The sequence below is a fragment of the Solanum dulcamara genome, chromosome 6 (genome assembly GCF_947179165.1).
Source record: "Solanum dulcamara chromosome 6, daSolDulc1.2, whole genome shotgun sequence".
NCBI lineage: Eukaryota > Viridiplantae > Streptophyta > Magnoliopsida > Solanales > Solanaceae > Solanum > Solanum dulcamara.
The window spans coordinates 95,513-167,500 of NC_077242.1; the positions used below are offsets into that span (position 1 = coordinate 95,513).

At 31.6% G+C, this 71,988-nt stretch overlaps 8 protein-coding genes across 8 annotated transcripts; 3 read left to right on the forward strand and 5 right to left on the reverse strand.

Annotated features, from left to right (window-relative positions):
• Positions 1-4,836: 4,836 nt before the first annotated feature.
• LOC129892336 (oleosin S1-2) lies at positions 4,837-6,423 on the reverse strand. The gene is made up of 2 exons (XM_055967911.1): positions 5,711-6,423; positions 4,837-5,368 (listed from the first exon to the last, which is right to left on the reverse strand). The coding sequence occupies exons 1-2, from the start codon at positions 6,096-6,098 to the stop codon at positions 5,091-5,093; spliced, it is 666 nt and encodes a 221-aa protein (XP_055823886.1). The 5' UTR covers positions 6,099-6,423; the 3' UTR covers positions 4,837-5,090.
• An 811-nt stretch (positions 6,424-7,234) lies between these two features.
• Positions 7,235-12,048, reverse strand: LOC129892267 (probable galactinol--sucrose galactosyltransferase 1). Its single transcript, XM_055967827.1, has 13 exons — positions 11,674-12,048; positions 10,726-10,976; positions 10,531-10,621; positions 9,994-10,042; positions 9,812-9,903; positions 9,623-9,730; positions 9,404-9,538; positions 8,907-9,317; positions 8,623-8,764; positions 8,465-8,532; positions 8,237-8,371; positions 7,929-8,146; positions 7,235-7,841 (listed from the first exon to the last, which is right to left on the reverse strand). Exons 1-13 carry the CDS (start codon positions 11,862-11,864, stop codon positions 7,462-7,464), a joined length of 2,271 nt encoding a protein of 756 aa, XP_055823802.1. The 5' UTR covers positions 11,865-12,048; the 3' UTR covers positions 7,235-7,461.
• Positions 12,049-21,672: 9,624 nt separating this feature from the next.
• LOC129892147 (chaperone protein dnaJ 11, chloroplastic-like) lies at positions 21,673-22,561 on the forward strand. The gene has a single exon (XM_055967698.1). It carries the CDS (start codon positions 21,845-21,847, stop codon positions 22,346-22,348), a length of 504 nt encoding a protein of 167 aa, XP_055823673.1. The 5' UTR covers positions 21,673-21,844; the 3' UTR covers positions 22,349-22,561.
• A 1,441-nt stretch (positions 22,562-24,002) lies between these two features.
• LOC129892577 (chaperone protein dnaJ 11, chloroplastic-like) lies at positions 24,003-24,835 on the forward strand. Its single transcript, XM_055968155.1, has one exon. It carries the CDS (start codon positions 24,155-24,157, stop codon positions 24,638-24,640), a length of 486 nt encoding a protein of 161 aa, XP_055824130.1. The 5' UTR covers positions 24,003-24,154; the 3' UTR covers positions 24,641-24,835.
• Positions 24,836-24,944: 109 nt separating this feature from the next.
• LOC129892576 (enhancer of mRNA-decapping protein 4-like) lies at positions 24,945-34,162 on the reverse strand. Its single transcript, XM_055968154.1, has 12 exons — positions 33,106-34,162; positions 32,188-32,237; positions 31,955-32,111; positions 31,656-31,874; positions 30,999-31,127; positions 29,144-30,748; positions 28,150-28,509; positions 27,958-28,077; positions 27,515-27,685; positions 26,324-26,482; positions 26,057-26,182; positions 24,945-25,568 (listed from the first exon to the last, which is right to left on the reverse strand). The coding sequence occupies exons 1-12, from the start codon at positions 33,919-33,921 to the stop codon at positions 25,260-25,262; spliced, it is 4,221 nt and encodes a 1,406-aa protein (XP_055824129.1). The 5' UTR covers positions 33,922-34,162; the 3' UTR covers positions 24,945-25,259.
• Positions 34,163-36,800: 2,638 nt separating this feature from the next.
• On the forward strand, positions 36,801-37,507 carry LOC129892359 (uncharacterized). The gene has a single exon (XM_055967933.1). It carries the CDS (start codon positions 37,022-37,024, stop codon positions 37,235-37,237), a length of 216 nt encoding a protein of 71 aa, XP_055823908.1. The 5' UTR covers positions 36,801-37,021; the 3' UTR covers positions 37,238-37,507.
• A 2,001-nt stretch (positions 37,508-39,508) lies between these two features.
• Positions 39,509-42,091, reverse strand: LOC129892443 (BTB/POZ domain-containing protein At1g55760). Its single transcript, XM_055968010.1, has 4 exons — positions 41,584-42,091; positions 41,108-41,253; positions 40,874-40,992; positions 39,509-40,373 (listed from the first exon to the last, which is right to left on the reverse strand). Exons 1-4 carry the CDS (start codon positions 41,700-41,702, stop codon positions 39,771-39,773), a joined length of 987 nt encoding a protein of 328 aa, XP_055823985.1. The 5' UTR covers positions 41,703-42,091; the 3' UTR covers positions 39,509-39,770.
• Positions 42,092-55,834: 13,743 nt separating this feature from the next.
• Positions 55,835-56,664, reverse strand: LOC129891289 (heavy metal-associated isoprenylated plant protein 47-like). The gene is made up of 3 exons (XM_055966596.1): positions 56,647-56,664; positions 56,465-56,543; positions 55,835-56,112 (listed from the first exon to the last, which is right to left on the reverse strand). Exons 1-3 carry the CDS (start codon positions 56,650-56,652, stop codon positions 55,835-55,837), a joined length of 363 nt encoding a protein of 120 aa, XP_055822571.1. The 5' UTR covers positions 56,653-56,664.
• Positions 56,665-71,988: the final 15,324 nt, after the last annotated feature.

A 71,988-nucleotide genomic window follows, 5' to 3' on the forward strand; every position in this document is an offset into this window, starting at 1 on the left:
GGAAAATGTTTCTTACCAAATACTCTCCATTCTAAATTTGAGTTAGCTCACACTAATATATTTATGTGATTCATTAAAAGGAAAAACGTTTTTATCAACACAAAGTCTGTTAAAAGAGAAACGTTCCTTATAAGAATTTTTTTAAGGGCAAAAAATTTAACTAGACAAAATAAGAATTTAATTAATCAATACATAACAATATTTTTAGTTTACTCCAACATGACAATAGTTTTTTTTTAAAACACAAAATATTTTTTTTAAAAAAAGAAAAAAATTGGTAAAAAAATGCACTGCCCACGTTTTTTGCAGTTAAATATATCATAATCCCGTAAATTCCTCCCCAGTTATTTACCTTCCACATTTTCTCTCACATAAACTAAAAAGAAGTATTATAACCAAAATAAAACTCTTTACCTTCTCTTTTCTGAAAATCATTTTATGGCAGATGGAAATTATTTGTCAATTTTAATTCATCACGACGAAATATGGGATTAAACAAGTATACAACAACAACAACAACAACAACAACAACAGACCCAGTATAATCCCACAATGTGGGGTCTGGGGAGGGTAGAGTGTACGCAGACCTAACCCTCACCTTGAAAGGTAGGGCGGTTGTTTTCGAAAGACCCTCGGTTTTAAGAGAGGACAAGATAAAAGGTCAGATAGGGGCAAACATATAGAGAACAAGATGAAAACACGAATAGCAAAAATAGGTATGTATTATGATTTACGTTTCGAATCCTGATAATATTATAGTATCTTTTTGGTTATATTTCTTGATTAAGGTTCTTGAATTAACATCAATTGATAGAGATAAAAATAAGTAGCAATTATAAAGTACAGAAAATTACAAGAAAATGCAGTTTAAGAGCCTTGTGCCAGTTTGTATGTTACGAATATTGTTTGAGGTAAATTAACTATTATTTAAATTGAAAAAGATATTTAATTAGTTGGTGCTTTGTTAGTTTGAACATTGTATATGTAATGATTTAATTATTTTTTTTAATTTTTAACAAAAGCATATAAATACAAATGGAATACGATCAACAATAGGCATTTTTTAAAATTATAATTTGATTGATATTATGAATTTTTGGTGTTTTTGCTATTTATTTGTGATCACAAATTCATGTATACTTAATTAAAATAGTTAAATTCATGATTTTTAGTTAGTGTACTTATTGATGTATGTATTGGTGTATGTGTTGACGGATTTAATTTGATATTTTAACGATTATTGATAAATACACTTTTATGATGGTTAAAAACATGGATTTTTTGGTGTATATGTTGGTGGATTCAATAATTTTATAAATAATACCTATGTAGTGATGAGGTTGATAATTTTTTTGAATATATTATGATTTATGTGTTTATGATTGGTGTTTTTTTTTGGATTATATACTGATGAACAACTGGTGTATATCGATTTATAGTCATGGTTCATTTTTGGTGTACGTGTTGATTTATTTTTTGGTGTACGTGTTGGTGTATTCAATAATTATATAAATAATACATATGTACTAATGATGCTAATAATTATTTAGATTATAGTAAGGTTCATATGATGTATAATTGTTGATTTATTGAATATAATTTTATAATTGTTAAATAAATGATCTTTTTTTTATGTACGTGTTGGTGTATTCAATAATTATATAAATAATACACATGTACTAATGATGCTAATAATTATTTAGATTATAATAAGGTCCATATGATATATGATTGATGTTTTATTTTTTGTTTATATATTGTTGAATACACCTTTATAATGGTTAAAAAAAATTTGGTGTGTATGTGCTGGTGAATTTAATTTGATGAATATGTATTTAAAAAAAAAATGATTCTCTTTTTGGTGTACATGAAGGTGTATGCAATAACTGTATAAATAATATCTATGTACTAATGATGTTGATAATTTTTTTGATTATAATAAGGATCATATGATATATGATTGTTGATTTCGTGAATATACTTTTATAATGGTTAAATAAATGTTGTTGTCTTTTCATGTATGTGTTGTTAAACTTTAAATATAACATAAATGTAATTACCAATTTGATATGTTTTTGATTATATATTGGTTAATGTGTCTTTGTAACATCAACTTGTAATTTGATGCAGGTAGATATGTAGATTATACGATTGAAGGAGTAATATTTGATACAAACACCAAATACAAAGAATTGATTACCTTTATGAGACTTCAAATTACCAACATTCTCCTTAAACTTACTCTTCGAGGAAATAATGAAAATACATTTGGGATTTTCTTTAACAATGACTGTATCGTCTCTTCCACCTTTATTGACCGGAGATGGAATGTATGCATGTAATTCATAATTCGGCCTTGAACATACAATCGGAGGTCTTTCATCACATCTATTGAATTGATTGAGCCCAGAGCTCTTTCTAGTGGGAGTAGTTTTCATGGTGTGATTTCTCTTTTAACTCTTTCAAAAAAAATCTAAAAAATCTGATAAACTTGAACAACTCAACAATGGAGGTATCAACTTTTTTTCCAGAAAATTAATGATGAACTTAAGAGAAAAAAAAATATGAAACTTAACGATGAACTTGTAAGAGAGAATTTATTTTACAAATATGAAAAAGATGTTATTAAACTGGGTAAAAACTGCATTGATGGTAATAAGAGGAGAGATAAACTTTTTACTTTGATTAACCAATGTAAAAATATAATTGAGACTACATTAATAGGCTGCTATTAATGAATAAAAAAATAAACAGAGAGAAAAGAGTTTTATTTTTATTGAAAATTTAAAATCATTAATTATTAAACCCACGTAAAAATTAACACGTAAACCAATAAAAAATGATAAAAAACGAAATTAATAAAAATAATTTCGAAAATTAATTTATTGTTAATTTTGTCCAAATTGTCTTGTCTAATATTTGAGATAAGATTATTATAGATAGACAAGTCACTATACTACAAAAGACTGTTGAAAGCCAATTATAATGAAAGAAATTGCTAATAAAGAAATCTACAAGGAACTCCTAGACAAGCTTTACGTGGCAGACTTGAAATTACGAGTATTTTATTTTTTAGTTTTTGGAAGTTATACTTCAGAATAGTTTAGCCAACCATATCAGTCACATCAACTTTTTGAATCTATGAAAACTTTTTTTTTTTTTTTTTGACTATCCGTGAATTTAACTTTTGATAAATGTGTTTACATACATGTAAGATATTCACTTAAATGACAAGGCATTACCAATTTAGTCTCAAAGCAAGAAACTTTAGATTTTATTTCCAAATAGAAAAATTCTAAAACTCAAATAATACTCTTCTCTTGTTATGAGATTTTGAGAAGTGGATAATTAATAAGATTTTGTTTCCAAATGTTCATAACATAAAACTATTTAAAAAGGAAACTAATAAAACTATGTTTGTATGACATATAAATCACGAATTCAAATGTAAACAATAAAATTAACTATGTAATTTTATAGATCACAAATTCGAGCGATAAAATTGTCTTAGCGATAAAATTGTCTTCGACAAATTGTCTCCGTATGACCTAATTCAAACACTTTAAATTAATCACCTAATAAAATTTGTCAAATTATCTCCGACAAATTATCTCCGTGTGACCTAATTCAAACACTTTAAATTAGTCACCTAATAAAATTTGTCTCTGTATAAACTTCAAAGTCACCTAATAAAGTTGTCTCCATATAAAAGTTCGAGCCATAGTGCATCACACCCCTTAACCCTTCCTTTGATCGGGCAATTAATGCACACAACGGAAAAGTGACTTGTTCTCGAATCACACCCCTTAACCCTTCCTTTGATCGGGCAATTAACGAACACAACGGAAAAGTCACTTATTCTCGAATCAGCGCACTAGGAATCGAAGATTGAATCACCCCTTAACCCTTCCTTTGATCGGGCAATTAACGAACACAACGGAAAAGTCACTTATTCTCGAATCAGCGCACTAGGAATCGAAGATTGAATCTCCTTTTAGGCGCAAAGTGAACTCATTCTCAACCACTTACAGCGGCTGACTTTTTTTCTTGGGATATTTAATAAGGTAAAGTTCAATAGAGGCAAAGATTGAATCTCCTTTTAGACGCAAAGTGAACTCATTCTCAACCACTTGCAGCGGCTGACTTTTTTTCTTAGGATATTTAATAAGATAAAGTTCAATAGAGGCAAAGATTGAATCTCCTCTTAGGCGCAAAGTGAACTCATTGCGCAAAGTGAACTCATTCTCAACCACTTGCAACGATTGACTTTTTTTCTTAGGATATTTAATAAGGTAAAGTTCAATAAAGGCAAAAATTGAATCTCCTTTTAGGCGCAAAGTGAACTCATTCTCAACCACTTGCGGTGGCTGACTTTTTTTATCCTAATAAGGTGCCTTTTTTTCTTAGGATATTTAATAAGGTAAAGTTCAATAGAGGCAAAGATTGAATCTCCTTTTAGACGCAAAGTGAACTCATTCTCAACCACTTGCATCTCCTTTTAGATGCAAAGTGAACTCATTCTCAACCTCTTGCAGCGACTGACTTTTTTTCTTAGGATATTTAATAAGGTAAAATTCAATAAAGACAAGAAGATCTTGATGGAAAAATCCACTGTTTTGAATAGTGAGAATCTCTTTCTCCCCCGGAGAAGAAGCTAAGAAAGGATTCATTCTTTTGCTTTTTTGCTAACAACTTTGAAAAAAGACCACATGATCGGCAATGGGCATTTAATTGCACACAACGGATCCCTTAACCCTTCCTTTGACCGGGCAATTAATGCACACAACGGATGCTTTTGGGCACCAGACCAACCTTCTACCATAAAATAGTATTGAGTAATAAAACAAAGATGACATGCCCAACCAAACAAAATCCTCACTCTTTTAACATGTTAAAAGACAGCACCCACTATGTACATACTGTAGAGACCTAAAGTAGGGTGTTAAAAAAAAATAATCCAAAAAGTACATGTATGCAGTGCTATAGCAACTTAGAAATGAAGAGAAATGAACCTCTATCATTAGCTGTAACAGAGTCGAAGAAAAGTTTACAAACTAGCCACTTGTGACCATATATATATGTGTTCTTAATTAAGTCTCTTGTGGGATCTGTCTCTGAACATTTTGCTGCAAATAGTCACCAGTACTGGCCATATCCTTGTTGTGTTGCTGCTCCTCCTCCAATTCCTCCTCATCATCAACCTCCACAGTAACTATGTGGACAACAGTAGCAGTTTCATTTTGATCATGTGGATTCTCTTTTAAAGACTCAAATAACTCAACCATTCTATCTACAGTAACTGGCTCTGAAGTAGTGCTGCCCTGTTGCTCCTCCTGCTGCTTCACACCCTCTGTTCTATCTACAGTACCTGTAGGAGCCCAGGTTTGGATTAGCTTATAAGCTGCTTTCAGTTTTTTGTTCAGTTTTTTGTGTTTTGACTGACCAATTTAAAGCTATTTTGTAGCTAAAATAAATAATTGAGTATGTTTGACTTTAACTTATTTAAAATAGCTTAAAAAAAAGTTTATCCAAACAAGAGGTATTATCCTACAAATATTATGAAGTAACAAATAACAGGGAAAGCATAACATAGCGTACAAAAACTAAGTACTAGTAACAATAATCAAATAATGCGATCAACCAAGAGAAAATGGTATTACCGTCAAACCTATAAATATTAAACCATCAAATTTAAATATCCTTCAAATACCTGGCACTTCACTGTCAGGCTGCTCGTCCTCCGCATAAGATTGAATCATTTTATCCACAGTGACCGGCGCATCATCAGCACCGCCGATTTTTCTACCTTTAATTACCGACCGATACACCAAAATAAACGATGACAATCCTAAACCCGCCGTAATCCCAGCCACTCCAAATCCCGCCATGGCCACTCCGAACACGGCAGCAGCACCAATTAACAGAGGACTAAATATTAAAAGCAACGGAGAAGTTACCACCAGAAGTATGAATGAAGTGAGGAAACTGAAACCCATTAGCCCCAAAATTAGGACTTCAATTGCAATTCCAGCTAGTGTTGCCCAAATTTTAGTCTTTCGGGTCGGATTTACATCCATCAATTCCCCATTTTCAGCCATAGTAATCTCTTTTTTTTTTTAATCTATTAATTTTGCTCTCAACACAAGTATAATGATGATCTGATGATATATTATGTTGCATTTTTGAAGATTTTTTGGAAGCAGGGCACGTGGCTCCTACTTTTCTATACGTGGTGCATGGCAAGTTAAATTCGTGGCATTATTTTAGTTTAATTGAGTGTAATGGAGGTGAGCAGAGCATAGTTTTTCTTTGCTTATCCAGTGTAGCAAAATACAAACACAGGCGGTTACATATTGAATAAATATATGTGATTAAAATTTATTATGATTTTTTTATCGTTTATATTAGTGTGTGAATTTTTTTGGTGATGAGTGATTACGGATTTGTTTTTGTAAAATATTTATAGGACCTCAGTATTGATTTAAGGGTATAGTATGTATAGACTCACCATGATTCATATTATTTTTTAAAGTATTTAGAGTTTATTAGATGATTTTCTCAATTTATCGTGTGTGTTAGTCAATGAATTTTTTTTGGTGATATATCATTACAGTCACTTTTATTTTGCAAAATCTTTATAGAACCCTTCATAATGATCAAGAGAACAATACATATAGCCTCACAATGATACACGTCATTTTAGCATTTAAGGTCACTCAACAGGAATTAGGTAATTTTCTCAGTTTTTCGTGTGTATTAGTCAATGAATTTTTTGGTGATATGTCATCATAAACAGTTTTTTTTTTCAAAATCCTTATCCGTAATGACCTGAGAAAACACTAAGTATATCCTCATCTTGATCTACGCAATTTTTTTAGCATTTAGGATCACTCAATAGGAATTAGACAATTTTTTTAATTTTTCGTATGTGTGTTAGTCAATAAATAGGAATTAGACAATTTTTTTAATTTTTCGTATGTGTGTTAGTCAATAAATTTTTAGTGATATGATTTTTGTGCACCAAATGACCTGAAAAACAGCACTCACCATGATCTGCATCATTATTTTTGTATTTAAGAACTACTCAAACAGAAATTAAGTGATGATGGGATGTTACTTTTTTTAAAAAAAAATGTAAGAAAGCAGTATTAGTTAACTTCTCGAGAAATCACTTGTACGGAGTTGTTTAAGCAAGTTAAACTCTTTCTACTAATAATAAAGCGTTCCAGGGTGCTTTTGTCAATAGAAAACGAGCATGTATTTGGAACTATCAATTCCAAAGGCTTGGATAGTTAAGATACAGGTCAACAGATCAGCATTAAGCTAAATTTCCAGAAGATTGATCATACATAGTGCCCTCTAAATTTAAAATATAAGTAACTGGAAAAGACAGTTCACAAGTCTTCACCTACATCCAATGAATTTGCCATTTATACCATCACAATGATCATCTTGTACTTTTCACACTTGAACTTTTACATCCCAAAGGTATAATTCTTCATCAGGAACTCTAAGATTAAAGGTGACTAATCCAGAGGATTCGTCGTAATCAAAATGTACTTCTTCATTGTCAACTTGGATTCGTTTAGGCTTAGTAGATGAATAAGCTCCAAACGTGCCACATCCCCGAACCTTGATGAATACTAGTCCACTTTTTTCTTCTGTTTCATACTTCAACTTTTTGATTGCTCCTCCTGAATTGAACATATTTACAAGACCAATCGGAGCAAATCTAGATCCTGTGGACATTTCGTTGATTGGAACAACTGTAAAGACTTCATATTCTCTCGCGTTCAGAGTAATTGGAATCGAGGCATTTTTAGGAAGACTAACCAATTCACCTGCATTGGTTACAATCAGGTCAGCAAAATGCGCATTTCTTCAACCAGAAAACAGTAGGGGTAATAGAAGTGATTAAAACAGCTTACTATGGAGATGAGAATACAGAATGGTGTCGCCAGTCCATCCATCATGAGCAATCCTTGGTAAGTAATTGACATCATTAGCACGAACAATCCCAGTTATTGTCCCTGGTTGACAATCATGGATTAGATTCTTCTTGCCAACCTTACACCATCCAGCACCTTGACAGTTGAATACACCGACTACTCCATTGAAATCGTTAAGATTCCAAATCTTCAAAAGACTGCATATACAAAAGCGAAATTAATGTACATTACAAAATATATCACAGTAGAAAATGATGGTAAAACTATTTATCTGATCAAGCAATTACCTTTTCCCATCTCTTGCTGGATCAGAAAACAAGCAGTCTCTAGTTGGCCTTCCTGGAAGTTTGGCGCGTAATATGGAACCATCTGGAAGTACAAGCTTCTTTAAAAGATTAAAGTCATGCTGTCCAGGCTTGTCACTGCGTGGCCATAGGCAGCAATGAGAAAATGGTAACGAAAATTGAATTGTGCACCAAATAACTAGCTGTTTTTAAGGTATATATAAGCAGTACCTGACATAAATAGCACAGCCTCCAACAGCTCGTGCTGCTCCATGGTATTCAGCCATGGGATGCACGCTCTAACATATTACAAGCATTTTAGTCAGTTGAACCTTTTTTGATAAGTTGGAAAGTATACTAACATACCGAGATTCATATCATCAACTCACATGAAACATATCCCAATCAGGCTGCATGAATTCACCAAGAAAAATGGTGTTGTACGCCACTGATGCTATGTGAATTGTGTGTGATGCAGGATCTCGTGGCCAGAAATCATCCGATGCTCTAATAACAGCTGAACGCTTAGCACTACACAATGAAAGAGAAGTAAAACTGAATCAGAATATGGTAAGAGTATCTAGTATCTCATTGCAAAAATTATCTGTTTCTTAGAACAAATTCAGCTTATAACATTTATAAGCAAGAAAGAGAGGGAGGGAGAAAAAATCACCTGAATAAACTATCATTACTATGGCTCATGCATGAAATAATGCCATTATCAGGAAAATTTCGAGCAATAGATGCTTCTAATGCTTGATGATACTTTCTTGCGAGTTTTACTCTTCCACCGTGACCAGCTCCAAGTGTTTCAAGGATGTTCTGAACATCTACTTTAACCCCATCTATACCCGCAGAAGCGAGGTATGAATGCAGTTCATTATAGAAGTTAAGAACTTTATCAGGGTTCACTAGACCAAGACCGTTCTTTATCAAGCTGCTCAAAGCGTCATCAGGTTCCTGTGAATCAGCCCCGGGAGATGAAACTGGGAAAGATAACTTCGATTCATAGTGTTCCATCTCAGGGACCCCGGGTCTCACACCGCCCCAGTAACCAGCGAGTGCATGCCACACATACACATACCTAATTGCATGGTCCAAAGAAGTAAATAGATTTGTGGAAAATTAAAAGAACAGCGCAAAGATATTGAAGATTATTGAAGGACATACTTCAAATTGTGTTGGTCTTTGATATTGGTGACGACATGTCGGAGTCCCATTGCAGGATCATTAACCCTATGACCTTCCTTTCCATTTTTCTGAAACTTATGGTTCTCTTTGATATGAGTAAGCCTGTTTGCAAAGCTGAAAACGACCAAAGAACGACCACAATATCAAAAACTGAGAGATTACAATGACGATGACAATAAATGTGTTCAGTCTACTAACTTTGCATGGTTATCAGCAATGGATTCGATGCCATTGGGATCCATACTCACTGATTGCCATCCATCATCAATGAGTACAAACTTTGGGGGAATACCTCCTTTCTCCAAACTGCAAAAGACATAAAAGTTTAAGCATCCTATATGCAGAATTTAGAATGCTAATCAGTATCTAAAAATTAAAGTTGATTACCTCTCTAATCCTTGCTTCACTCCCTCTGAAGAAACGGTAGTATAGAAAGCGTCCCATGTGCACCATCCGAACCAGTTCAACATGTCTGGCATCTGAATCATGACAAAAACATGTTGTTATATATATTCAGAAATAATGATGTCAATGGCGCCTGCAGAAATCAGAAGACATTCAAACTGTACCTTCTTTCGATCACGGCGACAAAATGTCTGTAAATGCCTCTCCACCGTCCTGTGTTGACAAAGTATTTCAACCATCAATTCCATTTCAAAAAGGCAAAATGTCTATGGTACAGTTATCAAATTGGTGCAACACATGAAATCTCAAGCAGAACATAAATAAATTTTGATTATTACATTAGAAATGACAAGAGGCCTGGAAAAGCATCTAAAGATAAAAATATTTATACAATTGAGGAACATGGCATTTATATTCGGGACACTTCTATTTTCGTAGAGTTGAAATAGCACTATCTCATCAAAAGGTTCTATACATCTGCCTTTTCTCAAGGCATTTCTTCGGAAAGGACTCCCTTTTCCCCCATTACTATATATTTGTCCTTAGGATGAGTCTATAGTTATAGTGAATGCAAAGACATGAGACAGATTGCAGTTAAAACCAAAAACTAATACTGCATATCTATGAGAGGATAATGAGTTGAACATTTGAATAAGGAAATTTCAAGAATGGAAACCATGAAAGAAAGGACTAAAACATACTTGACGGCATTAGTGATGATATCAAAAGGGTCCGTTCCAGCTGCTACGTAAACCAAATGGCTTCCCTCGAAATCTTGCACAGCAGGATCTCCTGCAATCAACCATCATCATTAGCATCACGAAAATTGGTAACCACAAGATCCAAAACGTATCAATGGAGATTGTCCCAAAAAGAGAAGATCAAAATATCCATACCACTTTCCAGACATATCTCTAACTCGTCGTTTGAATTCCCTTGAAGAACAGCCCTAAAATCTCCCTCTAGAATAGGCAAGAAAACAACATACAATGCTGAATTTTGCTGGTTGTCTTGATCAAAAGTTGAACCATCATTTCCTTCCACAATCAAAAATTGGGTCTCAAACGGTATATCTTGGCCAGATGTACCCATTCTCTGTGTCATCCACCATAACTTGAACCGGAAAACACACATAAATCTCAATCCTCTGCAAACCATTCAACACATATATAATTGCCTTGTTAAAACCAAAAAAAAAAAAGTAGTCATTACAACCAAAAAATGCAAATTGTACTTTTTAACTCCAAAGATTCTCAACATTTAGCTCCCGTTTGACCGTAGAATTTAAATCTGAAACTTGAAAATTTGAGTTTTTTAAGTAGTGATTTTTGAAATTTGAAGTTTTGTAAGTGGAAGTCCCAAAAACTGGTCTGAGCCAATTTGGGGAACTTGAGAACATTTGAAGATCAAATTTCATGGCCAAACAGATATCCGAAGATAAATTTTTCAAAATCTATGTCTAAACACTAGCTTAGATTAAGAACATGGAAAGCCTTAATGAAGTTACAATATAATATCCTGTACAGACCATAATCAAACCATTCAGCATGTAAAAAACTTCCTTGTAAAACCCACATGAAAATCAAAGAACTAAAAATCAAAAATGCAATCTTTACAACAAAAAAAGCAATCTTTACAACAAAAATGCAATCTTTACAACAAAAAATGCAATCTTTACATTAGAACTCCAAACAATCACAAACACTTAGCTTAACTACCGGGGATACCTTAAATGAAGTTAAAACATAAAACACCATTATCATCACAGGACCCTTAAATTCACTAAGAAAAATTCAACAATTAAAATCAAGCAGATAAAAGAACTAAGAAGAAGAAGAACATACTGAAATTTGCCAATAGGGAAGACTCTGTGACTACCAATTCTGTCTGAGTTAACACCAAGAAATGCCCCATTAGTGAAAGCTTCACCTGTTGGCTGAGTAACAATAATATTTTCATGAACATCTGTAAGAATGCTTTGCCCCAATACATTGAGCTTCCTTTCAGCTACACAAATCCCTGCTCCCACTGTCATCTTTTTCTTTCTATAACCAAAAAAACAATAAAAAAAGAAAACACCCAAATGAAAAAAAATATGATCTTTGTCTTTCTAAGACAAAAAAACAAGAAAATATCAAAACCCACCCAAAGAAAGGTCTTTGTTCTTTGTGTTTCTAAGCCAAAAAAAAAAACACGAAATCTCAAAAAAAAAAAACACAGAAAAGAAGCAATGACTGGATCAAAAGTTGTATAGTGATTGAAAAATGTGTAAGATTTTTGAGAGCTGAAAGAAGTGGAGAAAGAGAAGCTTGGGAGGTTAATATAATGGCCGGGTTTTGTGCATTTTATACATATTTTTTTGGGCTACATTAGAATCAAATAATTGGTCCGTAAAAAAAAAAAATACAGCATCATGATATGCTTTGTTTATTAAAAAATAAGTGTCCTTTTTAAAAATTTAGATAAAAATTTATATACTTTTTTCAATTATATTCTTACTCTATTTTTTTAATGATATGCTTTATTTATTAATTTTTCAATATTCGTGACGTTTATTAAAGTGACATTTATTATAAATTTCTTGATCTTCACAAAAGAAAAAAGTTGGATTTTTTTTCTATTTTATATTACTCATTTTTTTCTCACTTTTCCATCTTTTTTTTTATGGCGGGAAGCAAAAGAATGAACAGAAAATATCTTTTAAATAATTTAATTTATTTATTTTAGGTAGTAAAGCCTTATTCTTCCATTTTAGTTGTCATAATTTTAAAACAGTAATACTAATTGTTATTTTTGTACGTAGTTTGATTATAGTTTTGTTTCCTTTTTTAGATGATATGTTTTCTATATAATGAAACATGAAAAGCAGGAGAAAAAGAGAGAAATGACGAGGCATGCAACAAATGTACGATGCACAAAGGCTACTTTTAAATTATAATCATGTGACTAAAATTTGGATTTTGTCAATTACTCTAATTTTCTTTCTTTTTGACTAATAATTCCATTCATATCGTAATGACTTGTATATGACGTGTCAAAATAAATATAGATAAGTTGAATTGTAGACACGTCATCAACAGCTCGGATACTAGTACGATATCATGCACCCATTAATCAAAGATCACATTTTCTAAATTTAAGTTTTGTCAGACATATTTTCAAAAACTCATGCGTAAAAATTAAAATAATTTTGAGTTTCTGTTTTGTGATTTAAAAATTATAAAATAAAAAAAAAGTCAAATTCATCAGTGACCCTTTAAAATTGATATTAATTTTCACTTAAATATCTTAATTAAATTTTGTTTATTTTAGACACCTTATGTGAAGGTTAACTGTCTCATTTTGACACCATTTTTATATTCTCAAAACTAGGTGCGCGTGTATTAAATATCTCCTACGTGGATAAATAAATAAATCGACATGTGACATGTAAATTTTTATTTTATTTATTTAAAAGCTTACTTTTAATTTTTTTCTCTCTCCAGAATATCCCATCCCACCCCTATTTTCTTCTTCTTCTTCTTCGTGCCTTGTTTTTCTTTCTCCTTCTTTGTGGTTTTCTTTTTCAAATCCACCAAAATCTATGTGTTTTTCTTGTGCCAAACAAAATTTTCATTTCTTGTGTTACATTTCTTGATTTCATCTTTCTTGAAAATTGATTTTACATTTTGGATAAAAAGTAGCAATATTATTTAACCTGCTTCCTTCTTTCTTGAAAATTGATTTTACATTTTGAGTGAAAATAGCAGTATTATTTAACCTGCTTCCTCCTTTCTTGAAAATTGATTTTATATTTTGGGTGAAAAGTAGCAGTATTATTTAACTAATGCTGTGAAGAATATTATGGGAAGGATGTTATTTGAAAAGGGCGCAGATATAATGAGGGAGAAGAAATAAATAAGACTAACAAAGCAATTCGATATTTTTTTGAATTGTTATTTTCTAAAAATCATCTCTATTTGTGTGAATTATTTTCTGAAAAGATGTCATTTTGCTTAATTTTATCAGTTGTAGTAGTAGACACCATTGATGTAGTAGAACTTAAAATTTATTTTTTGATTTGATTTTTTTAAAAAAAAAATCCACACATTTTTAGAGAATGTTGGTGGTCTTATTTTTCTATGAGCTCTCTTGTTGAAGAAATTATATTTTAATGTAACCCAACAAATTTTTGTATGATTTTTTCAAAAAATTGTGTGGTGATGGAAGGTGGTGGAAGATGAAGAAGTTGCAGGGAAAAAGAGCGAGGAAGAAGAAGAAAGAGAAAAAAAAATCCAAAAAAAAAACTATTTACGCGCTGAAAAATCGTGTAATACACCTGCTATGCCAAGTCAGTGAAAAGTGTTAAAATGATACAACAGACCTCCACATAAGGTGTCTAAAATTAACAAAGTTGTGTCGTTGCTTGCGAAACAATGAGTATCGTTCATTAGATTATTTTGAATGAGCCCACAAAATTTGAGGTCAAGTAGAGTCGGTTAGTCATATTCCAAATAATTCATGAACTAATATATATATGAAAAACTGAGATAATTTTGAATTCTTGTTTTGTGACTTGAAAACTCTAAAAAGCAACGTCGGTTCTTGAGAAACAATGAGTATCGTTCAATAGGTCGTCGTGAATGGATCCACAAAATTTGAGGTCATACAAAGTCGGTCAGTCATATTTTAGAAATTCATGGACTAATACACATAAAAAATTGAGATAATTCTTAATTTTTATTTTGTGAACCGAAAAGTCCAAAAAAGTGACGTCAGTCATTGAGAAATAATGAGAATATAGTTCACTAGGTCGTTTTGAATGGACCTATAAAATTTGGAGTCAAATGGAGTCGGTTAGTCATATTCCAGAAATTTTTTGGACTAATAAAAACAAAAAAATTGAAATAATTTTGAATTTTGGTTTTGTGACCTTGATTTTTTTTTTTGCTGCAAAGGCAAAAAGTATCTTTCATTAGATTGTCTCGAATGGACTCACAAAATTTGAAATTAAAGAGACAGTCATTCATATTTTGAATTTTTTTTATGAATTAATACACACAAAAAACTAAGATAATTTTGATTTTCTGTTTTTCAATTTAAACTCAAGAAATCGATCCTTAAAAAAATAATGTCGTTTTGAAGTATAGTAGGATTTTCTCATTGTTATTGCGTATAAATTTAAGTTTGATCATGCTATTGCTCATTGATTGGCTAATCTAAATTACTGCCAAATAACCGAATACGTCCACCAAGAATATTATTATTTTTTCTTCATTTTTTTCATCTTTCAAAACAAAACACAAATACAAAAAGATAGTCCGCTAAAAATAGTAATTATTAATGAATTTCTCAAAGTATTTTTAGCCTCAAAACACGAAAGGAGAAGTTGGAAGAACCCTAAATTAAACTAGTTTTTGAACATGCTATTATCTATTATTTAACTCATTTTAATTCAGTTTATGTCTTATCGTATATAATTTTTGAGTGAAATATTAGCTCGTTTATTTATTGATTCAACCCATTTTAATTATTCTACTCATTTGACACTTTCATTTGAAATATTATTTATTAAAATAAATAACAATGGTTGTCCGATTATTGATTTCTCCATTTCAATCAAGGCAAACATATGATAACATTATTTGTTTTCCGCAAATAATGCCACAATTATGTGACAATGATACATGCAATCATTCACGTAAAATCGTCTACTTGCAATATTAACTTACCTTGAAAACAAATAATGCCACAATTATGTGACAATGATACATGCAATCATGTAACGTGAAATCGTCTACTTGCAATATTAACTTACCTTTTCGTACTACTATATATATATATATAGTTTTATTTTTAAGTATTTTGCAATATAATACTCCCTAATTTCAATTTATTTCTTTAGTTTTGTTTTGATGCGAAGTTTAAAAATATAAAGAAGATTTTTTTTGAATTTAGTGATTTTAAGCTAAAAATATATAGATGTATCAAAATGTCTTTTAATTTTGTGATTTTAAATATAACATCTGAAAAATAGAATTTAAAGAGTTGTCAAAAAAAAGAGACATTTCTTTTTAACAGACTAAAAGAGAAAATAAGACAAACAAATTAAAACGAAGGAACTAAGCAATTCAAGTCTTTTAACAACACAAGCTTCAACTTTCTACAAATAAAATTTGTACATTTATCAATTTCAGATATGTGAAGTTATTTAGAAGTGAATAAACTAGCAAATATTTTGAAAAACTAGATGCATAATCAATAGTAGTGTCCAAATAAATAAAGTATCCGTGAAATTTATATGTTAAAGTAGAAGCTATCATACATAATGTAATATATGGGCCCTATGTTGATCCTTACTATAACCTTGTCTCTCAAATTATTGTGTTGTGCTAATGGATTTTACACAAATATGTTGGACAATTCAATGCCAAAGCCTCAACATTTTGTCTTGTGGGCTCATAGATATAAAACCCATCCAAACGTGGGCTCAAGTTGATATCCATATATATATATATATATATATATGTACGTGCCTTGCAGGTGTGTATTTCGTTAAATAATAATAAATATATAAAAACGAAAAAATTATTGTGTATGTTGTATTATTAAGTACAAAACTTTAAGAACTCAACACAATTTTTTAAAGATAACAATATAGTTAAAGAGGAACATAGTTACTCACTATCAAACTAACAATTAAGGAGTAAAATTAAGTATAGTGAACATAATTTCGTTGTTAGTATCAATTATAGTGATATTGAGAATCAAAAGAACACAAATTTATATCACTAAACTTGGCACGAAGCAAAAAAAAAAATTATTCTCAAATTTTGACTCAACCCGATAAACAATTTAATTCCAAATTCATCATATGTTCAAAACCTATTAAAGAATGCATCTTTAAGAATAAAAGAGTATCCAATAACTAATTAATACTAACACCTAAACATGCAATTCTGCAAACAACAACCTTTCTTTTATCTTTCTTATTTTTTCCCTTTTTTTACTATCTATTATATTAAAAATATTTGAGTCATAGTGAGTTTGTTTCGAGTAATATGTATTTTAGTTTTGATTTAAACGAACACATTATGAATAAATAGTATCAAAAGAATTTAATATAATTTTTCCTTCTCAATTATGTAATTGTTTGTGATCATATATAGTGCTAATAATATTCTCACTGATTAGATTATTTGAACTCTGTAAACCAAATGAAAAAATTGATACATTATTTATTGGAGTTTCACTTTCATTTGGACTTAAAAATCCTCGTTAATAATTGTTATTATACCTTGTATATGATGTGTCCTGATCCTCCTCTTCTACTGATACAACAAACATGGCCAATATATACACTGTTTAATCATATTTAATAAATATACATTCATTATTTTCATTACTTATCTAAAAGTTAAACAGAATGACTGTTCATAAAACATATAAATATTTAATAATTTTCTAAGTGAAAATGCTATGATTGAACAATTTTTCACTTGATTAGAAACATCAACACAAGATGGAGTTTCCTCATCTTTGGACAAACTTCTTCACAGGTCAATATATAATTTCTATTATTTCTAAAAATCTGAATTTGTGTTTAGCTTAATGTTTCTAAGAGCCATAGTATAACGTTTTCCTCCCTGGATATATGCAATAACATTTTTAAAAAGTCAAAGATATGAATATTTTTATACTCATTAGAAGGGGTTAGAATTGGTACAGTATTTTATACCTATTAAAAAGCATCAAAATCTCAAGAGACACTAAGAAGACGAATTATATTCTCAAGATTCAAGTATCGATAAGATTTTGTTTTTCTTCAGAATTGATAATAAATATTGAAAATTATATTTTAGGTTACAAAAAAATCTTATTTATTGACAAAGTCGTGCTTTAGTCTTTCAACAATAAAGCATTACTAAACAATGTACTCTATAGAAAATTAAATTCACAAAAGAAAAATCAAGTACACAATTTTAATTTTCCGAATAAAAATTATGATCAACTCCATATCATTACAAGGGTGTTTAGTAGAGTGTATTAGAAATAATAATGCATGTATTAGTTTTGTGTATTAATGTTTGTTTGGCATTAGTTATACATTTTATTGTGTATTGAGTAGTTTATTATAACTAATACATGAAAACTTAAAGTATTAGTAATGCAGTGAGTTTAATGCATATGCATTAGCATGTTAAAGACCGAATTGTTGCTCAAAATATTTTTTACATCTTTTTCACCATATTTGTGGAGGGTATATTTGTAAATTAATATTTTTAAAAATAATTATGCTATGCATGTCATTTTAATACACCAACCAAATAATGCATAATAAATAATGCAAGCATAATTAATGGAGCGCACTTGCATTACCACCTGAGCTTCGTGAATCGCATTTGTTCTAAAGGCCTAACGAGTCCCTTTTTTTTTCCCAAAGCCGACCCTTTTCTTTCCTCGGACCGATGACTCACTTGTTCAGTACTGCAAGTATATAACTAATGCAAGCATTAGTAATACACTTTATTTAGAGTTATTCTTATACACCGTACCAAACAACTCCTGATGTCTTGTCTGCACGCTTCCATGTTTTCCCCGAATTTCATCAGTTCCAGGCTCAAGTGTCTGTTCAAGAAAAAAGAAATTAAACGCAACTTACATCCTCTTAAACAAAAAATATAACTCTTACCATAAGTTGAATGTTCAGGTGAGAAATTAGCCCTGCACTTATGATGTTTGCTAAAAAAACCCTGCAAGAATCAAATACGCAAGCAAAAAGAAATTAAATGCAACGCTTACATCCTCTTAAACAAAAAATAATAATATTTCTCATACTAGTTTGTCTTTCAACGAATAATCATCTCTTTTAAAGTTTCGCACATAAAACTTACACAAAATAATACATTTACATACTTATATGTTAATACAAACCCAATATATATTTTTTATATAAATAAATTTAGAACAAATCAACCTAGCCACTTTCAATAGAGAAGAGATCAAGCAGGAGGATCTTGCCAACACACAAGTTGTAGTCCGCCTCCCTTTTTGCTTGTTAACCTTATAAATAACGTAGTACAATTTATTTATTTTACACTATTATATCAAACACACGTCTTATATATAACATATGAACAATGTGAATCCTAATGGTACATAGAGCCCGTTTGGATGGGCTTAAAAAAAGTAACTTTTATGTATGAAGTGTTTTTAGAACTTTAAAGTATTGAAAGTTATTTTTATAAATAATAATAAAAAAAAAAGGGCAGCCCGGTGCACTAAAGCTCCCGCTATGCGCAGGGTCCGGGGAAGGGCCCGACCACAAGGGTCTATTGTACGCAGCCTTACCTTGCATTTCTGCCAGAGGCTGTTTCCAAGGCTTGAACCCGTGACCTCCTGGTCACATGGCAGTTGAGTATAAATAAGCAGTTGAGTATTTGGATAAAAGTGCTTAAATAAGGAAAATTATGTGAATTTTAGGGTTAAAAGAATAAAAAGGGTAGTTTGGGAATTTAATTAAAATATAAGGGATATAAAAGTAATTTCCATGGTCAAAGAAAATGACTTTAAGCACTTAGAAAAAAAAAGTTAGGAATCCTGACTTTTCATTTTTGACTGACTTTAAGAACTTTCTGACTTAAAGTTAGCATTAGGCAAACACGTCCAAAAGCTGAAAATGGGCTTTAAGTTGGTTTTGACCAACTTAAAGCCAATCCAAACGGGCTCATAACTTCATCATAGAATATGAATCCTAGTGTATATATCATATAAATCCTAAATTAGTATAATCATATCCAATATATTAGAATAATAATTATTTGAGGAAGATAATAATTGAAAATTTTGTCTAAAGCAATAAAGTTTTAATTGATTTTAAACTTTTAAATATTGAAAGAAATAATAAATATGGTGAAAAGACAATTTTATTTAAAGTAGGATCTTTTAATAAAGAAAAAAAAATTCAATCAACACTTTAAAGACTTTCGTACTTTTAATATAATATAGGTTATGATGTGAGTCATCAAATGTCTCATATTTTATGATTTTCATCCAAAAAGGAATAATAAATAGACTAATTTCAGCAAGACATGTCAACTATAACAATCAAAAACCAGCAAATTTTAAAATGTATTTATTATTATAGAGAAATAAGATGCATAAAATTATTTAATTCAATAAAAAAAATGGTCAGTTTCAACTAAGTTGAAGGGAAAAAATAAAAGAATGATTTGAAGTAATGGAAGAGCACAACTGTTTGTTGACACAATATATAATTCATTACTGCAATTTTGGTGGTTTTATATGAATTATTTACTGTATTTAGAATTTAGTAATCGTTATGGGAAATGTTTCTAGAAGATATAGTATTCATGGATATATCGAAAGAGAAAAATAAGTATTCTTTCTTCGAGTTTGAGCCCTGCTTACAAAGTCACATTTGTTAGAACCATGTTTTTGTTATTCCTCCTATATTAAAGTTAGTAAATCAAAAACTATAAAGAAGGTAGCGGTACCTCAATCTTCAATAATTTCAGCGAATTCAAAAGCCAACAACAAAATCACACAAAGATTTAACTTTGTTTGTAAAAAAATATATGTAGAAGAGGGAGAAATTCAATGTTTAAAAAGGAGAGGAAAATCCTCTATTTATAGACAACATAGGATAGTGTGAACATGTGCTTATTGTGACTTATCGAAAAAGTCACAAACCTTTACAAAAGTCACAATCTTTCAGAAAAGTCACAACTTTTCAAAAAAATCACAACGTTTTTTTTTTGGGAGGGGGGAAAGTCACAACCTTTGCTAAAGTCTCAATCTTTCGGAACGATCACAACTCTTTAAAAAAATCACAACCTTTTAAAAAAGTCATAACTTTTCATTTCTCATTGACACCTTTAAAACCCCAAAAAATTACTTTTAAAGTAATACATCTTTCATGCAAATTTAAAATTATCATATCTCAATATAAATATAGGATATCAAATCCGGTAGATATGGGGTCCAAACTACCAAAGATTTGTATAAAAAATTAAAGGTGACGGCAATAGTCAATGAAGAATAGTGACATTTCTCCGAATTGTGTGTATTTTGTATAGTGAAAGGGAAGTGCTTCTAGAAGAATTGCCACGTCATAAAAGGAACATCCTTAACTATGAGCTTTCTGACCCCATTTTTGTAGTGTTTCAAATTCTTAAAAATGAATTTAAAATTTGAAGTTTTTGAATTTCTATTTGGATTTCAAGTTAATGTATATATATATATATAATGGATTTTAATTAATTATACTTTTGATTAGTTACACTTATTATTTATTTTTAATGGTAAAGCTTACATATAACAAGTTAAATCACTCAGAGAATTAGATAGTAAGGACTAAGGAGTAGCATACAAAATACTACTCCACTTATAACTTTGAGACTTGTACGCCAAGTATTTGAGTAACATGAGATAAGTTCTACGGTCTACCTCCTGTCACTTTCCTCCTAGTGTTGCTAAAGTTATAGTCAGTGGTGGATCCAGCATGTATCCAGGAATTCATTTGAATTTTCTTTATCAAAAAATTATACTATTTATATATGATTAAAATATTTTTTTATGTATAAATAGTAGATGTCGAATTTCTTTCGGCTAATTCGAATATCTACTTTTTTAAATTTTAAATTTTCTTATTAAAAATCTTGATTCCGTTACTGATTATAATATGTTACGCTTGCCAATGAATTTGTTTGTTTGTTTTTTCATCGGTGTTTAAGGTCTGATTAATTCGTTCATTTGATACCTTTAACGTATTTGCGACGCTAACCAATGGATTATTAGAAAGGAAAAAAAATGCAGAGTCAGCACACAGTCTTCTAAGTTCCAACTGTAAACGGATAGAAACAAACGGTGGGTGCTTAAGATTCCCTCTCCAACCTTTTATTTTCTTTTATATAAAAAAACATCTTTCTCACCTTCTCTTTTAAATTACTCACAACTTTCTTTATCTCACTACACTTTCTGCATATTCATATTATACTGAGAAATCATTTTCCGATGGTTCAATCCCTAGCTCTACCGGCCGGAATCTCCTTCCCTATTTCTCTTCACAACACTTCTACTTCCACCGCCGGTTTCAGATCCGACCGATGTCTCACATTTCTCCGAAGGACTAATCAGAGAGCATCGGTATATGCCACCGCCGTTGCGGAGGCACCGCCGGTGTTGGAGAGGAGAACACCGGCGAGTCTCTACGATGTGCTAAGGGTTAAAGAGAATGCGTCAGCGAAAGAGATAAAATTAGCTTACAGGAATTTAGCTAAGCTATACCATCCCGACGTCGCTGCATCTCTGCCGGAGGAATCTTCCGACGGAAGGCATTTCATTGAGATCCACGAAGCTTATGCTACGTTATCAGATCCTGTTTCTAGGGATCTCTACGATCTCAAGTTAAACTTGAGCTCCCGCCGACGAGGTTTTGGGAGCTCCGGAGATGGAATTCATATGAATGGGTCAGAGTTTTACCCGACCCGAAGATGGGAAACGGATCAGTGTTGGTGATGTCAGATGATTAAGGGACCCACATTGCCGCGTAAACACTGTATATGGCATTTTATTAGTTGGAGATTAGTGTATATATTATCTTTATAGTATTATTTTTTTTTCCCATTTATGCTCCCTTTGAGGAGCCAATGGGATTGTTTTTTTGGAAAAAAAAATATGTCTTTTTTGAGGATCTGAGTAAATACATATTTGACAATTTTATCTCTTCTTCATGGAAGGCTTATTCTTAAAATTCTTAAAATAAAATAAGGTGAATCATGATAGTCACATATTTACTACTTTTTTCGTTTTAAAAAAATCTTTGAAATTTGTGCTCTAAAATAAATTAGAGATATTATTTTGAAAGATCAATCATTTTTTTAAGAAATCATTGCAAATTTAACAAATAAATTCATATAGGTAATATTTACTAGTGCGGAATTTGGTTTGGTGGAAGACACGATGGTTATTATATTTCACATAAGGCATCATGAATCAAAATTTTAATTAATGGATCAGATTCTACTAAATTAAGGAAAGATTTATCGGTAGTGGTAAAGCACAACTATTACAAAGACATGAGATAATTCATTCATTATTACTTACTAATTTTGTGGTTTAAGAAATGGTTTAAGGAAAAGGTTTCTAGAAGCCTTATCTTCTGCTTGAATTGATATTATAATTCAAAGCTATTTATAGTGCATGAAGACATACCCAACCTTCAAAGTTTAAACCCAATTTTGGATTAGAAAAAAAAAAAAAAAGTGGACGTCAACACTTCAATTAATGAACAACGATAGTGACTTTTCTCCAATTCTTAATCTAGAAGCATTGCCCCCCTAACCCCACCCCCCAAAAAAACAAAAATACATTTTAGTCTTGAAGGTTTTCAAAAGTTTAAGTGATATGACTAAAAGATGATTCAAAATTGGTTGGAGGCCAAAAATGTTATCTTAACATGATTAAAAATTTTAGTTTTGACATTTCAATTAGTCATTTGGAAGTCTTGGTAAAAGTATTCGATTACTTTAAGAGAAAATTTTGACTCAATTGTAAAACGAATTTGTTTGAGTTGATGGAATTTTGTTATTTTGACACAGTTAGGCTAGCGCAAGACTCGAATGCCACAGTCGTAGGGTAGATTGCCCCGGGGAGAGTCCGGCCTCACAAGCTGCCCAATTACGTACCAACTTTGTTCAGATCGATCATCAAGGATGATCCTTCCAAATCTTCTCGACCATAACAAGTACCATTTCAGCTCTGTTTTAACCACGCATCATGATCTGATTCATTCTTTTGCAAGACACAATACTTTTTTTCATAGACGTAGCCTATTCATCCCTAATATTAAAGAGTATAATAGAAAATAGTAAATACCATCACTAGTTGTCCTTGTACGCCAAGCATTGGAGAGAATCCATAATTTATAGTACCACTTCAACAGCATACGATAGAAATTCTACATTTACTAATACAACTCTCAATCTTCACCATCAAAGAATATTGGGATGAGATTGCTCCTCTTTTAATCAAAGTTCTTGGAAGGAAGTGCTTCCGCTGAATGTAGATTAGTTGAGTTTCAATACAGATATCGAACACGGAAATGAAAAACCAAAAAAATAATAAACAAAATCTCAATCTTCTAGAAGGTTATATTAAAAAAGAGTGTCTCGTCAGCACACAGTCTTTCATTTTCCAACTGTATTTTCTTAAATAAAATCGGTGGGTATGCCCGCCGTCCTCGGTTTAAAGATTCCCTCTTTCAGACTTTTTAGTTTTATATAAAACCCTCTTTCTCACTCTCTTTCATCCTAAAAAATTGAAATGATTCAATCACTAACCCTAATTCCTCCAACTTCCTTCCCCTTTTCCGTTCAAAAATCAACCTATTCCGCGGCGGCGGCGGTCGGATCTACCCGTCGTGGTTTTTTCACCGGAAAGACTATTCGGAGGGCAACGACATGTGCATCTGCCGTTGCCGAGGCTCCTCCGGTGATGGAGATAAGATCGGTGAGTTTATATGAGTTGTTAAGAGTTAAAAGAGATGCATCACCGAAAGAGATTAAAGCTGCTTACCGAAATTTAGCGAAACTGTACCATCCTGACGCTGCTACTCTACTGGAGGAATCTTCCGACGGACGAAATTTCATTGAGATTCACGATGCTTATGTTACTCTCTCTGATCCTTCAGCTAGAGCTCTATACGATCTCAAGTTAAGCGTGGGCTCCCGCCGGCGAGGTTTTGCCCGGTCGGTTGATGGAATTCGCATTTACCCGACCCGGAGATGGGAAACGGATCAGTGCTGGTGATATGAGATGATTTTAGGGCCCTGCATTTCTCCGCATACACTGTATTTTTTTGTCAAGTGGCATTTAGATGGAGATTTAGATAATGTACATACTACATTTGTTCCCTTTTCTGCTCAGCTTGTAATTGAGCCAATTGGCAAAAATGAAAAAAAGTGAAAAGAAAATTTCTTCATTGAGGAACAAATACTTGTTTCACCATGGATTTTTAAAATAATTGCAATCAAATAATAATTTGTAGAGATAGATAGGTTCAAAACATCTCGTTAATATCTTACAATAAAAAGGAGCTATTCTTGCAGATTGAAATGAAATTGGAGTATAATAGATTAACAATGTACAAGCACAAAATTTGTGTAATATTCATCATCCAAAAACACCCAACTCTACAAGTTGAAAAATCCTTGTTTTTTTTGCTTCTTTTACCAAGTCTCTAAAATTTAAAATTCAGGCAAAATGATTACAGATTTTATGTAGAAAGAGGTAAACTAGAAGGAGAGAGATAATTGGAGGTTGGTGTACGGTGTACACTTGAATTCTCCGGTATGATTTGAAGCTTTTCCATGAAAATCCTCTGGGATTTGTTTATGTTCACCAAACATGATCATTTACTCAAATATCATCATTTAACGGTCATCAGCATCGAATTGATAACATGCAAAATAAGCCGAATGCTCGAAACTTCAGCAGGCGGCACGTTAGCAGCACTTCTGCGAAGTTGTAATGTCTGATATACTTGCTCGAAGATGCGTCGAACATGCACTATGATCACTGGGTCAGTTGGATTTATGGCAGATAGCACATCCCTCATCCAGGAGAGTTTTTGGCCTGTCTCTGCGCTAATATCACACGACAACTGCTGAAGAAGTGAAAGGAGCACTCCTTGGCTCAAAGGAAGAGGATTCGAGGACAAAATCCCAGGCAAATCAACCTGCCATAAGACACCAGGAAAAGATCAAACACACAACCACAGAATGTCATCGTCACTTTGTCAATGCAACAAAAAATCATCCTACCAATCCCCATTACATATTTCAAGAATTAAATGCAAGCACATACAAATTCATTACAACAGAAATTTGAAATACTTCTTTCAATATGTTCTGAGGTAAAAAAAAACTTTCTTTTCTCTATCGTCCCAATATTATTAGATGTCAATGAACACAGATTTAAGGTAAGAATTTTTAATTGGACAAGGTAACAATACGCTCTAAACTTAATGGCAGAACTAAGTTTTCATTTTTGTACAAAAAAATTAAATCCATTGAGAAGCCTATTACTTCCTTCTCTCTACCCTAACAGTGCCTCTTTTCCTGGATCCAATTGGTCTTCTTTATTCCCATTAGAACAATATTCCTCAGCAAAGGACCACTACCTGATAATCCTATAAATAAATAAGTGTCAATGTAAACAGCATACCTGAGAGCATAACCATGACACAATTGACACATCACTCCTTTGTAATGCTGCAGTGAAAGCTTCCTCATACTTGTGCTCCCCTAAAAGTCTAGATAACTCTTTGGTTGGATCTGGAGGTGTCTCGATCTATATTGCAGACATAAAAACATGATGATGCCAAGACAAAAAATAACTAAAAAATAGGGTGGTAGAAAAGTATAAGTAGCAAATTCTTAATAACAAAATATGAGCAGCTAACACTTTGCTCTACTAAGGTATAGGAAGAACCTTTTCATGCAGCAATGATCCATTATTCATGTGGCTAATCAGTGGATTTGCTGATTGGGAATTTGCTCCAGAAACTGCAAGAGCAAGCAACTGTCTCTGATTATCAGCAAGCTCTCCGCTCAATGTCTGGGTCATTGCCGATGCTGAATTGATGGAATCCTGAAAATTGAGTCTAATGAGTATCTAATTCCAAGGAGGATGTGATCCAAGTCACTTCCGAAATTCATCCATAATTTAATTATCTCAGAGTCTATGCCTAATCACATCAACACATACACCAGGTATGGAAGCAGAGAGGGAGGAAACAAGAGTGAAAGAAAGATAACTTTCCACATGAACAAAGACAGAATTAATTTTCTGTGGGAAAAAAAATTAGCTGTACACATAACAAAGATACCACACACCCCTTCACATTTTGAGAAGATAAGTTCAACTCCGCACAAGTATTAATATGAGAGGAACAAATGATTTGTCTTCTTTCCGAAACATGAGGTGTACCAAGTTTAATGTTGTGTTTTTGGAAATATAATAATGAAAAAGTTGTATTGAGAAATGAGGATAGTGAAACAAGCTGTGTATTATATTGAATGCTTGTTTTTGGAGAATATAACAGTGAAAAGTGGCATTGATAAATGAGGATTGTGAAAAGGGGGCACAAATCAGCCTTTTGTGATAAATTAATTGTATCAACACTTTCCTTAACCACTTTGGGACAGAGCAAAGTGGAAAGGAAGGCAATCTTTTTGGGAGAGCAGAGTGTGCATATTTAGAGATCAGCAAGTGGCCATTTAATATGTTGTAATAAAAAATAAAAGTGAACAAAAACGCACTAATTTGAGTCAAGAATACTCACTATAGAGTATACACTACAGGGATTTAAACAACTAAAAAAGTGCACCCCAAACTTTTTGATGGGTATGGTTTGAACTTCTTGGAACACCAAACAAATTCTAAAGATGGTGTGACAGAGATCCAAAGAAGAAAAGGTAACTTGCTGAATTCAAAACACAGTTAATGATGAGAAGTAACTCAACACAGGAAGTGAAAGGACAAGACCTTAGTCAACCAATTTTCCATTTTGAAGGCATGATTAATTGATGTAGTTTAGATAAAGTAAGAGCAGAAAAGGAACAGTTCAACAAAAGATTAGCAAGAAAACAAAAGGATAAATCAAAATATAAAGGTCCATACTCTTAGAGCAAGTGCCAACGGCGTATGCACGGACTCAAATTGCTGTTGTGCAGCAACCGAGTGGTCAGCAATGCCTTTCTGAAATGTTGAATCTACTTGCTCAAACATTGCCTTGCACGACATCTCGAAGGCAGGGATCACTGAGACTTCCAAAGTAGATTTTAGTGTTTCCTGCATGACAGTTTCAATGCCATCAGATAAGAAACATTCAACACTTATTTCAGGAGTACAGTATCCACCTGAAGTGAGGTAGGCAGCAGGAAGGGAAGCAAGTTGAGAGGATCATGAAGTTACACTCTTAGTGCCATATGATAGATGACAAGATTAACTAGAAATCCAACATTGTAACCATACATTAAGAAAAAACATGAGCATGACATCGCAAGAAAAATGTTATTGTACCCACAATAGTGGCATTGCTCAAAAAGAAACTTTCAGCTCACCTGAAGAGCTTGCCTGCCAGAGGTTTGGAATTGTGCTTGGATTTGTCTAGCTACAGTAGCTTCAAGCTTGGAATTTACTGCTTTCTCTAGTTGGTTCACTGCCTTGTCGCCAACTCCTTTCTGCACCATAGTGTTCAGTCACGACACAAGCAAATCCAGACATGAAAAGGTTCAGATTTTCTAAATAATCACCTGGAATGCCTCTGAAATTGCAGCTGATATAGTTTTCTCAATAGTAGGGGTAATAATGCGCGCTACTGCTTGTCCAACAGCAGCTAATTCTTTCTTCATTAATTTTTCCATCAAACCTGGCATGTCCTTGTTTAAGCAGCTAGAGATCAAATTGGTTATTTGTTGTGTACGATCACGGAGAGATTTCTCCTGTTTTGCACTCTCTTCTTGTAAACGAGCCCATAAAGCATCAGAATTAGCCTTAACAGATTTTTCCATGCTCCGTCCCAAGGCAGCTTCAAGTCTTCTACATTCTTTGGTCACTGGAACAGCAACCATCATTTCCATCTGCTTTTGTGTTTCTTTTTGCATAGTCAGAACCTACACGGAACAGCAAACAGAGGAAAGAGACAACATATAAGAACAAGAAGTCAAAGAACATAACTACAGTGAGTTTTTTGTTTGTTTGTTTGTTTGTTTGGATTAGTAATATAATCACTTTTAACATATCTTCAGTACAAGACACAGTTCAATGATGTAATGAACGCTCTTCCCACACAGTGAAGCATATAAAAGAAAATCAGCTTCCACCACTTGAGCAGTTGAAGAGTTCCATAATGAAAATTCAGATAAAAGTAGCTCCAGAAGATGGAACACATAAAAAAACCACCAAAATTATGGAAGTCGAAAAAATTGTCCAACAGATTTCAGGAGGATAATCAGCCAGGCTACGCAATATTGCAGAAAGGAAGCCAGAGGTGGCATATTTAGCAAGGAAAAGAACGAAGATCACCATTAATGAATGATAAGAATGATGAAAGAAACTATTATAATTACATGGAACAACGTAAATGCTAATGCATGAACAGTGATGATATGTCAAAACTAAGTACGAACACAGGTAAAATTAAAATTAAACAAAAAATGAAGAAAGATATGTACAATTAAAGAGGCATAATAAAATGAGAAGAGCACTACACTAAATATATATGCTCTTAGGACTAAAGGCAAGCACCTGATTTAGCATCTCACGCATGGACAAAATTTGTGAGAAAGCAGTTTCCATAGAACTTGAGCTGACAACAGCCTCATTTGGAGAATCTGTTGGATTAAAAGCACTAGGAGATGATGAAGATGGGCCAGACACTTGAGAATTCTTCCCCTTTTGCTTTTTCCCTTTTGCACTGGGAGCTGGTGGTTGATGAACAGTGACTGACATCGTTGAGTCTAAATCCTTTTCAGAGAAGTGCTTTGCAGAGTCATGATCTCCCTCTGGTGTAACTGAAGGTTGAGATGGTCCGTCACTTCCACTAACCCCATCAAACTGCCTAGATTCCTCAACAGTATAGGTCTCAGGAGATAAGGCGCGACGTTCTCGAACCATTTCTAATCCAAGATCAGATACTTGAGAGCAAAAAACTTTCTCCTTATTTTCTGACACAAAAGAATGAAGGTTTGGAGAGCCAATATCATTTTTTTGACTGAATTTTGCTTCACAGCCAGCTTTAACCTCCATCTCTACATTGTGGGTGTCATTGTTAGTTACAGCATCCTGAATATTCATTTCTGACTCACTTTTCTGCTCATTAACAATGCTAACCTCAGAGGATGATCTAGTCATCAATATCTCTGAAGGAGTCACCAAATGAGTTGGGTGCTTGAACTTTACAGGATGACTGATACCAGAGGGAACATCATCCCGTGACATTTTATGTTCATCATCCAAGGAAGCAACATCGGACAAGTTTGAGGGTGTGCCATCCTTTTGCAAATCAACTGGATATTCAACTTTTTGATTTCCAACTTGGTCATGATCAGAGGTGTCTGCCCCAAAGCTGTTTGATGGACCTCTAAAACCAGATAGTTTTCGAGACAATTTAGGACTCAAAGGAGGAGGAGGTGATGCACTGGGGGCAATATCACTATTACTAGTTACACTGGGCAAAGTAGAAGATTTAGTTTCTAGAAGGGAGGAAGCAAATTCTTGAGAGGTGGTCAATTCAGTAGGTGCAGTACTTGTAGAATATCTAGCTGTTGGTGAATTCTCAGAGCCAATTTCATGCACTGATGATTTAGGTGCTGAACTAGATAAAGGGAACTCCTGCTGTTTACTTCCTGGGGGATCAACAGGAGCAAATCCTTCAATGCTGGCAGCATCGCGCGAAATACCAGATTCTGTCCTTTCAAAAGCCACACTCTCTGTTGGAGGTGGTAAGCACTGGGACAAGTCCAAGGCATACTGCTGAATGGCCTGCGTCTGTACACAATACACCTGCACAATCTGCTCACCATGAGGCAATAGGTCACTCGTCCCAGTGAAACTCAAAATTGGTATGGTGACTGTAAATCCTGCTATGTAATCCATCCGGGTAGCCTCTGGGTTTGGGCCATACTCTAGATGCACAGCATATATAGCATTCTTTTTTGCATTAGCTAGTAGGAGCAGACCTGCTTGAGACAAGGCTACAACTTGGTTAAAAAATGCCTCTTCGACATTAGCCTCAGCTGAACTCTTCAGCTCCAATGTATGTGTACAGCGCCATGACTCAGCATCACTGGGAAGCAACCAGCCTTCTTCACTCGCTGATGCCCATATCTTTATTTCCCGATTAAGAGGACCCTGAAAAACTTTAAAAGGTCAACTCAAACTCAAGAAACACCGAGAGGCAAACTCATGGAGAAAAAAATAGAGAGCTGTGATTGACATTCAAATGGGTTAGCATTTAGAAACAGATTGAATGCATTGGCTTGGACAGCAAGTAAATGAAATCCGAGAATATGAGGTTATCTAAGAAACAAAACCTACTAGTCAGTGAAAACAGTTGCTTCTGACCAAAAATGGCCAGCACAAGATGCAGTATAGCACATACCCCAGTGATGAGTATGATGTGATCTGGGCGGTGTGGGGCAGCCAAGAAGGTAACAGAATTAACAGGATGACCATCATGAGGCCTGAGAACTGCGATTGGAAGTGGCTTCCGGTCTTCCCATATCTTAATCTGAAAAACACGATAAAATCCACAGGCACCTGTCAATACAGAGGAACCAAATTTTTCCAACTAGCCATGCTATATATCAGCTTGCAATCAAGATTAGACTTAATCGTAGTTTCATTTCAAAATCTTAAATGGGTCCAAAAGGTAAAAGATAACGAATGCATAAAACCCAAGGAAACCATACAAATACCGTTGAAAATAAATAAATCAGAAACTGATAAATTTTCACATTCTATTCTTACCAACCTCTTTAACATTGGGAGTTAAGTTTCCAAAAATGATCCATACACTCCCACTCAACAAATACAAACAACTCAACTCTGAAAGTTCAGCTAATAATAATAAGTAGTGGTTGGAGTATTTTGGTTAGATTATCATTTTCACAACAAAAATCATGTTGAGTGATATGAAACATTAAATAGAGCTTATGCCAAGGACACCTACATCAAACAGTTCTTTCTTTAAGAAAAACTGAAAAATGACATTGCACAAACAACTAAAACTATTAAATAAAGCAAAACTCTCACGAACCGTGCCATCCACTGATGCAGATACCAAACGAGTGGTCATCCACTGGCACATTGATAAATCAGTCACTTCTCCATCATGGGTACCAATAAGTTGTACCCCATCAACCAACTTGTCAACAGGACACCTCAGAGGTTCATCAGCTGAAAATACTGCACCTTTTCCCACTTTAATGGTATCAATTTTCAAAATGCGTTTCCCAATTCCAACCACGAGAATTTCCTATTGAAGAGAACATAAGAAAAGTTAAGCACAATGCCAACAGAAGAAAAGGATAACCAAAAAGAGAGATAAGTAGCTACTTGTTTATGACAATGCCAACAAACACGTGGGTGAACAGATTCCCCTTCACCGACAATATGAATAGCAATGACAATATTTCCTGTAATTTGTGGCTTCTCTTCTTCATCTGGTCCTTCAGTAATTTTCCATATATAAACCCGGCCATCAACACTCGCGCTGAGACAAAACCAAGTTAGGAACATAAAATACTTCCTACATAAGTATAATAAAGTACATAAGAGCAGAGCACTACCTAGCCAAGAGATGAACATCCTCTGCAAAGAAAGCCATGTCTGTGACCCTCTGAAATTAAAACAATATTTTCAAATGACTAAGAATATGGATTTTTATCAGTACGGACAAAGTAGATTATAATTTTCAGTTTTTTCTACTTCTCACAAAATCAATAATTCCTTTTTGAACCAAACAAGATTCAATATCAACAATTTATACATTAATAATTCAATAAAAAATAATTACTTCAAGAGATATACTAATAAACAAATGCCAGGAAGTCATGAACAAGAATTCTTTGTCCAATCAAAAGTCAAGGACAACTATTATTAGCAGGACCGGCTTAAACTCTGAACTTGAAAGTACACAGAAGTCTTCCAGTGGTAAGCCATAGAACAACAAACATATGTGCAGATAACAGCATTATATCTGAAAGCAGAGAGTGACAACTGAGCTGAATATTTTTTTTTGCTTCCTTGAGACAAAGTTGATTTTAAATGCATATTAATTAAGCTTATTCTCCGAAAAATTCTGAAACAAAGCATATTCTCATCTCAAACGCAACTGACATGTTGGCTAAGAATGCAAATGTGTAATCAAAGCTTCCATATAAAAGCAGTGTCCTTCGACCAAATTAAAGTTTTTCCACAGTTGAAATGCAAGTTAGAAAAAACACCAAACTGATAATTAAGCACCCTCGTATCAATAGGCGTAAAATTTATTAAAATAATTTGTCAGGAACACATTGCAGACTATAATCTAACTTCCCCACAATTACCACCATCACCACATGTTATGATTGGTAACTAGCATTAGTTGTAACACTATTCCTATAAGGTTTGCAAAGCAGATAAAAAAATGATATTCTGGTATGTACTAGCTAAGAAATCCAGCTAAACAGAAAAAGCAATAAGCTTTGAGAAACCGAATAACCAACCTGTGCAAGACCTTTAAGCAATGATCTCAATGCAGTATTAATGTTGAGAACCCGAATAGCCCCCAATTTCAATCCGTAACATATGTAGGTTTTGTTAACTGCAATTTGCCGGCCTAATACAAGACCAGGATCCGAACCATACTTAGTAATGGGAGTAACCTCCAGCTGTGGCTGCACCTCACTGGGAAACCTAACATCTATATCATAAACAATATGATCACCATTCAAATGTCTCCCTTTAGGTAACTTACTGCTCGGCATTCTCAATGGTCCCGGACCCGAATGAGAAACGCCAACATTCGGTCCAGAGGAGAAATCCGAAAGCTCAGACCCCGAAGTGGAAGGTTGTATAGGAGGCACCGGCATAGTGGATTGTATAGGAACTTCCAAAGTAGACGGCGGAGCACTCAACAGTGCCATAAGCCTAGCACCAGGGTTAGGGTTAGGGAATTGGTGAGGACTACTAGTAGGAGGTGGTGGTGGTTGAAGTGGTGGGGTGGGGAAAGACATGGATCTCTGCTGATGCATTAACTGGGTATCATGTGTGGTAGTGTATTGAGGCATGTGTTGACTGAATTGAGGGTGATGGTGAAAAGGGGTTGTTGTCTGAGGTGGGTAAGGGTAAACCCCGCCGGGTCCAACTCCGGCTCCGGCGGAGGTGGGTGGTGGGTAAGAAGCGTTAGGAGGTGGGAAAGGGGATGAAATTAAAGTAGGGTTTTGGGGATTAGGGTTTGAGGGTTTGAAGAATTTGTGAATATCAAATGGTCCAGTACCAGTACCACCTGGTTGGTTCGGATTGCCAGGAGAAGAAGCCATAACTGATAGTGACAACTCAGAGGTGCTTATTTAAGGGGGGAAATGGATAGTTACAGAAACACTGTACTTACAGATTTGCAGAGAGAATTAGGGATTTGGATTGAATCGTCGAAGAAGAAGAAGAAGAAGAAGATGGATCGGTTTATGGATACTTTTGAGATCCGACTGAAGAGAGAAAGATTCAGACTTGGGAGCAGAGCCGCCAGAGAGAGGTGAGATTAGTACTTTTATCAACTTTTCTTAAGTACTTTTTTAAGACTTTAATTTGAGTGAACAATAAGGATTGTGAATTAACCTTTTTAGTTTTTGACATTCTAATATGATTGATAATTTTTTTAATAATCTTTTCAGTTTAAGATTCTCACAATTCTACTTGTGGGATTACCTATGTTGTTTAATTTTAAAGAATTTAAATTAATGTATAATTCGTATTCAAATATAATGATTCTTACAATTCGTCACAAATTTACTTATGAAATTATGTATTTTATTATTATTTAACTATTAAGAAATTAAATAGATGAATTATTCATATTTTAACTTTAGTGTGATGTTATCGTCCTTCAACTATTAGTTTAGTATTATCTTTTATCATCACTAAAATATAATATACTAGTAAAAATTAATATATTAAAATACATATATAATCCGGTTATATAAAATAAAACAAAGAAGATTATGATTGACTCGATAAGTAAATAATTATTAAAATCTAAAGACATCGATTAGTATATTTAAGGGGTGGTTTAGTAATAGTGAAGTAAGATGATAAATTTTAACTTTTTTAATTCAAACCTTAGTAAAAATGAATAAAGTTATCTAATATATTTAAATATCGCAAAAAATAAAAAAAAAGTTAAATAGTAATTTGATGACTTGCTTATTAGTCTTCGAACAAATCCTTGTCATGAGAAGACAAAAAGAAACTATAGAAAAAATAAGCTAGTGGGATTTTAAATTAGGGGATGTCAATGTCTAGCTTTTTAGGGGGGTTCAAATGTCATTTTCTACATTGTAATATTGATGATAAAATTTGGTAATAATATTATTCGGGGATGAAATTTCTCCATCTTTAGTTAGAAAGTTTAGATTCGAATCTTAAAACTAAAAATAAGAATATAAATAATATGAAGCACTTCCCTTGTAAACAAACACTATACAGTGAAAATCTAGATAAGTTGAGTTAATAGATTTCAAATACAAAATAGTTGATGATTGAAAAAGTCTAAAACAATGTTAAATAACAGTACTTAAAAGGACATTATCTTAATAATGTGTTCCTTCTTAAATAAGCACACACAGTGCAAATCTAAATTGATTGTATTTATATGTTTCAAATACTAGATGATTAATGATTAAAAATGAACATTGGGCTTGGGTCGAGCTACAACTTGAACAGTTCACTTCACTCCATAAAATTCATGGGCCCAATCAACTATACAGTCATGGGCTTTATCTGTTGGGCCCAAGTAATTATACTATCACGGGCTTTTATCTGTCCATCTCTAACTGGGCTTTGGTAGAAAACATCTGAACGGATATCTGATTTTTATGTCACCATTCAACTTGTACTCAATTTTTTTGGTATGTGTATTCATCTTGGACATTTTCAGACATATTGGCTGAAGTTCAAATATATGCAATCATTTTCGCTTGAACTTCAATTATATATGCTTGAGTTCAGCTATTTTTTAACCAAATTCGTGTGATTGAAGTTCAATCATTTTTATCTGACTTCTATTTGTGTTTGAAGTTAATGCACGTATCAATACATGTCCTGGAGTTTGAAAATTCAACCTGTACATGCAAAACTCGTGGACAATATTATGAAATTTGAAAAAAAAAGTAGGTATATGCACTCTACAAAGTACAAATAATAGGTCAATAATTTGCAAGAAGAGGATGACTAATTCCACATTATGTTTGTGGTTTAGATAAACTAATCTTCCTAATCCATAAATCCTTTTTACAATAATCGTTCATCAGTCCATTTCAATCAAACAAACAATGGGCTAATAGTGCAATATCAGGAACATATTGAAAAAAGTTTAGGCAAAAGTTACCATCACTTTTTAGTGTCCCCAATATTTAAAATAGGTTATAAAGGTGATTAATAATTGCTCTTTTGAATTCACTTCACGTAACCATAAATTTAATATCGTAACGCCACAGATTTATTAATGTAATAACAAATAAATGTTTTACGATCAATTAAAGAGACGATAATTAACTATAACCCTTCACTAAATGAGAAATTGTCTAGTGTATTCAAGAGACACAATTTAGTGGTCAAGAAGTTACAATTCAAACATATTATTAGAGAGTTTTTTAGTAGTGGATTAAAAATATAATTTGATGTAAATATCAAGTATAAATATTTTTTATTTTAATCTAGAATGACTTAAAATAAGACCAATCTCAGAACGTATTCTCAAATTATTATTTTTCTGTTTTAAAATAGGTGTTTAAAATATTTCTAAATTTATCAAAATATTATAAAAATTATTTTAACTTAAAATAAGTCAATCTAAATGACCTCTATGCTATATAACTTTAAATTAATCAGATCAATAAAATTTAAATAACAAACGCTATCAATTAACTCAATTAATTCAAATTTACATCGTGTAAGAATCACTAAAAACGACAAGAAAAAAAAGGTTTTTGGCCCCTTAAATGCCTTTTGAGTAGAGTCTGTCGGCTTGTCTAGTGCGGTGTTTACATACTCTGTATGATTTGCAGGCTATTATACAGTAGAGTATTTACTCAGTGCGCTCAACACAGAGTGCTTAAGGGTAGAGATTGTAGTTATTCTGAGGTTTCAAAAAAAAATTTTTTTTAAGTAAAACATAAACTCGAGAATTGTAATTAAGACGGAAAGAGAATATAGTTTTGGTTGGATAGGATTTGTTACTTTAAAAAGCAGAAACACGATGCGTAGAGTAACCGCTAGCCAGCAGAAGAAGAAGAAGAACCAACCCAACCCAAACGTACACTCCTTTTTCTTCTCCAAAAAATCAACTGCTCTTACTATATATAACCCACAAATCCATTCAATTGAAAAAACCCATAATTTTGTTTTTGCAGATCCAGAAAAAAAATGTGTTGCGGCGGTAGAATGTGTATGCTGTGTGTATGTTTGATAGCAGTTGTGGTGGCGATCGGTTTTTTGTTCGGATTTGGAGTTTTCAAAAATGGATTTCATAAATTGAAGGATACTTTTCATATCGTCGATAATTGTCTCAATGCTACTGCTTCTCATTGTTCTTCAAGGCCCTTTTTGGGTTTTCCTCATGCTCCTTCGCCCTCCAATTAGGAGTAATTAGATTCTTATTTTTTCCTTATGAATTTTAGCATTATAGATCTGTTGATTCGTTTATACGATGAAGTAGTAGTTAATTTTGTGTAAATTTTGCTCTTTGCTTTCACTTTTGATGTTGAAATTAGTTGGGTTATTCATTGTTGAAAAATACTATGTGCTTTCTTTTAGTTACACTATTCTCATTCTCATGATGTTCATATCCGATTCATCGTCTATACTTGCTATATTTCAAATTGAAATAAAATTTGTAACTTTTCCATCTCATTCTCATATGTAGTCAGCCTCACGTTTTTCTGGATTTATTCGACTCAACTTTTCTTTGGTCTTTTCAGGAATTTAAATCGACGTTTGCACTTTGTTTTTTACAAACCTTTTTCTGTCATAAAAGAACAATTTCTTTTGTCAAAAAGATACCAGCCTCCAAAGCACTCTTAACCATTTTTTGTTGTTGTATTTTTTCTGATGTCTATTAATTACTATGAATATCAAATAATTTAATCCACCAACGCTTTATCTCAACAATTTGTTAAGTATCTTTTACTTTTTACGCTAGTGACAATATCTGATATTTTACGTAGTTGTTTATGGACATTTGTATGTACGTTATTAACAACACAAAATCTAGTATTGTCGGGATAAGTTACACAAGTACAATAAACTCAAAATGTGCAGTCCAATAATTCAATGTGTACTTTACAGGACCTACAGAGAGGAGAAAATATATTCGATTTTTTCTCAACAAAAAATCCAGGAGGCCCATTTTTTTTTAACTACACCATGACTATTCGATTGAGTGGCTCACCTAGTGGTGGAGCTAAAGGTAAAGAACAGGGTTCAATTGCATCCCATTCGATCCGGGGAAATTCCGTAACCTCTTGAACACGGAGGTGGAATAAGGAATTTAATTTTATGGGTTATGAATTTTAGAAAGAGATTTCAAGTGTTAATAACTGTTTTTTAAATTTAATATTTGTATATATTTTATTAATTTCTTTAATACAAAGACACTGTTCGAGCAAAAACTAATGGATTCAGCCGAACCAATATCCAGACTTCTAACTTCGTCCATGCCTGAACATCGATAAGAAGACAACACCCATATATTAAGGACCATTGTGATCATTGCTAAAGGGTTGATTGCAAAATAGTGAATATCTTTACTTACATGGCTAAGGATCAAATTGATTATTTCTTGAAATACACGAGGGACTATTCCATTTACACATTAAGGCCCAAATAAAGCCCAAGCCCATAATTTGTTGTCATCTTTCCCTTATATTATTGGGCCCAAGTCAAAGAGATATTCTAGTAATATTCCCTCCATATTCTTTATGAAGTCTTCCTTCCATTTATTGGTTAAAGTCCCTAGCATAGGAGAGTTCAAAAATGGTTGAAATTGATATTTTTCTGCATTAAAATCAAATTGGAGAGAACAATTCACCGGTGCTTCAACCGTCACTAACTTTCTTGACCTGTCAACACCTGATGTTCGTCAGCCCCTATAAAGCATTCAAAATCTTCTTTCGAGGTGAGAATCCCCCTACTCTCTTAAAGTAAATTGACTCCTTAATAATATCACTTGATTCATTTAATTTTAGGAAAGAGATATCCTCATATCACATAACTTGTTTTAAAATGAAGAAAAAGATCGAATACATAGATAACCCCTTTTTAGATACCTAAATTAGAAATTGTATCTATTGAACACTCGAACGTCAGGAAGACATATTTAGGTATACCTTTTACTGAAAAGTTAACATATCACAAAAGAAATTAAGAATCTGATGTATGTTTTGTATTATATAAAAGGTTGCTTCATTGGGAGGTATGCCTTGACATTGACTCTTTACCCTCTGTCTAGGCAAAGTTACACTGCTTAGTTTGTTACATCATCTTCAACAAGCCTTTCTTAAGTAATGAATCACCATGATTTCTTAAATGCTAACTAACTTTTTTTAAAAATAAAAATAAAAATAAAAATTGAGGGTAGGATTACAAGGTGGAAAATCGAACTCTCGTCAATTGATGAAAGTTCAAGTAGTCAACCAATTGAGCTACTACGATTTTCCAAATACTAACAAACTCAATCATGAGTAAGGAAATAGGGTTATCAAATTCATAACAAAAGCCAAAGGCATGGACGCTATTGAAAGTTATCATCCAATATCCGAAATTCATTAACCGCTCCTTGACAGGAGTTTTTCCATTTTCAGGAACTTGAAACCTTTGATCAAGGATACAGGTATTTCATCTATCTCACCACAATTCAATTCTTAACAAACAATGCTATTGATAATCATAAGAATACCACATTGATATCGACGTCCATAAGCTCAATGGTAACATATGTTTCAGTAAATATCATATGTATGTACAAGATTGAGTATACACAAACCAAATTCATTTAAACCAAAGAATATTGCCCAGTAAACATATGTTTACACACTGATCTGGTAAGCAATACTGAATCAATCAAGCAGCAGGAACTTTGCCCTATCGAATTTTTCCCCTTAGGTTGAAATATACATCAGAATCCTTTCCAAGCAGCAAGAACTTCATGGAAGATTTCACCGATGATTTCTCTGTCTGCATATTGCAGAAACGCATTGAAATCATCTCTTATATCGAATATTTTACCAAACCTCACGAGATACCTCATACAACAGGTCTTCAGCTTCGGCAGTTGATAAAGGGAAGCAGTTTGGAGCCTCTCAAGAACATTCTTGGCGTCAATGTCTTCCATTAGACTTTCATGACACGCCTCCTTTAAATCTGAGAGGTCGTACTTATCAGCTGCTCGGAGCAAAGCCAGTCGATGGGTTAAAAATTCTTCATTTTGTATGTTCCCATAAATGTAATTCAAAAAACATTGGCAAGCTTCTATTGACATGTCGGAGATGTTTATGGCGGATAATTCTTTCTCTTTGAGGTCATGGGAGAACATGCTTCGAAAGACAGGTGACCTTGCAGCAAGAACTGCACGATGCGCTCCAATGCTTCCATCAGAAGCATTGATTATGATATCCGTGTGAATGCTCTCAGATAACATTCGGCCAAGAGACGACAGAGCAGTTGCATTCGATTGTTTCTCGGTTAATCCTTCCGCCCAGATTGAGCACAGCTCCCCACTCTGCCAGTTCATAAGACACAAATGAACATGGATGAGGAAAACTATGTTAGTCTTCCACGTATATGTTTTCACGTAAAATGCAACACTAGAAACATCTCATCCGTTGAACAAGCTTTATCCTTACTCGTGAAGCAGAACATTACGTTAGGCAGTGGCTAATCCAGAATCAAGACATTATGAGTTCTGAAAAGTATATCTAACTCTATCTATACTTGATTTTGGACATATATTGTGTTAAGACACCAAAACACTGGGTTCTATGGAACCCGCGAACTCATGGTTGGATCCACCACTGACATTATTAGATTTGATTGGGAAGAAATCTAATGCATCCAAATATAAGAGCTTTGGCAGCAAATAATGAACCATGATGCATCCAAAATTAATTTTCGGGGTATCAAAAGAATTGTTTACACTACTGTATTAAGGAAAAGATGCTCCATATGAATATCTGAACATAGATTAACATTGTAATAAGTGAAAAGATGAGGAAATAGTACATTTGGTGCTGCAGTCTTCAGATCAAGGAATTCAACGTCAATGATGAACTTCCCGGTTAAGGGGATTTCAATTGGCCAAACAAAATCGTCGCTAGTCTTGAGTTGCTTGTCTATAACTTCTGCAGATGTCAAAAACAAACAAAAAAGAAGATATCTTTAATCACAAAAACACAATTTTACATAAGAATATCAACAAAAACACGTAAGAGATTGATGAGTATAAGACAATTTTACCAGGGTGAATCAAAGTCTTGCGATCTCCCAACGACGATACCAATCTAATTATAAAAGATGCAATTGGAGGATTCTCTCTTGTGAAATTTGATATCTCTGGGTATAATTTAATGGACAATGTCCTGTTCTTCTCTACAGCTAAGTGCCTTCACAATCAAACAAAAAGATTTTCAATCAACATAACGTACACTCCTTGAGTACTCAAACTTGTCACTACCATACAATTACACTATCATAGTGAACATTCACTGAACTCTCTCCCTTCTTTCAAGAAATTTGCCCAAAATTCAAATACACTGTCAATTTTTAACACAATAACAGCTAGTCATATGGGCTATAAAACAGAGACGTAAGATGATTCAATAACCTGATCAGATGAGAAGCAAACAAACAGGGTTCGATTTTTAACACAATAACAGCTAAATTGCGTGCAATTTCATACAAAAAAGCTATGATTATAGTATAAAAAGACTAACCAATTCCATTTTCCGATCTTGAAAGGATCAGATTTGCGGTAAGTACAAGAAGCCAAATTGTCGATTCGCCATTGAGCAAGACGGGAAGTAGTATCAACACGATAAGCAGAATCACTCATCCTAGTAAACACAAGCGCCGCCGTGATTTCATGGATACAATCGAATAAACCTTCCAACAATAAATCTCCGTGCTTTCCCAGCTTTACTTTTCTCTATATTCCTCATACACACACACACAAGACAAAAATCAATTTTGAACGCTTATTCGACTGTAAATGGGTACTTAAGGGTTTTTATTTTTATTTGTTTTCTTGTGGGTATGGCCCCAATTGTGTAAAGATTTCAGACACGCAAGGGGGTTTCTTGATATTGCTTTACGCCATTGCTGGTGAAGTTTTGCACACAGGTTTTTTGTTTTTGCTTTGAAAAAATATTGGGAGACAAAGAAAGGATTTTTATTTCTTTTTTTGGGTGATTTGTTTGGTTTACACTGCACTTCAGGGATGATTGTTACTCTGTTTTATATATACAAGTGGTGGAGGTTTGGTTCGCAGCTAAATTATCTGGGATTATAATTTTCCAAATTTAAAGATAAAAAGATACGTTTGGATTAAGTATCTATTTAGTTTAATTTATTTTAAGCAGCTTATAAATTATTTTTAGCTTATAAGATAAAAAAATATAAGTTGGGTTAGATAAGCTTATAAGCTATTTTAGATAAGTTAAGCCAAACAAACTTAATTATTTTTTTGGTTTATTTTAAGTATAAAATGACTTTAAGTTGGCCAGCAAACACTAAAAAGGCTAAAAACAGCTTATAAACAACTTATAAGTCAATTCAAACGAGTTCTAAACTCTGAGATATTCAACTTTATTTGGCGCAACAAGGGATTATAATTCCCCAAATTTGATGAGATAAGAAGATATGTTCAGACTAAATTTTAAGATATTTCATTATATGTTATCTATCTCGAAATTATTATTTTCCAAAATTGATGACATAAGATGATATATTCAGATTAAATTTTGAGATATTCCACTTTATCTTAAGTAAGAAACAAGCATGTGGTATACTATTTTGTGGAAATTTTTGTATTTTATTGACGTTGTTAAGTATTTTTGTTGGTTTAATTTTTTGGATAAATTTGTTGGTGTAGATAAGAGTTATGTGTAAATCCTTAGGAAAGTAACAGAATGTTTATTTTTTGGTTCTTTCAAGCAAAGTATCTTTGCGTTTGTTGCAATATTTCCAACTCCTCCACTAAATTTTTAATTCTTTTATTCCTTTCTTTTGTGGAAAATTTCAGTTTTGTCTTGCTACTTTCTTTCTCTTAATTAATTATCAGTGTTTAGTGGAATTGATTAAGAAAATGGATTTGGAATCTAATTCAAAATCAAAAACTTAGTTTAAAAGATGAAGATTGTCAAAATTATATAAGAAGATAAATTAAATTACTTTTTTCATATGTCTTTTGTTTTAGTTTATCACTTTTTGTCCGGAGTTTATATTGGAACCACGATTAAATTTGGATCGTGCATTGCAAGACTCATTTAAGAATGACACTGTCTATATGATTTTTTTCATATTCAAAACTCAAACGTAAATTTTTTGATTAAGAATAAAAATATTCCATCACAATTCATGTCGATATTCCATCACAATTCATGTCGATATTTTATTTGTGTCGCTTTCGTTATTTGCTTTCACATAAAGCTTTAAACTTCTTGTACTTCTTAGCAGTATCTAACCTCTTTTTATACTTCTATTGAGCTTAGGGTATCTCGAAAATAGCCGTCCTACCTTGATAGCAGTAAAGTCTATGTACAATTTACCCTCCCCAAACCTCATATTATGGAATTTCACTGGATTGTTGTTGTTGTATTCTTTACGTCTTCCTTGAAGAAACAGAGGAAGATGAGGGGTGGGTGGTGTGTTAGATCATGCAGTCATGGCCCATGTAACAGTTATGCCAGATGTCAGTTATTGTACTTTATATTTAATCATCCAAATATTTGGGTTGATTAATTTGAATAAACAATAATTAAACATGATGTATATTGTCTTTAGTATTTGTTTGAATAATAACACATTCTTAATTTATTATAATGGTTAATCAGATATTTGGTTTGATGGTTTCTTTTTTCTTTTCAAAACATCACTTTCTTATTAAATAAAATATTGAAGAATTTTTGCGGACGTATTTAATATATATTTTTTATTCATTAATTTGATAAAATTCAAGTTTTACAGAAATATAAGCATTTCTTAACCCAAATAAAGAAGAGTTACCATAAGTTAACGAATAGTTAATAGTTTAGCTATGGTAAGTTATATCATCTAAATACTTATAATATATAACGAAATGAATTTAAATAATTTATGTATGCATTAAGTTTTTATACCAAATTAATAAATATATAATATATCTGTCTGACATAATTTTTTACCAATTAAGCATGGTTAGTTAACAAGTATGTGTTATCACCTTAATTGATTAAATTACTAATTAATTGGTCCAACGCTAGATGTAAATAAATTGATTTTTTTTCAAACATTCCTAACCAACTTTGAAATTGGTATTAATTGATTGATTAATGAGTAAATTTGTATAACAATAACAAATGTAATTTTATAAGTAGGGTTTGTGAGATTAAACTAGATGCATCCTTATTTCAATCTTTATTGGATAGAGATGTTGAAGGATCTATTCAAACACTTAGTGTGTAGGATCATTGAATTTGTTTCACTAGTCAGAAAGTGTAATCACACACAACAATGAACTACATCATATAAAGCTACAGTCTAAAATCGTACCATGTTACAGATTCATTTCACATTCTTCTAAGAAGAAACCTTTGAAGAATCTTCAATGGAACTTTTCTAGAAATGGAGAAGAAAGAAAGAGAAGAAACAAAAGAAGTGTCTGTTCTTTTGGTTTTCAGAGAGAATGAAACTATGCGTTGACTTTTCCTTTGAGAACCCTTTTATAATTCTAAAGGGACACAACTATTCAAATAGTTGTGTCTTTTTCCTTTATATTTATTAATATATATAATACATAATTATATGTATTTAATCTCTCATGAATCCGAATTGACTCACATAAGTGACTCGTTCAATTTCCTTCAGATGTTGTTTACGTTTTATCTTTGACAATTCTTCTTCTTTATTCAGATTTGAGACCGACAATATGAATAAGTTCACAAATAAAGTTAATGAGTAAATTTTGTGAATTCAATTAATATAGTCAAAACCAAGCATGCGTCATCTTTCTTAATTTACCGTACCTTAATTTAAAATCAAGTTGAATTTTTTCTCTAAGAAGTTGTTGAAACATTGAGAATATTTGGTGCAATAAAAGTGACATTTTTTATTCAAAATAAAAGAAATATATTAGCATAAAGTTTCAATTCACTACTATGATTTTTCATCCCAAATGACATCCAAACCATGCAATCAATTGTATTAAAATTTATTTTTCTAACATTTAAATATCTTTTGTTATGGTCCCCATAATGTCTGGAAAGAAAGGAACAAACTTTTGACGTAGAAGAGAAGTAGTAACACGTAAATCCATGTAGGTGTGTGTATTGCGACGTATCGAACTTTAATTAATTTAAATTTATAGTGTGTAAAATTTATTTTTAAAAAAAATATTTCTTAATAAAATTTAAATTTTTTAATTAAAGATAGAAAATTTTTATCCATCCTGCTGCACATCGATGTAATTGGTATATTTATATTTGTTATGTGAAGATAAAATGTTTGATTATCAAGTTACTGTAACTACTCATGGATTGCTTTCCACGTACCACAAGTTGGTAAAGTTGGAAATTTTCTCGGATAGATAAAGACGTATTGAACTAAAACGTACTTAAATGGATTAAGTTAATAAATAAATTATTAATTTGTGCAAATCTTACTTGGTTAAAATATAGGTGGATAAAATGAATCTAAGTAATGATAACTAAATAGCTCAATCCATTCAAGTTTTACTAAATTTTAATCTTTTTGTTTTTCAATTAAGTAACTAATTTTTTTTTCAATTATGATTATGTATAATATTATGTATCAAACAAAAAAGTATATCCATAAATGTTTATAAATATTTTGACAGAATTTTTGCTGATCAATTTAGATTATATATCAACTCAATTAATTTTTAAATGGACTGAATTTGACGATCAATAATTATGAAGTCAACAAATATTACAAAGTACTAACAAGCTCAATTTAGATGGTTCATAAACACTTCATAGTAATAAAGTTTATCCATGGAAAGTGAACTTCAATTATGCTTCACTGTTTTATAATATCCAACTTGTATTATTTTGGACTAAAATATATATGAATGGAAAAACAAGAGAAAATGACAGAAATTTCCCCGTAGTTTATAATATTCAATTGTAACTCATTTTTCTTCAACAGAAGGTTGCAATCTTTGCAATTAATGCTATGTCTGATACAATTCTTCCTCAATATTTGACGAAAATAATAAAAAAAAGTTCATCTTTTATAATCTAAAAAATTCAAACTGCTGAGTGCTGAGAAACTATTTGAAACATGCTCCAAACACAAGGGATCATTTTATCATTTTTCCAGAAAAAGAAAAAAGGAACACGAGTAATCATCTATTTTTACTCTTGATCTTTCCATCACTAAGGATTGTGATAGAATAGACAAGACACTCCTTCTTAAGTCAATGTCTCAAATTCGAATTCGAAAAAAAAAAAGAAAAAGTCTTAATGAAAAATGCTTTCTTTTTAATGAATTTTAGGCCATTCGAATCTAAATTAAATAATACTCAAAATAGATACTAATAAAAACAAAAAAACAATAAAACTCTTGATCTTTCCCAAGGCAACTAACCAAAGTTAAAATAAGAATGATACAAACTTGATGGAGATGCAAAAGCAAAATAGAGGTGGGGGCAATGATCAAAAGGATCTTTTTCATTAGAATCTTGCAAGCAATCTTTTTATTGGAAGAGAAATGGCAACTTGACAAGAAAGGTATCTATTTTGTGTGGGGTAAATGGCAATGCATCATTTTATTAGAATCTTGCAAGCAATCTTTATATATATCATCTTCCACTTATTTTCCATTGTCTAAACTCTTTGTTTAATATTGTAGTAGTTTAAAACGATTTAATTTGTATCAAAGGTTTAATTATATGATCATTGATTTCAACTCGAATTATACGACGACAACAATAAAATATGCATATGAGGTCAATTCGAATTACATATAGAGTAAAAATGAGAGAGACTATAATAATTTTGAATTATACATGACTTTAAATTCTGAATTAATTTGTATCGATCTCTAAAAGAGTTGAAATCATGATGTAATTAATAGTCGTTTTGTAAGTCATTTCTTTTAGCTACATGATCTACTTGTTGTTTGTAATTCTTGTATGAAATGTCATAAATATTGATCGATTGTTGGGAATTCTTTGATAAAAATCACATCACTTTTATTGTCGAAAAGCATTTTCTTCTAAAGCCTATTATTCATTAAAAAATTATCGATTTCAAAGAAGATTTGATATTTGAGGATGTTGGGTTTAATTAACAGGTTGAATGGGAAATTGAGGGAAAAAGAAGTGGAGAAAAAAATGAGTTGTTCCTTCTTGCTTTATGAAATAAACATTTGTCTCACATATGTAGTGGAAAGAAAAGGTCCCCTACTTAAAAGTAGAAGCACTCTTTCATGTTGCTAAAGGGTCAAGAAAAGGATTTCCTCTCGCGCCGCCGTCGTTGTCGCTCGTCTCGTCTTCGGCATCGGCATCTGATCAAATGATCTGATTGATTGATAATCTTTTTGGACCAAATTTCCTTTAATTGTAATTAATTAAAAATTCTGACCCGTGACCCGACCCATTTCTTTCTTTCCCGGATTAATTTAAAACATTTCCTTCTGAAAGGTTGTAACTTTTTCTGAAAAATTGCAAACCTTTTCCCAACAGGCAGAATTTTTCGAAAGGTTGCAACCTTTTCTGAAAAATTGCAAACAGGCTATATATTTCTGTTGATACTCAGAATTGTTTCTTACGAAAAATTTCTGACAATTATCTTCTTCTTCTTTTCTGCACTTCTTTTTAAAAAAATCGACTTTAGCTTCGGCTTCGGCATTTGGTCAAATGATCTAATTGATTGGTAATTTTTTTGGACCAAATTTCCTTTAATTGTAATTAATTAATTAAAAATCCTGATCCGTGACCCGACCCATTTCTTTCTTTTTCGGATTAATTTAAAATATTTTCTTCCGAAAGATTCCAACTTTTTCTGAAAAGTTGCAAACCTTTTCTCAACGAGCAGAATTTTCGGAAAGGTGTGATATACTGCTTACGAATTTTTTTTGAAATCATCTTCTTCTTCTTTTATGCACTTCTTAAAAAAAAGTGTGATATACTGCCTTCGAGTGGTTCGCAATCACCTTAATTTGTTGTACCACTATTTTTGATGAGTAAATCGTTCTATTCTGGGAGGAAAGATTCCAAAAAACCTCGGGTACGTTGAGGGGGATAATTTCCTTAAGGACACACTGTGCATTCAGTGGGCTCGATTTTTGTTCTTACATAATTTTTCAGATACTATTCTTATTTTCAGTTTCTATCCAGTTTCTATCTTTTATTTTCATAAATTATTGTTACTGTTTCAACGTTTTACAATACAGATTACTAACAAAGGACATTATCCCTCTACAACAAATACTAACAAAAAATAGTCTTGGACAACCTCTATCACTGAATAACAAAATATTATCGCTAATTATATTTAACGGGCAAATTAGCGAAGAAAACTGATGATCTATCGAAAACAAGCTATAGATCTTTGCGATGTACAAATTAAGTGTGCGCACACTCTATCTTCCTTTGATCTTGCTGGTGGAACTACACTGAATATGTCGTTGTTGACAAATATTAGCGATGGAAAACTACAATATTAATAACAAAAAATTATCGCTATTCATATATATAGATAAGTTAGCGCCGAATTATTAAAAAATCTTGTTAACCACAAATTATTTAATATTAACGACAAACTTAATTTGTTGTGAATATCAGAATGTTAATGTTGTATCGAATAGAATTTCAGTCACATGGGATGTTGCGGGGTTAATTATTACTAAGATTAAAATCATAGTGACTTACACTGTTTTGATCCAACAAGAAGTTAAATACATAGGAATTTTAGTGGTGGTGGGCTAGACTTTGCATTAATTTAATTTTCCTTCTCAATTAAAATATTGTACAATTGGTAATCAAGTTGATAATTGGTTGTTCAACAACAAAACAGATGATATAAATATATTTTTTTCCATCTGTTAAAATTAATATATGAGGCAAAAAGTCCAATATGTCTGCTCATTGTTTGTTGTGGAGTATCAACAATCAAGTATATATTTTTTTGGTGGTCATAATTAATTTACATCATGTACTACTACTAGCTACGATAATTTTAGTAAGTGTTGAGTTTTACGATATAGGTTTAATGAGTGTTTCACGGTGTCTTTCATAATGGCCTTCCTCATTGTAAGTTGCTACTAGGAGTACTTCATAATTTGGAGAAGGGCTCGTTTTGATAGAGTGTATTAGCAAAATTAATGCATGTATTAATTAGTATTTTGTTTGGTCTATTTTTTCATGCTATGTATAACTAATGATTGCATTAATTAGTTAAGATTTGTATTACTAATACCATAGATTTCTAGGTATTAGTAAAGCAAAAGATTTTAGCATGGTTAAAGTCTCAATTACTCTTCAAAATTTTTTTTACATCTTTTTCACCATAATTGTTGAGGATATTTTTGTAAATAAATATTTTTATATAATACATGCTATTTTTAATACACCAAACCAAAGAATGCATAAGAAATATTCTATGTATAATTAATGCAAGCATAACTAATACAAACATTACTAATGCAAGTATTACTAATACACTCTATTTAACATTATTTTTATATACTCTACCAATGGACTTTCTGTAGGACCCATTTTATTAACAGGATTTATCACTACTTTAGCGGCTTGGCCAATTACTCGAGATTCTAGATTATTGAATACATTTCTTATATTCCCATAAGTACTATATTGGATTTGAATAAGATTTCGGATCAATCCCTCGAGTAAAAGCTTCCACGGCCGGTTGACCAAAATGAGGATTCCAAATTCTCGTGAAGTAATTAGGGCAAATCTATGGTATCGGGTTGGGTTTATGAGAATTCAGTAAGTTTTGCACATATTCTATTTTTGATCTAGTGGTATAAGCGCCATGAACGAGAAAATACAATGGTTCTTCTTATGTTTTCTTTCACCGAGATATATATTTTGACAGTGGTGGATCTAGAGTATAATATACGGGTCTTTCTTTGGCTATGGATTTCCTAAATGAGATCTCAGAATGGAATTATGATGGTTCCATCAGCTCCGAAATGGCCAAATTACTCTAGTAGAATGGTCGGCATGAGTATCGAGGCATTTGGTGCGAGTTTGGGGTGGACTTTTTGGTTTAGCTCTAAAATATGTAATTTGAAAATTTGAGTTTTTGAAATTGTGATTTTTGGAATTTGATTTGTTTTAGGATAAACAACATATCCTTGAGTAATCTGGTGGAATTAAAGTGTCATTATTTAGCCTATCCGTTGAATAAAATTTCACTTCGGCCCAACTCTTTTAATTTCTACCTTTATAAAATATAGATAATACAAAGATGAACATACTCGAATTTTAATAATAGACCTGAAGTATATATCTAGTTCAAGAATAATAATATATCTAGTGTAATCTCACAAGCAGATTTGATCATACAATCAAGTTTGAGAATTTGAAAATCAAAGAGTCTCAATAAAATTAGTGGCCTAAGATAGAATTCTAATAAAATGCCTCAAGTATATACACAGTTAAACAATAATAATATGTCTATTGTAATCTCACATAGGGTTTGATCATACGAAATCTCAATAAAATTAGTGATCTAAAATAAAATTTTAATAAAACACCTCAAATATGTACATAGTTCAACAACGATAATATATCTAGTGTAATCTCACAATGATAATATATCTAGTGTAATTTCACAAGTGAATTTGATGATCAAAGATTCTCAATAAAATTAATGGTCCGGTCCAAGACTAAATTCTAATAAGAAACCTCAAATATGTATACATATTTATTATTTTTAATCATATCTAGTATTTTTTTCGCTCAAAACCCTTGATAAACATCAATACACTAAAAATATTATTGCAACAAGAGTTCTTGACAAATATCAATACACCCATAAAAATTGTTAATATTAAAAGAATACTTGTAAAGTTGATGAAATCTTACCAGTTCAAGAGAAAAAAATTTGATGTTTGATTGAGAAAAGAGAGAAAGAAAGTTTGTAGCAGTGAGAGCAAAGCCGAGCAATGAGCGAGAGAGACGATCCGTAATTATTTTATAGTGTATTTAATAGGAAAAATTACTAGAAAAAATACTTTTTAATAAATAATTACTGATTTTAGCGATACGTTTTATTTATTACCATTTATAGCAATGTATAGCAATATTATGATATATCTACTATGTATGAAAAGTGAATTATGCATGCAATATAAATGTATTATAAGTGTTTTAAAATATATTATACTTGTTTGGTAAGAAATTGACACAATGTATTATAAGTGTATTAAAGTATGTGATAAATAAATTATCCATGAATAAAACTTGTGTTATATGAGTTTTATAAATTATTCTCGCTAACATGTATTAAAATTGTATTATAAGTATTCAATGAAAAAAATATTATTTCTATAAATAGTAAATATTTTCTTAATGTAGTATATTTATGTAAATTCTCCTATTTAATAGGTCTGAATGTTGGTAAGACTCTCCTACAGATCCTATTCGTTCAAATCTTTTTAGATCCATTAAGAGAATTTTTAAAACAAGAAACAAATAGACCTAATGGGCTGAATGTAAATAATTCAGATGCAGACCAAAAAATCAAGAGCACTCAATTGATTGAATCTAAATAATTTAGATTCAGGCCTGCATTAAATACAAACAAATGTATGACTTAGTCCAAGGATATACAGTTGAGTAATCAATGTTAACATAGAAGATTTTTATAAAATTGATCATTGATTATTTGTCCACTATGACCCAAATATCAAGTCTAGCACTATCATATCATGACTAGTTTTCATTTGCTTAAAAATTCTGTTATGTTTCAATGACAGCAACTGAGTGGTGAGTACTAATGACTTTTGATTTTGGTCCTATTAATGTCCTATGAACTATCTCAAAAGTCCACTGGTAGTAGGAATGGTAGTTATATATAATCCACCATTGACTATTTGCTTGAATTCAAGAATTATTTGTACACTATTGATTGGTTCATGTGTTGACATACCATCACGATTATGATAGAGTGATAAGTATTATTTTATTCTTAATCAGTTGTTTTGGATTCGAGCTATGTTGCATACAAAATCACTTTTGTTAAGGGGCACTTTACCCCTACTTCCAGTGCGAATTCGATTTTGGTCAAGCCATAATGCGGGTAGAGACACCGAATGGAAAACCCATAAAAAAAAAGGTAATTTACAGCCAATAAAAGATTAATGTGGTGGGATGGATAGATCCCTCGCTCCATTCTTAATTTCGAATCTTGAGTTCGGGCTCTGAATATGAAAAAAAAACTTGTTAGAGAGTGCTACCTTCTTAAATGAATTTTACACGATGCGAATTTGATTTAATAAAAATTTAGTATGAATATCAAATATCAAGTGGAAAACAAAACACACAAAAAAAATTGTCTCCTCTTTTAATCTCATTTCTTTCCATATATATAAGGGCACAAAATCCTCTTCAGTGTTTTGACTTGTACATAAATTATATAGTCATGGAGAAACACCTATGCTAAATTTTTGGTAGTGGCGCTACAAGTTTATGATACGTGTGGTTCGTTTTGACCTAACAAAATACACAATTTAATATTTTGGACTACGTCATAATTAAATTCGATTTTTTTTATAAAAGTATTATATAGCATTTCATTTCGCTTTCCATGTTCGATATAAAATTTGTCTGAAATGTCATATGCATATACACCCCTTTCTAAAGCTTGCTTGTGTTAAAGCTTGTCATTTTTTCTTCATTTGATCCTCTTAATTATCGGATCACCTTCTATTATGATATCACATTCAACTGAAAAAATATATAGAAACAACCTTGTAAAATAGGTTAAATTATAAAGTTTTATTTCACTTTAAAAAAGTACAAGTTAAAATCCTTTTAAGAAATGCAGATTACCAAACAACTAAACTCATCAACAACAATAACATACCAATATAATTTTACGAGTGGACTGTAGAGAAGTGAATTTATGCGAACCTTACGATTACTTTTATGTGGTAGATAGATTATTTTAAATAAATCTTCTACTAAAAAAAAATGCTTTTAAGAACAATTTTGAAAGTAATGTTACGAAAATAACAAAAAAGACAACTCAAACTCATGGTGAAGTCAAATTGGTGTAGGGTAGACAAGAATTGAGAAATACCATATGTCCACTCTACTATTCATGACATTAAATTTCAGTTGAAAGGGATAACAAGAAATCAAGATACTATTACAAGCAATCAATTAGTTCATGTGGACAAGACAATTACCCAAATTTTAAATTTCAGTCGTTTTATCTGAAATTTGAACTGATAAACACTAACTATGATATATACTATATAGTCTAAACTTCAGACTCAAAATTTTGAAAACTTCCATCTAAAAATATGAAGTTGATAACTGACCAAACCTAAATTTGAACCTCGAACAAACTTCATCTAATTCAAAAGTTTAGTCTAATTGAAACTCAAATTTCAAAACTATATCCATGGCAAATTAGTATGTAAAAAATCGAATTTCATCGTGATATTATTTGGGCCTCTAAGAAGCTTACAAAAGCACATGTTATTGGGCTGTATTTTATTTCATTTTGGACCAGCCCATGTATTTCAGTGTTTTTTAGGCCTGATAATTTAGTGTGGGTCTTAATAGAATATATTTGGAAAAATTACCTAAATACACAACTTATTTTATCATATTCTCTAAAAAATTCTACCATTTGAAAAAATTATAAAAATTACTACTCTCTCCTATTCTCTGCGTGATGCATCGGTCGGATAAATCACTTTACGTGATGTATCGGAAAGTCGGATATATCACTTTATACAATATAGCGGTCGGATACATCACCTACATGATTTATCGGTATATCAAATACATCACTTTACATGATATATCAATCGGATACATCACTTTACGGGATATATCATGACGTACGTGATGCATCCGAAAGTGATAAAAAATGGATTTTGGGTATTTTTTTAAAAAATAGGGATAAAGTGTAATTGAAAAAAATCACTATATGATTTAGGTAAAATTTATTGTGCATTTTGTGATCACCATTTATCATAGTAATCCAACTATCCACAAAAATCTTATAGAAAGAATATTTTTAAAAAAGGGCAACTTACACATTTAGCCCTCCGGTATAAAATAATTATATTCGTTAGCTAAATTACTACAGCAAATAAAGAATTTAGCGCAATTTTAGTAACAATAATATAATTGTATCTATATTATATTTAGTGGCAATAATAAATATATGTATTTACAACTATCACTCTATATAAATGCCGCTAAAGACTTTAATGACTCTCAAACTAGTGACATTAACTTAATTGCCGCCACAAGAAAAATCATTTGCCATCAAATATCTCTTTCTTTGTAGTAAGATATATATATTTGTTATCTATTATTTTGATAGACGACTAGTTATGTTCATTTGTGCTTAAAAAGGAACATGAATTTTTAATTATTCGATTCCGAGAAATTGTGAAGTCGATCCACGTTGATGTTGATTTTGTGAAGAAGTCAAAGAGGGAATAATTTGATCATTTTAAAAAAACGAATAATTTTATCCATTTTCTTATTATATTTATTTAATTTATTATATATATTTGAAGGATATTCTTTGTTCAAGTAGTTCAAGTCTACTATTATTTAAAATTGGATAAGAAAGTAAATAATGGCTTGTTGATTCCACAAGCTAACTATATCTCACCTTCAAAAGTTGACTTTTATTATTGCATTAGCTTCTTTAATTTTATTTTCCCTTTTTCCTCCCCCACAAGATTAAAGATACCCCCCCCCCTCCCCAACCCTAAAACCACCCCGTAATGTTTGGAATGAAATAAGATATTGTAAAAGATATGTTCTCTAATGAAATTAGTTTTTAGTGTTTAACTTGATATAGCAATACCGGATTAGGTACGTGTTATCTCAATCTAATATTATATAATTATTTATAAAATTGCTAATTTTTGATGTAGGAATTTGGATCATCAATATTAGGCAACAAATTTTTTTTTAAAAAAACTTTAAAGTCCGTTTGATTAAATAAAAACAATTCAAAACATAAATTTTCAGCTAAGTCGTACAATATTATTTGATTGGTTGTGTAAGAAAAAGTTAATTATCGCACAACTTAATTTACACATTAATTTTTTGGTTACCCTTATCAAACTCCGCATTTGCGCGCAATAAAATATAGTAAATAGAGCCCGTTTGGATTGACTTAAAAAAATAACTTTTTTGTATGAAGTGCTTTTAGAATTTTGAAGTGCTGAAAGTTATTTTTATAAATAAGCAGCTGAGTGTTTGGATAAAAGTGCTTATGATGTGAATTTTAGGATTAAAAGAATAAAAAAGGTAATTTAGGAATTTAGTTAAAATATAAGGGATATAAAAGTAATTTCCATGGTCAAAGAAAATGACTTTAAGCACTTTGGAAAAAAAAAGTTAGGAATCCTAACTTTTTATTTTTGACTGACTTTAAGAACTTTATGGCTTAAAGTTAACATTAGGCAAACACGTCCAAAAGCTAAAAAGGAGCTTTAAGTTGGTTTTGACCAACTTAAAGCCAATCCAAACGGGCTCATAGTAAAAATTAATATACATGATATTGGACTACATGAGCAATCGTCGCAAAAATAATTTCTATATTATTAATTCACCTGCATAATCTTTATACAATTTAAGGTGTCAATCAATAAAACAGATTCTCCATACAAACACCTTGATAAAGACAATTAAAAATTAACCATGTCATGTCATGAAATCAAAAATTAATAGTAAAACTAGATACAAGAATATCTCGATTCGTAGCTTTCTCTCTACCTCGACCCTCTGTATATATATCACATCATGGAGCAATTTGAATTATCACAAGTATCATAAACGGGTTGGCATATTGGGTAGTATTGCACACATGGAGTGCATGTTGAAGGACAAGGAGAAATTGGTTTTGGTTTTACCGGGTCCGGGTCGGGCTTCTTATCTTTCACTTCTTCAATACTCACAATTCTAGAACACTTGAATTTCCTTTTTATGCAATGCATCAACTTGAAAAAATCAACTCCAATTCCAATCACCACCAAATGCCCTTTTTCATTGTCTATATTCACTGATATTACCCCTGCATATCATCATCCACGATCGAGTGGTAAGCTATGATCCCCAGGAAAACAAAACATTCATTATTAGAGTACATGAAATACTGTATTTGGTACAATTAAAGTCAAATTCTTGAATATGCATGTGTTTCGAAAAATGACTTATTTTCAAAACAATATTTTTGGTACTAATCGATTGGAGAGTGAACAAATTTTTTTTTTTTTAAAGATTGATAACATGGTATTAACAAATCAAATAATGTTTTAAAGATCAATTTTGAGATGATTGTCAAGAAAAATCGCTTACGCCCAAAAGTAACAAAATAATAATATTTCTCACCGGAAAAAGGAAAAAGAAAAAAGTTAATTAAGTACCTGGACTTCTAACTGCAATTTGCATAGCCTTTGATCTACATTGATCAGTGTTGAGAGGAAGATCAATCACAATCTTTTTCTGTTCATCACATAATCAATCATTAATTAGAACAAAAATTATATCAAATTAAGGGGGAAAACATAGACAAACTAATTAAGAATAATTTTAAAGACTTAATTACCTTCATGTTCTTGTAAAATGAAACATAGACAAACTAATTAAGAATAATTTTAAAGACTTAATTACCTTCATGTTCTTGTAAAATGAAACTTAATTCTGTTAGTCAAAATGATTATGAAAGGACATTTATATAGGTGATGATTCTCATCTAATTCTTCTTTGACAATGACAAATACCGTGTTCATTATTATATATTTAGTAATATTAATCACAATTATTTATTTATTAAAAGTATAATATCATAATCCTAGTAGCCATAATTACATGACTACCTCAAACTTGGACTAATTAAAAAAACTAAATCCAACTCCCAATTCTTCTTAGTTATATTGTTAATTTGCTGGAGGATAAAACTTAGTCATCGTCTCACCTAATGACTTATAGCCAATAATAATATTTACGTACTATATAGAGAACAATATTCTTATTTTTATTTTCTTAAAAACAATTAGAAACTTCAACTTTGGTCGAATAAATATCACCTTGTCCAATTATTATATATTGTCCTTGTTTTCTATAAGATACTAGGTTTATTAATTATATATTGGGTGGGTCCTAACATTCCAACAAACTGAAATTCTTAAATTAAAAGCAGCAATGCATTTCTTAACTAAATCATATATATAATGTCATGTAGTTTTTCACCTCCTATGCGCACGATTTTTGTTCGAGAAAAATATAATGAAATATTTTCATGTATCGACTATGGGTGTTACTCACTCATCTATAATTAGTTATCATGATCCTTCTTTATATACGCATTACATGCAAGGAGGTTAATGTTTTAATAGAGAAAGACTAACAATTAAATGTATCTCTTTCATTGTAATCGAGAAATTCAAGAGTACTGGTGGCATACAGTTCAAAATTCGATGGACAATAGATTCATCCATCTATTTATTTATAACAAGAGTTCGAACATGTATCGTGCACTTAATTCCACATCATATGCTTGGCTCTTACCGATAGACCGGGGGCAACAATCAAAATATTTCAAGCATAGAAAGATCATTTAAGAAATCATGTACCACATAAAATTGACTAAGCAGAATTAATGTAAAATCTCAAGTTATTCATTCTTGATTATATTGTTGATTAGTTGTAGTAACCAGAATATCAAACATGCATGTATTTCTTAAAGTAGAACTCACAGAACATACTATAATGAAACCGATAAGAAAATGCATATTGAATTTAATTCAACTACAAGAGGTAGCTTAATTAGGACGTACATAAGAATTTCCCAAATCATATACAGAGACAAATGATCCAAGCCTCAACCAATATGAAACCCAACAGTTGATCTCCAGCCCTGGCTCACACGCCCAGAACTAAATATATGGAGCATATACAATATATATAAGATGGGATTAAGTTCATTCAATCAACCATCTTGTATGTAGTTTTTCACAGAATTTTAAAACAATATCCGTGTACGATTCTTTATTTGTATTTCGATCTCCATTGCAGCAACAGAACCAACAATTGGGGGTTGTTCTTGAGTGATAAAAAATCAAAAGAAGGTACTTTATCCAAAAAATTGTATACCTAGTATAACCCTCTTCAAAGTATTAATTTCCGCCATTGTAATCGTGAAAAAGAAGGCTTCAACATAAACCCTAGAAAAATGGATATGAAACATATAGATATATACAAATAAAACCTTCAAAGAAAATGACCAAAAATACAATTGAAAGACACCTGATGAAGAAGAATTCTAACATAGTGCCTAAAATCATGTAAAGGATTGTGAATTGGAAGGAAATTTGAAAAAAAATAAATCACCGTGATTTAGGGATAATGAAAGAGAAAAATTTGAAGGAGGAAAACATAGGGAACAATGTTGTATGTTTGTCTCGACTTTTCTAATATAATTGGATTTTTCTTTTTCTAAAAGGACTACATTGTGAATACTATCATGTTAGAAGGAATGAGTCTCTATTTATAGAGTCATAAACATTTTCCTATAAGAAAAAGGACTAGCCAAGTGTATGAAAACTTTGGGAGGTTTTTTTTTTTTTTTTTTGGGGGGGGGGGTGGAATTGTGAGACACAAGTGATACGTTATCATTTGTGTGAACCTCTTTGTATTCCGAGTGAATTATGTGAGGTTATTTCTCTCGATATCTTGTACTCTCATGTTTATAGTGAATTGCTCATCTCTTCTTGTGGATGTAGGTCGGTTGACCGAACCACATTAAATGCTTGTGTCTCTTTTGGTATATTTCTTGTTTGTTGTTAGAAAAACAAGATGAAATGTATGAAATTTTGAAAATTTTTCTGTGTGTTATTTTTATTGATCAATGCCTCGTATATATACAAGTAGCTGAGGATCCTTCTGCCAGAAATAGAAAATAAAAAACTAGTAATATCTAAATTATTTATAGACTAAAATGCAGTTGCATATTTTGTGTAACAAACTTTTTGTACACATACACATCCTAGAATATTCCTTGTACAATGCTGAAATTGATATCTTCAGATATTTTTTGGTGTTGGGCTGATGTCATGGAAATTGGGCTGAGATCAGAATTTGGGTTGTGTTGAATCATTGGCCCAAATCAAATAATAGAGTCCATAACAAAATTCATCAGCCCATTATTCCATTATATCCATTTGAACAAAACAAATAATGGAAGTATCGTCTAGTCCGTACTCTATCTTCTCTTTCTCGGCTTTTTAGCTCCATCGATTTCATCAATGGTGATCGGAGATGGCTTCTTGCCAACATTTGTCTTACTCGTGGTCTTTCGAGGTTTTTTTTGCTAGCTTTCGTATGACACTTAATTATTTTTTATCTTAACAAGTGGTATCAGAGCCAGATTCAATGGTTCAACGATCCAATGGATGAACCAACTTAAAAACAGGTGTTCATCTTGGCGGATTCAATTCTAGCCGCAACCTATTTGCCAGTAATGAATAATATTTTGGTTGAGAAATTTTGTCAGAGAGGTTCTTTGCGCGAGACAAAAGATTTGATAAAGGAGATTTTGATGATGGAGATACAATCTGTTGAAGATTATGTGAAAAAGATGGAGCAAATTTATTTTGTCAGAAATTTAGCCAAGGGGAAGAATTGTTGGGTGTTTGTCCCGACTTTTCTAGTACAATTAGGTTTTCTTTTTTCTAAAAGGAAAACACAAAGTTTCTATATATTTGGCTAGTCCTTTTTCTTATAGGAAAATGTTTATGACTCTATAAATAGAGGTTTATTCCTTCTAACATGATAACATTCATAATGTAGTCTTAAGGGACTTTGAGAGTTTTGTGTGGGGGGAGAAACTGTGAGACACAAGTGATACGCACTTGTGTATACCTTTTTGTATTCCGCGTGAATTATGTATGGTTATTTCTCTTGATATTTTGTACTCTCATATTTATAGTGGATTGCTCATCTTCTCTTGTGGATGTAGGTCGGTTGACCGAACCACATTAAATGCCTGTGTCTCTTTTGATATATTTCTCGTTTGTCTTCTTACTCGTGGTCTTTCGAGTTTTGCTTTGCTAGCTTCCGTATGACACTTAATTATTTTTTATCTTAACAAATAGTGAATGTAAACGGCGCCTGTATAGTGTATAATATGTATTAAGGCGTGTAAATGTGTATTTGCTATTTAATATTTAATTATATCCAGATGTAATTAATAAAATAAACTATAGCTATACACACTAAATACATATCACTGTTTTCTAGGCCATGTAGTTTTTTCCGTTGTTAAAGGCATAGAATCGAACCTGGTTTGAATTTTAATTATTTAGATATAAGTCAATAAATTCATTCATTTTTATGTCAAAATCTTAACCATTCAGCTTCTTGCTATTATCTTTTACTATCATCCTCAACTACAATCATCACCACTATCAATAACTTCAACCAATCGTCACCACCATTTATAATCATCACCATGAATACATGATAGGAGTACATAAACAATTACCACATAAAAATCTCTACATATTGTACAATTATGTAAGGATATTCTCCGCAAAAATACCTTGATAAAGACCACTGAAAATTAACTCATGTCATATCGTGAGATCAAGAATTAATAATAATTTTAAAAAATGAATAAAATTAATGAACATTTTTAAGAATGACCAAAAAAAACATTGAAGATATGAAGGCGGAATCAAAATTTTGAATTCATGTTTTAAAATTCTAAAAAATAGTTATTATATATATATATATATATATATATATATATATGTTAGTGGATTTCTTAACATAAATATAAATTTCTTAACACTTCAAACTTATACTAATTAAGAAAACTAAGTCAACTGCTTTCTTAAAATACTAGATTTATATACTAGGCAGGTCCCCAACATTTCCACTAATTGATTTTTTTTAAAAAAAATAATTAAAAGCAACTAGTGCAATTCTTAAATCATAAATGTCTAGTAGTTTTTCTACTCCTGCCCGCACGATCTTTATTCTAACAAAATATAATGACGTATTTATATCGACTCAATATGACGTTGGATGTTACTCCCTCTTTCTCCTCCATAGACCAAGTTCGATTATAAATCTGTATTAAAATAATATTTTATATTACATATTTAAGTCATTTTTAGTATTTTCAATGGGGTGACGGATGGAGAGAGAAAGAGAAAGAAAAAGGAAAGAGAAGATGAATGATGGAGAGACAAAGAAAGGAGGAAGAAAGGGTGATCAATGGTAAAGGTTGTAGGAGAAAGAGTGAAAAGAAAAACAAAAATAAATTGGAAGAAAAAGAGTCAAATTTGCCCCCTAAATTGTGAAAGATCATTCAAATTTACCTAGTTTACAAACATTTTAAAATAAAAATAAATATATTCCATTTTATATAATTTAGAAGCAAATTTAACCCTTTTACCCTTCTTTGAATATTGTGACAAGCTTTCTAAAAACAGAACAATTTTTTCTCTTTTGGTGCAACATATATAATATGAAAAAAATCTTGTTTGTCATACGATAGAGAGTTTGTTTTTAATAGATTTCAGCTCAAATGAAGCATACTAAAATAAGTATGAAAGAAATGCAATTAAGAAGAAATCATATTGAAAATAATGTGGAAAAAAAGAGCAACAACAATAACAGATAATAAGAAAATTGAAGCAAAGAAAATAACATGAAATAATAAAATCAGACAATAAGAATTAAAGTATATTATTGATCTTTACCACTTAAGCAAGTTTTCTTGGCAACACACAAGTAATTAATAAACACCCTTTAGAATTTATTAGAACGTACACATTAAACAACAATAAGTATCACAACATAACTAATATGGGAGTTAGAATTTTCACAAATGATATGTTGAAATATAAAAAATAAATTCATGAACCAAAAAGATTGGTCACAAAAGATGGACATAACTAAATCATTTTACAATCTTTGTTTGTCTTAGATTGAAGAAAACAACTTTATTTTACTAGTCCTTTACAAATTCTAACGATTGACTTTTATTTTAAGTTTCTTTAAGCACTTTTTGAATGTTTGGATAAAATAAAAAATACATATAAGCACTTGATTTTAAACTAAAATGACAAAAATAAGTTAAAAATCAATTCAAATAGGCTCTTAAACTAATAACTATATATTGAATGTACTAAGATATTTTTTAATTTTAAAGTCTTAAACACGTGGATGTGATGTCAGTTATCACAGTACTCCAACTAATAAAAATCTTATAGAAAGAAAAAAAAAAGAAATGACAACAAATTTTATAAATATTGAATCTTAAGTTAAAGATCTAGAAAACCAAGACTTGGGAAGACTAAATTAAAAGGGAAATATATATATATATATATATATAGAGAGAGAGAGAGAGAGAGAGAGAGAGAATTAAAGATAAAAGCATATATTGCCATTTTATATGTATATGTCTACTCCTATTAAAATTAATATGATAAGGTAAAGGGAAACAACAATTTTATTGATGCCATAGGCCAATCTTAAATTTGTATAAGGTTTTAAAGAGTACTTATCAGTTTTAATATAGATTTTTGCTCTTTCATAAATTCAATTAACAAATATTATCCAATTTTGGAGACTTTCGAAATAACTTATCTATTTTTATGGGTTGGGAGGCCGAAGAAATATTGGGGAGAGGTGATTAGACAGGACATGACGCAGTTACAACTTACTGAGGAAATGACCTTAGATAGGAGAGTGTGGAGGACTCACATTAGGGTAGAAGACTAGTTCATAGTCTCGCTATTTTTCCTTATTAGTAAGCGTACTAGCGCACTATAATTTCCTGGGGTCTGATGTCTGTTTTTATTTATTACTTTCATTACTTTCTGCATCTTGATTGCTCTGTCCTATCTGAGCTGCTTTTGTTACTTGCTTTTCCATATTGCTTTGAACTTCTTGTTCTTATCTGACTTCTTTTTTGATTTTACTGAGCCGATGGTCTTTCGAAAACAGCCGTCCTACCTTGGTAAGAATCAGGTCTGCGTACACTTTACCCTCCCCAGATCCCACGTTGTGGGATTTCACTGGATCGTCATTGTTGTTGTTGTATTTTTATGGGTTGGAACAAGGTATACTGTGTATGTTGTGATTGTTATCTGATTTGGGAGACCAAAATCTTATTTACTTGCACTTAGTAGGATTCTTGAATTTTAATCATATATAATATAAGTCATTAAATACGTTCACTTTTCAACTCAAAATATTTAATCATTCCTCTTCCCACCATTATCAATTAACCTCATCCTGTACTACGACCATCACCATGGTTAATTACCACAATCGTCATCATCATTGATCACTATTCTTAACTAATCATCACCATTATTTGTTATAGCCAATTACTACTAAAATCAAGGCCAAAAATCATTACTATATATTGTCAACTATTGCTATCAATTATCACTTTTATTATTGATTTTTTAAAATTTTTCTTACTACGATTATTAATTATCTTTATCATTCACTATAATTATCAGTTGACACCAATAAAATATAAAAATGAATACTCCATAAACAAAGAAAAAATAAAAAAAAATACGACATATATTCCACCACACCAAATAAATTATTACACAATAATATATTTAATAATACGATACAATAAATTAAAATTGGATGTCTTTTACATAAGTGTGCAATTTGGAGTATGTGAATCATAAACGGGTTGGCATAGTGGATAATACTGCACACATGGGTTTGGATGGCATATTGGTTCCGGTTTCGGGTCGGGCTTCTTTTCGGGTTTCACTTCTTCGACGCTCACAATGTGAGCGCACTTGAATTTCTTCTTTATACATTTCATCAACTTGAAGAAATCGACACCAATTCCAATCACCACCAAATGCCCTTTTTCCTTATCTGAATTCACTGATAGTACCCCTATAAATGTATCAAACGCGAATTTAGGATTTCAAAAAAAAAACAAGTTCACTATTATAAGAAAAAGAGGAAGAATTTTGAATTAAAATTTGTCAGGTACACATATTTATAACATGATCAACAAAGGAGAGCGTGTTTACACGTGAACCAACACCTCTCCCTTGAATATGCCCCTGATCAGTTTCCCATAGAGAGAATTCGTCATGAATAATTAAGACACGTTTGATACGATAAATTTTTTTAAAATGAAAAAATAGGCATAAATACCTGGACATTTTACAGCAATCTGCATAGCCTTTGATATACAATTATCAGTGCTGAGAGTAATATCGATCACAATCTTTTCCTATATATAACATTAATGATTAATTAGAAAAAAAAATCAAAATAAGACAAATTAAGAAAAGTTTTAATTAAGAAATTGATAGTTACCTTCATGTTGTTATGAAATTGAGCTAATTTGTGGTACTGAAAAATGATAATGAAGGATTTATAAATATTGAGCCTGCATATAAGTCTATATATATATAGGCGAATAACTATAATTGCCATACAAATAAACTCATGTTCATTTATTATATAGAATTGTACTACCTACTTTTTTTTAAAATTGATTCAAAGGATAATAATAATAATAATAATAATAATAAAATATTACTAACAAATTTTTTAATGAAAGAAACCACTAACAAAAACAAACTTCGATACCAATAAAAAACTAAATCAACTCCAAGTCTTCTTAATTTAGTTGCTAATTTGCTGCCACTGGAGACAAGTGATATAAAATATTGGGAAAAGAAAAGGTCAAATTATTAGTTAGAGTCAGAGATAGATGATCGAGGGGTTCATTCAAATCAGCTTCAACATAAAATTTATATTATTTATATATAATAAAAATTAATTTTTGTATATATATATATATATAATAGATATTGAATTTCTTTGAAATTCGATTTTTCATATGTTTATTTTTTTATAGTTTGAATCTGTTAGTGAAAAATCAAAATACGCTAATCTAATTGTATTTTTTTTTATTCAAACTATTTGGTTTGGAATCTTTGTGCTGCCTAAGAAGATAACTTATGTGATTGAGAGTATTTGTAGAAGATTCTTATGAACTGAGTACTATCTAAAAAGGTTTGTTGGCTTGTGATAAAATATATGCTAATCCAAAATAGTAAATATATTTACTTGGTTCTAGAGGGTGATTACGATTTGTGAAGGTACAGAAGTTATTTTTGAAAATAATAAGTACTAATATAAATTGAAGAATAAAATAATAAGTACTAAGTAATAAGTGTCATGTGAGTAACGAACATGCATTAAGTAGAAGAGGCTCCTTTCCTAATTAAAGTCTTCCCCCCTTGATCTGCATCTGAATAGAGAGTAAGGATGAAACGAAATGGAATGGTAAAAAAGCTAAAATTACTTAAGTACTACAAATTACAATAATTAAGAATTTAAACTATTTTAAAAACATATATAAAATTTGTTTGGCTCTCCAAATTCCATATACGCCACATAAAGTAGGACAGAGAGAGTGACAAATATCATTTAAAAATAACGTTAAAATTATTATAAATCATAATAATTAACAATTTCAAATATTATTTTTTTAAAAAAAATTAATTGACTCTACGAATTTTATTTGTGTTACATAAATTAAGATGAAAAACTAACATATATTGGAGCCATGATGGCACGGGCTCCAATATCTAATTATAAATGACATGTTCTCTAATGAAACTTCAACTTTGATATAGTCCAATACATCCACTTGTCCTTTTTTTGTTAAAAAAAAAAATACTAGGTTTATGTACTAGGATGGTCCCAACATCCCAAACAAATATAGAAGACCGAATAAACAAATTAATAGCAACTAATGCAATTCTTAAATCATAATTATTGCCTTATGAGTGTGTTTGGTATTTGTAAAACATTTTTTCGAAAATCTTTTTCCAATTTTTTGGTTGGTTAAAATATTTTTTTAAAAAAAAACATAAGTTGATTAAAATTAAGATATATAAGGTGAGAATATGAAAACTAAGTTTCATAAGTGATCATCCACGCTAATTGTTTCTTCCTCACCTCCACCTATCAACCCCATCCGACCCCCAAAATGTTTGCCCTAGATTATATGTAAATACTCTAAAATAAGTGTGATTTTCTTACTTATTTTTTGGTATTTGATAAATAAGCATCCTTATAATTTAAACAAACATTATAAGGATGTAGTAGATAATCAACATATAAATCGCCCGTTGTTTACGATTTCATGTTGTTTAATTTTTTCCATAACATAAGATTTATTTATATTGTCGATGTATATTAATTAAACATTAAAGTCAATAGTAAACTCTTTGTTTCCGTGATTGCTGAACTACTGAAAACAACTAGCACATATTTTTTGACAGTCCTGATTTTATTATTGAATGAAATAAGAGGTCGTTTGATAGAGTGCATTAGAAAAATAAATGCATGCAACAAGGTTATATATTTGAAGTTGTGACGTGCATCTAATTCACACATCACTTATTGCACTCTTACCACGAGACCAAACCCTTAAGGGCAACTATCAAACGTATCTTACACAAAGAAAGATCATTTTAACACATCATGTACCACATAGAATTGCAGTAAGTATAATATAAATTAACAAAGTGCGTACATATATTAGTTGATAACAATTGACTAAGCATAATGAAAAATAACTCAAACTATTCATTCTTGATTGTTGATTTACATCTTGTCTGGATGGTTGTTTCATATCGTTTCATAATGTAGCGTATTGTATTGTATCAATATAAGGACCATCCGAACAATACATAAGCAGCATATCAAACATATTGTATTTGTTACATATAACTCAAATCATAATTAAAGTACAAAGACCCTTGGCCACTTAAGTTTCCTTGGCAACACACAACAAATCCAGTATAATCTCATAGGCGGGGTCTGGTGAGCATAGAGTGTACGGAGAACTTACCCCTACTTTTGAGAAGGTAGAGAGGTCGTTTCCTATAGACACTCGGCAACAACAAGTAGTAATAAACACAATTTAGAATGTATTAGAACACACTATACTTCACTTAGTAACTTAGTATCAAGCATATTACCTAGTCAAAAATCAAATTTCAAGAACACTTCAAACTTTATTGCACATAATTCAACTTTATCACACAAACTCTTCATAATATACATTTGTGATTAAGTTCTTTCAGCATAACTACGAGAGAGACATTTGTTTTGGCACTCCCCCAAGTAAGGAGCAGTTAATTAACAACAACAACTTGCATAAGCATATCTAGTATTCACATAATTTATACGTAATGTCCCATACCGTGTTGCTCAATCAGCCTTCGATCGAGATCTTGCAGCATCTGTTGTAACTTCAGAATTCTTGATCGGCTCCAACAACGAAGCTCTGCCAAAATTTCCAAGTAATCTCCAGGGGGACTCCCGGTCTCGTTGAACTTTGAAGCACCATAATGTAGAGCTTGGCGAACTAAAACTTCAACATGAATGTCCATTCTTCCAAATGTTTCTTTAATATAACTGAAATACGGCTTAAAGATCCTGAAAAGTTTACTTCTGGGGTCATGTCTTGAAGGTAAACCGGCATGACTTGGTAAACCATTCATGTCATTGAAATAAGCTGGATGCAAGGAGTAAATCGGAGGACTAATGGAGTTGGGAACTTTTTGAAAGTTCTGAAATGCATAACTTGGAAAACCATTCATGTCATTGACGACACAAGTTGGAGAATTTCTACTGTCAATCCAACTTAGTTGCTGTTGGAAGCAGCCAATCGGAGGACTTATGGAGTTGGAAATGGTTTGAAGATTCTGAGATGGCGCATGTAAAAAGCGTTTCTTTTGTTTTGTTCTTGGCACATTCTTACGAGATGGGTCGAATCTAAACATGAAGGTATTGCACTCACCCAAATGAAAAGGCTCATCACAATTTGAACCAGCTCCTCTTTTATTGTTGTAACCAGGGTAATTTTCAATCTTGAATTCAGCACATTCAAAACAAATCAAGGAGTTTCTTGATCCAAGTCCAACAAGATCCCAAAGGTCGTATGGAGGAGTAATTTTATGTGTTACATGAATTTGACCATCAACTCGCAACATTTTTTTGGCACTCCCAAAAAAACTTCCCACAAGATTCTTATGCATTCTGCACATAGAAAAAAAGGCACACAATACATTAAGAAAATGCAAAATCCAGTGCAAAAAAGAAAAAGAAAAAAAGAGGCAATAAAGCAATAGCCTAGAGGATAAAAGCCAATACTTTCAGCATACGGAATTTATTCCCTTCCTAGTATGATCAAAATTAGCCTGGTGAGCCAAAAAAAATGGTCACAAAGAGATGGTCCCAACGAACAAGAGTGATTGGCCTCTATGTTGATGAAAACACTTAACAATATTTGCTTGCTTGGATTGAAGAAAACAACCTTTTTTTTAAGGGTATAAGTCCTGTACAAACTCAAACTCATCTCCGTGAATCTTCACCATCGATATCCTAAACACCCTACTCCATCCATTCCTATCCTTATCCTCAATGGTACTCTTCACTCATTGTTTGTTACAAAACTGTTTAAAATGTGTATTTGTACCAAATATAAGTTGTGGATGAAGAGTAGGGCACTAACTTAAAACCTAAATGCACCTCTTCCTTCCTCATTCCTCCAAGGATGATGTCCATGCAACTCGACTATTATACCGTGTGGTTAAGTGATTCTAACAGCCAAGGTTTGGCAAATGAGAAGAAAATACCTGAATCATTTGTCTCTTCAAGGATTTGAATCATGATGTCCCATAGTTTCATCCACTTTATTAACCACTAGACCACACCCTTAGCTTCAAACTTCACCTTCTAATCTTATACATGCTACCTTCCACTAACATAAAAATAGTTTGAAAAATGTATATTTTTTTCATATAGTTCAACAATTCCATTGAAAAATGTTACATACACCCCAAGGCGCGAAACTAGAGGGGTGGAAAGGCGTACATTCAAACCTCATTCGCCAGGTTAAAAATCTTTTTATGTATATCACACAGCATATACAAGGTTAAAAATCTTTTATTGTATGTACATGAACCCAACAACAAACCCATTGTAATCTCACACGTGGAGTGTGGAGAGATAGGGTGTATACAGACCTTACCCCTAACTTGAGAAGTTATATAGACACTGTTTCCGATAAACTGTCGGCACAAAAACTATATATATGAACCTCATTTATGTGAAAGAGGGAACTCTGCATACATCATACAAGCAGAATCTAAACAACATACTTAATAAATAAAAAAAGATGGAACTATACTGTATAAGATGAATATTATCTTCACTGCCATGAAACCCTGCATGAGGAAAATTGTAGATAATCCGATCAAATTTCCTGTGACTAAGATCACGACGATGCTGGATTTTAGTTGCATCCACTTCGTGCAACACAGTTCCTCCCAAAGATTTCAACTTTTCTAAGTTCGATTTCCCATTTTTGTACATTTTGATCACCTCATCTGTACACACACACAAAAAAAAAGAGGCAAAAACATTAAACTCCAAAATTTCGAATTTTGCGAAAACCCCATTACAGATTAAGCAAAATAAAAGCAAACCAGAAAGGAAATAGAGTAAAAATGGTTTACTATATGATTGTAGAGACGAAGCAACAATGTTCGAAGCAGACTCAAAAGAGTGAGCTAAACAGAGAGAAAAAGAGAAATCTCCATCACCCACTAAGAGTATTTGATGAAATGAAGAGTAATGTTGTATAAATTTCTCTTCTTTTTCATCTTCTTCGTCTTCTTCATTGATCATTATTGGGTTTTCTTCAACTTGTTCCGCCATAGCTGCTGCTTTTTTCTTGATTCTACTCTGTTTATGTACCAAAAAAGAAAAAGAAAATTTGAATTTGTGTAAAAAGGACTGCAATTGAATGGAATTACGAATTTGACATTTGGATTTAGCGGGTTATATGAGTGTTGCGTCTTATGGTATCAAGGGGTAAAATGGGAACCACAGGATTTTTGGTGTACGATCCAATGATCGTGTCTGTCTTTTTAGCTTCTCTTGGAAGGAAAATAAACAGGAAATTTTCAATTATTTGATGTGATTTAAGGAATTAAAATATTTAATTGATTTTTGTGGTTCATTATGATTTTTATTTAGTTTAATATTGAATTTTTTTTAGATTTTTTATTCTTATTGGTATGAAATTTGAAAAATAAAAATTGAAAACTATTTGTACTGTTATTTTTCTTATTCGAATTGTATAAGGTTATATTAAATCATTTTAGACTAGAGATCTCGATTAAAAATATATATATTAACTTGTCTTCTTTTTGTCAAAATTAGATTTTAAAGAATTATACTGAAATATTACTGGCCAAAGCCTTCAAATTTAAAGGCGCGTGTGATATTCCTTTGACACTTTTCGTCAAATTAAATTTTGAAGAATTATATTGAATCATTTCTCACTTCTCAGTAGAACAGTTATAATAAAAAGAGCATATGATATTATCTTCGTCTTCTTTTCATCATAAACAAATTTTAAAGAGTTATATTGAAATATTTCTGATCAAAGCCCTCAAATTAAAATCATGTGAGAATAATTTTTGACTTTTTTGTGTTCAATCATTGAAACATTTCCTGCTAAAAACACTCAAACTAAAAAGAGTTTTTGATATTAATTTTGGCTTCTTTTGCGTCAATGCTATTTTTAAATTTTTCTTTCCATTTTTTCCAGTATTGATCACTTGAATGAGTGATACAGTTTAAATTTTAAAAATTCAAATCAATTAATTAACAAACATTCTAATTATATTTACATCATATAGATTTTAGAAAAGATATTCTCTAACTTTGGTAAAATAAAATCTCATATCCCATAAATTTTGGCACCTTCAATAATCAATATCACTTTCAATGTTTAACTCTTTTAAAATTATCTTTTTAATATTTTGTTTCTCTATTTTATGTATATTAAACTTTTTGTTTCCAGTATGTACTACATCATATTGAATGAGGGGAAGCCGATGTTTTGGGCTTAGCAAGTTTGCCCAAGGGTGGCCGGCCCAGTAGGAATGTGGAATTTGGTCGCATAAAATATCCCACATTTACGTAGGGTGAGAGAAAGAACCACACCATTAGAGCGGTGTGATGTTGACGGTCTAATCAAATACAAGCATTGGTGATTGTCTTTTTAGTCAGTAATGGTAGCAATCGTCCTATTATCAAAAAATACGAACACTTCTACGATTCGAATCAGTGACCAATACATTACAAGAAGATAATTTTATGATTGCTCCAAAATTCCCTTTTAGATTACAATAATAATAATCTTATAAAATTTTAGATCGTGCTCTAATATTTTATCATTAAATTTAGACCATGGAAAGCCATTAGTGGCAAAGAGAAGTGCAATTGTTATGCTTTTTAGAAACAATAAAAGCAGCTACTTAACAACAATTTTTTTTCTTTGTTTAATCATATAAGAATAATGATTTTAATTTTTCTTAAGCACATAGTTTTCTGACTTTCTTTCTACTTTCTTAATGTGCAAGTTTATCAATTCAAAAAGGCAACTTATGCCTGCAGAGTTGCAATAAAAACCATTGATTTTTTGTCTACCAATACAATCCAACTGTTCTCCATTTGAACAGGTCAATGCTCCACAAATTAGTAGAATTTCAAGGGGAAAAAAAAGTGAAGTGCAACTAAGAACCCCCAAAACAAAAGTGGGTGCAACCAATGCTCCACATAAATGTGATTTAATGGTAAATAAAATAAATACAAATTTCAAAGTAACTATTTTTGTAGGTCGCATGGATTTTGAGAAAACTATATTTTGTTGGGATAGTTGTTACATATTGTTTTATAATCTATTATATTATATTGTATTGTATTATATCGTACTGTATTGTTTTAATGAATATAATATTTAGATGGATTGTATCGTTCTTTGTCGTTACATAAGATGATAAACCTATAA

Bases quoted from the DNA above. Each gene is read 5' to 3' on its own strand.
- LOC129892359 (XM_055967933.1), top strand. From the start codon at position 37,022: ATGTGTTGCGGCGGTAGAATGTGTATGCTGTGTGTATGTTTGATAGCA.
- LOC129892576 (XM_055968154.1), bottom strand. From the start codon at position 33,921: ATGGCTTCTTCTCCTGGCAATCCGAACCAACCAGGTGGTACTGGTACT. The intron at 32,112-32,187 runs GTAGTGCTCTGC...GTTTTGTCTCAG, and splicing joins GATGTTCATCTCTTGGCTAG to CGCGAGTGTTGATGGCCGGG. The intron at 28,510-29,143 runs GTGCTTGCCTTT...TGTTCCGTGTAG, and splicing joins TGCGTGAGATGCTAAATCAG to GTTCTGACTATGCAAAAAGA.
- LOC129892443 (XM_055968010.1), bottom strand. From the start codon at position 41,702: ATGAGTGATTCTGCTTATCGTGTTGATACTACTTCCCGTCTTGCTCAA. The intron at 41,254-41,583 runs GTTAGTCTTTTT...TTGATTGTGAAG, and splicing joins AAGATCGGAAAATGGAATTG to GCACTTAGCTGTAGAGAAGA. The intron at 40,374-40,873 runs GTACTATTTCCT...ATGAACTGGCAG, and splicing joins TGAAGACTGCAGCACCAAAT to AGTGGGGAGCTGTGCTCAAT.
- LOC129892267 (XM_055967827.1), bottom strand. From the start codon at position 11,864: ATGACAGTGGGAGCAGGGATTTGTGTAGCTGAAAGGAAGCTCAATGTA. The intron at 10,977-11,673 runs GTATGTTCTTCT...AATGGTTTGCAG, and splicing joins TTCCCTATTGGCAAATTTCA to AGGATTGAGATTTATGTGTG. The intron at 9,539-9,622 runs GTTAGTAGACTG...GGTCGTTTTCAG, and splicing joins ATTGCTGATAACCATGCAAA to CTTTGCAAACAGGCTTACTC.
- LOC129892147 (XM_055967698.1), top strand. From the start codon at position 21,845: ATGGTTCAATCCCTAGCTCTACCGGCCGGAATCTCCTTCCCTATTTCT.
- LOC129892577 (XM_055968155.1), top strand. From the start codon at position 24,155: ATGATTCAATCACTAACCCTAATTCCTCCAACTTCCTTCCCCTTTTCC.
- LOC129891289 (XM_055966596.1), bottom strand. The intron at 56,113-56,464 runs GTACTTAATTAA...GATGATATGCAG, and splicing joins AATTGCAGTTAGAAGTCCAG to GGGTAATATCAGTGAATATA.
- LOC129892336 (XM_055967911.1), bottom strand. From the start codon at position 6,098: ATGGCTGAAAATGGGGAATTGATGGATGTAAATCCGACCCGAAAGACT. The intron at 5,369-5,710 runs GTATTTGAAGGA...GGGCTCCTACAG, and splicing joins GCCTGACAGTGAAGTGCCAG to GTACTGTAGATAGAACAGAG.